Source organism: Manacus vitellinus, unplaced genomic scaffold (assembly GCF_001715985.3).
Source record: "Manacus vitellinus isolate BGI_N305 unplaced genomic scaffold, ASM171598v3 scaffold_2_pilon, whole genome shotgun sequence".
Lineage (NCBI taxonomy): Eukaryota > Metazoa > Chordata > Aves > Passeriformes > Pipridae > Manacus > Manacus vitellinus.
Genome location: NW_021940208.1, coordinates 29,146,491 through 29,218,382, shown reverse-complemented (window position 1 = coordinate 29,218,382; position 71,892 = coordinate 29,146,491). Strand labels below are relative to the sequence as shown.

Genomic DNA, 71,892 nt, shown 5'->3' with positions numbered 1-71,892 from the left:
GTATACCTTTTGTAGCTAGTGGTGCAACCTGTCAGAATTAAGCAGAGGATGAAAATGAGCAGCACCCAGCTTTTCTCTCCTGGCTCTAAAGGACATCTTGGTTGATTAAATCAAGTGGAAATGTCAGTATTTTGTCTGTCTGAAGACAAAGAGTCACAGAATGATATAGGCTAGTCTGGAGCTCCACAGCCCTACTCAGAGTATAGCTAACTTCAAAGTTACATCAGGTTGCTGAAGTCCTTGTCCAGCTGAGTTTTTAAATTTCCACAGCCGGAGGTATCATTGCCTTGCTGAGTAACACCCTCACCGGGAAGGAAAAAAAACAACTTCCACTCAATAAGAATTTACCTTGACATAACTGCTAACTGCTGCCCCTTGTTCCTTCACTGTGCAGCATAAGATCCTTTCACTCAGGGTTAGTCTGGCTCTGACTTTCTCTAAAATCCTCCATTAAGGAGGGCTATAAAAGGTGGGAGCAAGTTCCCTGCTCATGGGGCAACAATAAGCTGTATATTTTTTCACAACTTAGAAACCCCAAAAATTATTTGGATTAAGTAGTGCATGCTCAAATGCTGGGAAAAGCTTTTTTGTCCATCAGAATTTATATCCAGCACTAGCGTTGAAGCAGGAGGATTTATGCTAGGCCACTACTTTATGTTCTATTTTGGGTTCATCCTTCCTTTGGTAGCTGAGCTGGATTTACACCTCCTGGTATAATCTGATGTTGGTACAAACGTGTTTTGCTCTTGGAGGCACAGCACAAAGGCTGTTCAACATTCCAGGCTATAACTCTTTCCCTGTAAGTCTTTCAGTCTGTATAAAGCACAGCATAGCTGAGTACAAAGCGGATAGAAAGAGCACATAGGTCACAACTACATTACTGTATGACTGTGTAATGAATCCTATGAGTGTACTTTGATTTTAAGTTGCAGTTTGTTTTGATTAGTTGCATTTCTTTCTTCTTCTAGCAGTGACCTGCTTGTTGTTTCAAAGAAAATTAATAAACAAATAAAAACAATCCAAAACTCATCCTAATCTATTCCTGTTTCTGTTAGGGAACTTAGTATGATAGTACAGTAAGTCATCTCTACAAGTTAAATATAAAAAGCTGATATTCAATCAATTTTTGTTCTGTTATGGGTGGTGTTGACATAAATGTTAGCCATAATGAAGAGCTTATTCTGGAGCTGTTATGCCTTTGCTGAAAGCAGATGAATGATGGCATAGCCTCACGTTCAGGAAAGTCTAGAATTGCAAAAATGAAGCAGATAGAATTAATAAAAAAATCAGAAGATTAGTGATTTGTGTCCTTGTGAAAGCCTAGGCAGATAATTTTGTAGGGTTTTATTTTAAAAAGAAAATAGGAGCTGCATAAATATGTAAATGAGCCATCCAAGGATGAGCAAGCAGGAGAAATATTATTGCTATTTGGCTGGCTGGTCGGATATATATATATATATTAACAGAAACATGCTTGGAGTCATACATGGTTCTTGTGTGCATTTTTAAACACAGATGCATAGCTGAAATTGTGTGCCTATGCATTCAAATAAATGATAAAACTATGGATGGAAGCATATGCATTCAAATGAAATGACACCTTTATTCAAAGAGCAGAGAAATCTGTATGTGCCATGACTCCCTTTAAATTCCAAGAATCTTTCTTTCTGGACTTACCTGCATGTTCTCAAGCACAAAACAATCTCTTCTGGAGACCTTCAACTTCATGGCTATGTTTCACATTTTCTGCCCATAATTCTGTGCTCCCACTCAAAATATTTTCCGTGTGAGACTCTCATATACTGATCATACCACTGTATTCTTCCACAAAAGTACTAATACTTGTTTTCATTCAGGATTAATTTCTTTGTTAATTAGTATTGAGTAGAGTTTGGCCTCTTGAAGATGTCCCCATACAGACTGAGGAAACTATAAGTTTTCCAGGTCCAGCTTACAGAGAACTCTTCAAAATCCAGGTCTAGTTTCCAATGTAGTGGCTTGAGTAGACCATCATCATCACCATTGGAAACTAATATCATCTCAGTTTACAAAAGATACGATGAAAAAGATTAGAAGTTAATACTAAATAATGGAGAAAGAAGGCTGCAATACACATCATTAAACAAAGAAATAACAAGAGAAAGTCCATGGTAGATTTCTTTGTGATCATTTGCTGGAAAAAAATGAGCACTTGGAAAATGTTAAGGAAATGTAACACAGTGATGTGCTAGAGTTTCTGGTAAGAAAAGAATAGAACCTCTGGCACTGTTCAACTGAATAAAATATTGTAATTGTTACTGTCAGTTCCACAGGCCAAAATATGACAACAGGCATGTATAGAGACATCAAAGGACTAATTGGTCTAATTTATCTTAATAGATAGGACTACCAACGATGCTGTAAAATGAAAATAGAAGGAACATCAGAGTACTTTACTCACAAACAAATAAGTACATTGTATTAGACGCTAAATATTGATCCAGGCACTCAGGCAACTGGAAATGAAGGATGCTTCTTTCATTAAAATAACAGTATGAAGTAATTTTCCAATTAGTTCCAGTGCAGCAGTTCTACAGTATAACTGACACATCAGGATAAGTTTTCATCAGAATCTCATCTCTAATAGTCATCTCAGTCTGTGAATTCTCCTGGACAACCTCTGAGAGCAGAAAAGAGTGTTTAAAAGGGATCTTATTTTCAAGCATCCAAGTTCTCTCCTTAAGATGTGCTTTCTTCCACTTCTTGCATTAATATGAAGCTCTGCATGGAAAGAGAAAGGAAACAGCCCTTTGTATCCTGTAGTCTTCGTGCTTTTTTCAAACCCCTATGGGAAACAAGACACAGCACTGCCCTTCTCACGTGTGGTCCTAAGGACACCATCAGGCTTTTGGCTAATAATACTCCATCCTCCTCCTGTTTATTATGGGAGATGTTGCACTCCCTGTAAACAAAGCGAATTTTCCACTTCAAACTATCTGGGATTGTTCACTTCAGTATTTTAACACTCTCCCTTTGGTAATGATTTTATCCTTTCTATTCTTGTTTTCATAAGCTTTTACTCATTTTTTGCTGGTACTTATTCTCCCACCAGGAGGATTTTGAACACATGTCCATAAGACACACTTTCAGTTCCCAAGCTTCCATACATGGGGGAAGGTAATTCACACTCCTCCAGTCAAAGGACTAATTGAATTAATCACAGCGTGTCGGTAAATTTAAAACATGACAATGACATCCACAAAACTTTTGCTTGTGATCAATCCTCCAAGCTGAACATTTTAAATACTCTCCAACACAAAACACACCTATGAAATCTGCAATCTGCAAACAGGAGAAAAAATGCTACAGCAATTTTAAATTGTACCCTCTGCTCATTTCAAAATAAATAAGAGTTAAAATGCTGCTTCCCACTGGATAAGGTAGGAAGTAGAAAACAGTCCAAAATTTCCTGAGTTGGTCTGTAGAAACTGCATACTCAGAATCTGAGAACAAAATGGTCAAAATTTGTTTTGCTTTGTTCATTAAACCAAATGATTTGTGAAAACAGTAACTCAGAATGAGATTCCTACATTATTGCAACAACACTGACTTTTACTGAGACAAAGGGCCAAACATACAACTGGAACAAAAATGTATTCTGATATTCCTATCCCTTAAAAAATTGTGCACTTCACCCAGTGGGCCTTCTAACAGCATCAGTACCCAGCCTGAAAATGAGAAAGAGCATTACAGCATCCACGGGTAGACAGCTATGACTTTTGAGAGGCATGAGGATCACAAGCTTTTACAGCACAGCTCCAAAACCAACTCTGTCTCTCAAGACTCATGAAAACACATTGTTTTTTCATTGTAGATGCTGCAGACACCACCCAAACACATATTAGGCAAAGCCATGGGATTTCCATTCTTTGTGTGCCTCCTAGAAATCTTCCTCTCTCTTTCCTCAGATTGGAGAGCATCTGGTATGTGTCTCATGGATTTGAAATTTTGGGATGGTGCTTTTGGGGCCTGGAAGTGTGGCACAACCCTACAGGCCTCTTGATTTGTAGATCTTAAATATCTAGAAGGGGATCCCTTCAGACTCTTGTGCAATGTATCTGCAGTTGCCAATCTTGTGAGCTATGCTAATGGCATTGCTGGCTCTACTAGTGACATTGCCCAGAAAGAAGAAAAAACCCACCATAAATTCACAGATTACAAGTTTCTCCTTCATGCTTTTTTATGAGAAGTGTGTAATAAATCAGGATATTTAACTGACCACTCAAAATCTTGAAGAATTTACTACTACCAATATAGTTGAGGCTGTCCCCTAGAGCTAGGTATGATCAAGAATATCAGAAATGTCTATTGCTTCAAAAGTAGTAGTGCTCAAGATGCTTGGTGACTTCATACTGCACAAACTGGAACAAAAAATACAGTTGCTAGGTGCAAAAAATCTATTCCACGTGTTTTTATCAAAACCTGAGATAACAGGTTAATGCCTCTTCAGGTTCTGCCTTTTCCCAGCACCACAGCCTTGACCAGAGTCTTAGGTGGCTGCCATGTAATTAAGGAGTAGTTTTACCATATTTATCCCCCTTGTCCTCTCTGCCTTTCTAGGACTGACCAGGAGGTCAATCTGCCTTTTCCACTGTGAAGTTACTTCTGCCATAGTTATTAGTACAGCTGAGATTAGAAATGTTAATAATTATTCACACAGGAGAGTACTTGTCTCCTATACTCAAGATGTTCAGATGGAGCCTCATTAGCAGCAGGGAGCCTGGACTTCTAAGCAAGAAGTTTGGGATTTGTTCCACAACAAACAAGAAAAGATTCTTCAAAATTTTTAAACTCTCATCTCTTGAGCTAAACATACATTATGCCATTTATTCTTACAGCTAGCTTCAGAGAAATATTATGATAGAAAATCTTCCAAGTCTGTTGAATTGGGCTATTAGCCAAGCTGAGTGAAATTTCAAAAAGCAGCTTCTCTTCCATATTTTCAGTCCAGAAATACATCTTCAGTGGGTGAGGGCAGATTTTCCTGTCATTGCAATTATTCTGGACCCAGCGAGGTCCCCAAGTCCTGCATTCAGATAATATATACAGTCGTCATTATCTGCTGCCCACAATTAACTGTGGTCCTCTCCCTGCTTGCATAGATTGGAAGCTTATGAGTGCATGGTATGCCTGTAGCAGGGTTTAAATTAGGGATAAAGAGAGAAGAGAACTGACACATGTTCATAAGCATTCAATACTCCAACCCTTCCAGGTTCTGGGGAAAAATACCAACTCCACAGAGAAGCCTTGATAGCTTTAGCAACTGTGGTAAATACACACAGGAAGATGCTTGGCAGAACTGCTCTCTGCTCGGTCACTATGGTAGGGGGACGTTTCCACATGGATAAATTCTTCTTACACTAACTCTTTAATAGGCAGGTGTAGAAATTCTTCATCATGATTCTGTCTTTTTCTGCCACTTCTGTCCAACAGTGTCTCACCATGGATATCTGTTTCAGGCTAGCTGCATCCCAGAGGAGATTTTTGTTCCCTGCTTCTGTTTGTGTATAACAGCCTCCAAGACTGCTGCAGAGCCAAGGAATGACTGGCTGCTTTTTCAGTCTCAGATATTGGCTCAGTAGAAAGTGGTTGATCATTAGCCTGAACACTCTTTAACTCACTTGCTAAAAAGAATGCTGCTGTATCCGTCTTTTCTGATATCATTTATTACAGCAGGCAAACAATCTCGCTTTTTTCTTCTAGCCTTTGCCCTGTTTACTGGGAATAAATGAGTACAGACAAAGGCATCCAGTCCTGATTTGAATATAATTCAAGAGATGAATATTCAGTATCACACATTTGGATATATTTTCTCCCTGCAAAAGCTGTGAAATTACTTCCATATTTTAGTTACCTTATGTCAGCTTTCCAATATCAGATATTTTAAAAGTTTTTGCTTAAGTTATAAATGCTCTCCTACCATAAATCCCATATTAGCCTCAAATATGCAAACTGTTTTCTGTGGTGAGCCTCTTTCATGAAGATTGCTGCTGGTACAATGTGCTGGAATATGAATTATAGCTGGGAAGCCTAAAATAAATCCTGATTAAAGTGCCATAGGTTATGACTCTTTTGAAAAAGAGGGAATAGAGGGAGACCAAGGTAATTCAATTAAGGCTGCTTCAAGCTTTTTTTTTTAACAAAAATCACAACTTCACAAGCCTACCAGAAAAAATAAGCTCCTGAACAAAGTTCAAATGTCACCCTCTTTCTAAAAGAGTATATAAGTGAAAAGTGATTATCACTTAATTGACATTAGTAAGGCAGAATTTAGAGAATTAAGAGCTGAAGGATCATCTTAAGAAAGACTAATGGAGCTAAATATCGCATGTAAAACCTTAGCTAAATATTTATTGAAGGGAACATAACAATCTACAATGTATGAAGAAAATATTTACTGGAGAAATAAGAGGACTGGATTATGCAGATAAATATACATAAATAGTAAGGCAAGATCTGTGGAAGACAGGCTCTCTCTTTTCAGCATGAGATGAGATTTTAATAAGTGTTTTAATTTGAAATGGTACTTCTTCAGTTTTTAAAGTTTATTTCAGAATACTCTTAATATTTAAAACAGGAAATGAGGAGCTGTTTCAAAAGTCAGATTGAAATGTGTCATCCTGAAGACATTTAAACTACCCAATAGCTTTTTCTCTTTACCCTTTCTCCTACAAGAACATTTTAGCTTGAGCATTCTGATATTCCCATTTTGTGGTGCCTGCATTTTCTGACAGATTTTACATTAAATAGTTATGTAAACAAATGAACAGAAGTCAACTGAATTTTGTGCTTCGTACCCAAATGTACACACAGTCAGTCCCTTCTTAAGAAGCCATTATTAAAGGAAATTACAGAACTATGATTGTATACAGGACAAGACTCTAGAACCCAAACCATGTTGCTCTGATGAACACATCTACTAGATAAGGAGAGTGCAAAATTAACTTTCTCAGTCCCATAAAAAGCAAAAAATTGCTACTGACTTAGTCCCTAAAATCCTAAGTGAATGCAGAGCTGCTCAGGAGATTTTTCTCAAAATATCATTGTGGCATAATATTTTGGTCACAATGTTGTTTATGCCAGCACCATATAATCTGAAGAAAAGCTACAACATAAGCATCACTATCAACTCTACATTTGTGTTTCTGCCATTGCCAGCACAGTTACATGAGCTGGCATGTTTCAGTGCTGAGGCTACTCATGGATCCAAGTTGCAGGGTAATTGAGGGAACTGAGGAAGATGCAAGTATAAAATACAGCAACAAACATCCACAAGCCTAAAGGAGCCTTTCTAACGACCTTCTTGCTTGACTCATGTTTCATGTCCTGCAGCTTTTTTATGGGGATGATATAAAGAAGAAAGTAGAGAGTCAAAATAAAATCAACTGCATAACCCAGTTTTATTTTATATTAATTTTATGAAGCACTTAATTAAAACACCTATTAAAACCAACTGAAAGGGTTTGAGTCACCTGTCACAATTTTGTTTTTACAATTGAATTTTTTATGATTCATTCTTTGGCAGGAAAATCAAGCTCACATCTTTCAAAGAAACAGCAGAACAGAAAAGATTTCTTTTAGTAGGAACATATGCTTGAATATTGCTTTAGGATAGAGCTCAGTGCCTCAGAGAAATGCTGAAGTATTTATTGCAGACAGGCAGGACTTTCTACAGTTGTCATTGGTAAAATCACTTTGAAATGAAAGATCTGACCAGAACTATGATTTGCTACCTAAAAATATTGCACCACATGAGAAAAAAATGAAATTATACATCTTGAAATACAAACATTGCTTTCAAGCTCCCTTATAAAATGCTTGTTCAGTTTTATGGTAGGTACACCCCTTATTTTTATGGTGCAACCTATTTATTTCAGATGTTTAAGGCTTTGCTACATGTAGAAGAGGCAACATTAGAAAAACAAACACAGTAGTTAGAAGCTGTGAACTACATTTGCACAAAAAGAGAGGAAATGAACTCAAAGATAAAATTAATTGTGAAGCAAACCCTCATAGTTTAGTCAGATATTGATTTGCATCTTAGATCTCTTTTCAGTCGCAGGAATTAAATGGAAATCCATGCCATGGCCTTGCTTCCATGACTGTCAGAATTCAGGTTGCCCTGGAGACATGATGCTGCATTCATGGAAGGATAAGAGAGAGAATTCAGCCCTGCTGTTCTTTGGGGACCATGCTCCCAAAATTCTTATGTGGGCCTCCTCTGACACCTGAGAGCTTGAAGACAAAGCCAGCCAGCCAAGTATTTGTAATGTGAGATGCTACTGTAAATTAAACGCTTACTAATGAAAGATCAGAGGGATCACTTTAAAAAGCTAGCTCCCTATTTCTCTGCGTGCCTTTGGGAAATACCTAATCATGCTTTTTAGCAGTGTAGCCACAGGCACTGTATATTTAAAGCAAGCACAGCAGCAAAATCTCTGTGTCTTATACAAAGGTGTGACACTGTGTAATGACAAGTAACATCCTGGATATAAGAATATATGTGATTAGGACAGTTCTCAAATCCACATACATATCTATCCAAATCATTCATCTGTAAACACTGGATAGTATCTGCTAGAAATGGAAAGTAGAACAAGCCAGCCTTACAGGCAGAGCTTGCTGTGGAGGTATGTAAATCTCTCAGCAGGTCAATACATTATTTCCTCTGTCCATATAGGATTTACTGCTCCTGTCAGCATACTGTCCTGTTAATATTGTTGCACAAGAGGCTGGAGTTCAGGAAGGGCTTTGGTAGTCAGAGAACAAAAGCTTCGCATGTGACATCAAGGCAAGTGCACCCACGCAGCCCCTCTGAGCCTTGGGACAAATGAGTGCAGCTCAACTGCCTTTTTGCATCGCCCAGCAGCAAATTGAGCATGGAGTGGAATGAGGACAGCAGTGAGGGGACCTAGAAATACTGACTTCTTTGACGTGTAGGCCAGAAGTTGGAAGCACTTACCAAAACCTGTAAAATGGGAATGGAATGGAGGATACTGATAAAGATCCTGTGCTGCAAACAGGAAGCTTCACACTGCTGCTAAAAGAAGAAACAGGCATACAAAAGAAAGCAACGCTGGTGCTGCTCTGTACAGAATGGCACCTGTGTCCTCCAACACTTCATGACCAGATTCACAGTCCTTGCAGGGCAATTGTGAGTGGTGCTGGACAGAAAGACAGCGATGCACAGGACATAAGCAAACATGAGGAAAATAAGATTGGAGGCAAAGATGATCACAAACCATATTACTGCTGGGGAAAGAAGACACCTTCCTAGAATTGAATGCTTGTAATTTAGGAGGGATTATATAATTTCTGTGAGTCAAGAGGTGCCCAAATGCTTTGCTGAACGTCCAGGCCCATGGCTTCCGAGTTTGCAGCCAACTGTGTTTGTAGCAAACACAGGTGTCAAATGCAGAACTGCCTTTTCCCCATCCTGTCTCCTCAGGTTGTTAGTGGAAAGAGACTAGCAGTCATCAATGGAACTAACTTCTACAAATTTATTAAAAACATTTTTCATCTAACTTCCTTAATAGCTTTCACCTTTGCCATAACTGTGGCAATAAATGCCACGTTTGGATAAACATTTCACTAATTATCTCAGGCTTTGATCTACGCCTCTGAAGTTGCATACTGCTTCCCCAGGCACTGGAACTAGAAGTCTGTGTTGGAGCTGCCCTGTTCTACTGGAATAGTGAATAAAGCCTTTCTTGAACATGTTTTAGTAGACTCCATTTAAGTAGATAATGTGAATAAAGAGGCCCATATTCAGAATCTACAATAGTAACAAACATTAATTGCACAGTAATAGTTATTGAAGACAATATGCAATGTGATCATGTCTTGTGCTTGCTTTGGGGCATACCACTATCATAATTAATAATGTTATTTAATAACAACAGTAGGGCAAATGCAGCTTATAAATTCAATGGCAAGGTTAATAAATGGGATCTGATCATTAGTTAGGTACAGCTGAACAATTTATGAAGAATTTTAAGACTTTCCCTAGAGGTGGTGAATCAGGGCTGATGTGCTTGCCTCCTTTAGGGAGCAACAGGAATGAAAAGTAAATAAGTAGAGATGTGAAACAGCCTAGTCTCCTCTTTATCATGCCCTTCCTCTAAACTATTTTTTTTAATACCAGAATTAAAATGCCTTTGTAGCATGGACTTTTGAAAGAAACTATAATTCAGAGCCTAGCCTGATTTGGGACTCAACTTTATAATATCATCTTATTGGTCGTGGAGTTCTCTACCTCAGTAATTCATGTGCAAAAGGCTGTTTCCTGTCTTGATAGGTTTACAATTTAGGTAATACATGTAAAAGAAAAAAAAAAAAAGAACAATTGCAGTAACAATTTGTCTCCTAAAAGGTGGAGCCTTTGGTATTTCTGCTTATTCTGATATTCCTCCAGCATGCACAGTCCTACCATGACCTGTAAATGGTACATTTACAAGTCTGTGCAATAATTCTTGAGCAGGTACAAACAAGCCAGGGCTTACTATCAGTATCATGTTACTTGACTTAATATACTGTTGAGAGGATTTGAACTCTGGTAAGTAGCATGGCTGCAAAGTCTTTCTCCCTATTGCAAAGATAAATGCATTAGTTTAAAACCATCTTAGAGGTGAGATGAGATAACAGGAAGCACATGGGCACCTATCATACTTCAGCTGTCAAGCATGTTGCAAAACCAAGTAACTCAGCTGATTTTGATGGCATGCTCTTAATCCACAAGGGAAGAGGGTTAAGTGAAGGGTACTGACAGACAAGCTTTGGCTGAGCTTCACGTGCAGGAACTGAAGAATACACAGTGCTACTGCTCCCACAGACAAAGGAAAGATACCTTATTCACCCCAGTGCTATGTCACTCAATATCCATAAAGAGGTTCACTCTTCAATACCAGGGCAAAGGAATGGAACTAAAAGGTGGAGGTAGCTTGTTGGGTTGTTTTTTTACATAGTACAGCAAGATAAGCCTGTCAGTGTCCATATAATTACACTCTCCTATATTTAGAACAAGTCAATAATACACATGCACATAATACATATGCATACCATATACACCATTAGCTGGTGCGCAGTAATGTGCTTGACAGCATTAAGTTGAGCAGTGTGACTGTTGCCCTGGCTGGATCCTGAATCTCCAGTTTGAAGCTGCCTGTGAATATCACCATGGGGAAGTTACAAAAGAAAACAAGAATGGTGAAATCAATGGTGAGGTGAGGTTTCTAAAAGGTAACTGAAAATGTAAGGATTTTTATTGTCAAGGACTGCAGTCCTACAGCAGAAGAGGAATTATATTTCTAAAGAATAAGTAGGATAGTTGGCAGAAGAATATTTTTGGTAGATGGTTACAGTCAGAGGATAATATACCCAGAATCAGGCTCTTCTCTGAGAAATACCATTCACAGGTAAAAGAAAGTTCTTTTTAAAAGTCTGTTCTTCCAGTGGACAAGGAAAGTTCTAATTTGGTCAGCTTCGAATCACAACCGAACAAAATGAAAAATAGATTACTCTTCAAGCACGGATACTAGAATAACTTGGCAGAGTATTATAGAGACAGAAGTAGCAGCGTATGCCATGCAGTGCTTTGCAAACTGCATGGTTTGGACCCCAATCTATCCGTGCCTCCAGGGATAGAAGCGCAGCGCGAGTGAGCACTGACCTCTAGTGGACAGAACAGTCAGACCTGGGAAAGGTCGCTGAATTTAAAATAGAAAGTACGTCATGGGCACGGCTGGCCCAAGGCTTGCGCTTGGCACGTCTACAGTCAGCATAGTTCTACTGTTACCAATCTCTCACTGTCTGTGTGTCAGAAAACATCATGTCTATTGTAAAATCTAGAGGCAGTTTTTTTATGGCCAAAAGAAAACAGTGCACACTTACAATTTGCTTAGTAAGACACAGAAGTCCAACTACTGGTCAGTAAAATTAACTGAGGCTAAATTCACTCAACTTTTTAGATATTTATTTAATAACCTGCATTGTTGAGACTGTGTCAATGGATATTATCAAAGCACTGATGTTCAAAGAAAAGAATCCTAAGGAAATATGAACATACATGTCCTATATTAAGAGTCTTAGTCCTATTTTTATTATAATCAAAAAGTACAGAATGGTGAATGTTCATATATTTTCAATGTCTGCCCCAAAGGAGTTTGCTTGATTCTCACTTTCAAGTTATTTTGCATGGTAAAAGTCCTTTAAGTGTTTTGGAGCTCTTCTTTAAAGTAATTCAAAGTAGAAAATCAATCCCATGCACAAAATTCGGTAAAGCTTCAGCTGAAACTACTGAAGTTGGGCGCTCTCAAACAGTTAACATGCCATACAGGCTTCTCTTCCTCTATTACTCAGGTCATACTTAACTTCATTCAACAGTATCACCCAGAAGTTAGTGAACACTGGAGTTTTTTGTGCTTTCACCACCTTAAAATAGCGAAGTTTCTGGAAAATGGTCAAGGAGGATCCATAAACATGGAGCTTGCATCTGGTCTTGCAGAAGGGTTTTGCCAGTTGTGTGGCCTGTCCTTGTCTCCTTTGCACCCTGTCTCACACAGGTATTGTTGTCCCACACCCTAGATATTTATTTTTGCCAGGGAAGGGAAGAGAAGGGGAGGGGAATCTCAAGACCCATGAATTCCCTATTGCAAGGCTGTGAAAGGAAGAACTACAAGGAGAGCGGGATGCTAGACAATGCAGCAGACTTATTGTCTTAATACTATTCCAGAGTAAGAGATACTGTCTCAGTCTTTGATTGATATGAAGCCAATCTGTGTTCCAAAGTTAGTGCCATCACGAAAGTGAGAGTAAAATTTATCAGGGTGGCAGGCAGTACAGAAAGTGATATTTTGGTTCTGGTCTGTGACAGAATCATCTTGGATGTTCTCAGGAAGAACCCCACCTCTCTCAAGAAGAATCCTTAAAAAAAGAAAGAGAAACAGAAAATAATATTTTTTTGTACATCCTCACATTCTGTAAGGCACTATCTTTAAGGCAGGACCTCAAGTACCAGCTGAACAAACTGTGCCAATATTGTCATTGGGACTTTCATTTGCTTTTCTTTTTATTTTCTTCCAGAATTAGACTAAATTAATCGCTTTCCTGCAACCAGTAAAGCCACATTAAAATTGAACTTTTGTCTATAATCCATAAGCCATCAGTATAACAATAAAATAATAGTTGAAACAGCAAAATTCAGCAGATACCATTCCTTCAAAAGTATCAGTTGTTGATCTGCAAAGTACTAGAGAGTACTTTAAGATGGTGAGGACCCTCACCAGAATGTCAGAATATCAAAGTAATTATTGATAACTAATGTGAAATTAGTCTTTTATTCACTCAGGAGGCTTACCGTGTTGCTCTTCTAATATCAATATAAGGATTTGCAGAGTTGAATAGTCTCACACACTTTGGATCAATTCTGTGAAATTCTTTTGCTGATTCATGAGGAAGTTTATAGCAGCAAGGTCCTACAGATGGGCCCAGCACCACAAGGATATCTTTCACATTACAGCCATATTCAGATACCATAGCATTTACTGTGGCCATAGACACTCCTAACAACGTTCCTTTCCATCCTGTGAGAAATGAGAGGTTGAAAAAAAATTTGTATAAATTGTCTCTTTAATTTTCTAGTATATTCTAGAAATATATGCTATTATTAAAGGTATAAATTAGGAAATATGTTTACACCTAAAATTAAAAAATATATCTAATAATAAATTATCTTTTTTAAAAAAACCCAACACATTAACAGCTACCAGTTTGTTGACATAATTTGGTGGAGATGGAAACTAAAGAGAAGCATTTAGTCTAGAATTCCAGAATTCTTTTTTCCCAGTGTCCTGGTTTGGGCAATTAGAGCATGCCTTACAGCTCCTTTGTGCTTGAAACATTTAAATGGGAATATGACAACAGAAATACGTCAGAAATGTATTTTTATAGTATGGTGAAAGTGGTTTAATGTTACTTTAGGAAAAAAAAAAGAGGCTCAAGATAGCGACATTTTTTGGAATAGACAGAAGCCAAGTTTGCACTTGGGCATTGTTTGGAATAGGCAGAAGAAAGTCCAGCTTTGAGTTCTTGTATCTCAATGTGAGTCCTGGGAAATCTTTGCATTGCACAGGGAGTGCAATTCCTACCAGAATGAGCAGCACCACAGGCTTTTCTGACAGGATCAGCAAATAGCACGGGTATGCAATCAGCACCTGGAGCTGCTAGCGTAACACCTTTCCGATTTGTAACTATGCCATCATAGCTGTCAGGCTCTGTCTTTCCCATAATACACACTGCATTAGCGTGATCAACCTGTCAAAACAAAACCAGAACATGGACAGTGATATGGCAGCAAAACAACCCAGTTCTGTCTAGTACAAGGTTTTTTCTTTGGTAAGAAACACTCTTCTGCACCAACTGATTATGCATGGAAATCAGGCACTCCCTTGTTTAAATGCCATGCAGATGTACCAGTAAAAAACCACTACAGAAGTGATGGTGTATTTTTCTTTTAGGAGGAACTGCTCTGATCACTTATCTGATTATTCTACTCTGTGGTAAGTTAAATGTTTGAACAGACTTGGAAGAATCAGCGTTGCTTCTCCATATTGTGCCAAATGGCTGATAGTTTGAATGGCTATTCTCTCAGATAAGCTGCCAGCTGCTTCTCACAAGTTCTTGCTGACAAAGGTAAGAATAATGCCTACAGTTTTAGCCAGTGACACACGAAGGAAGATCTGACTCATTTACTTAAATCCATTGTTTTATAAGATACCTTGACTCTGTGAAAAGCCTCTGGGTTAAATCCTGCAGCATTAGCTAGCCGACGGAGATTTTCTTTAACAACAACCTTTGGGTCCCTCCGCTTGGAACTGCTGAAGAGATTGCAGGAGCTTAGAGTTGGTATATATGAGATCCCACCTGTCCTTGTGGTGAACCCATGCAAGAAGGTACTATCTGGTAAGGCAAAAAAAGACAACAAATAATTGCCTTCAACACAAGATCAGGTCAGCTATTACATAGTTTTATACTGAAGAGATCTGGAATCAGCCAATCAAGTTGAGTATTGCTTTATCTTGTATTTAGCTGTGGTATTTAAATTTAAGGATTCTAATTTTCTTCTTGCTCAGAATCATGCCATGGCAGGGACACTGAGACATCAGGCATGTCAGGGACCAGAAGAAACTCTTTCCCTGCATTTCCAGATGATGATGGTAACTCTCCAAATGTGTAATTCACACACAGAGGGGAGATTTTTTTGTCCACAGTAATGCCCTCACTAAACCCAGGACTGTCTTTCCTCTGATTGTGCCCCAGGCCTGGAATAGACTTGCCAGTCTTTTGCTGTATTTCTACTGACACTTCTCCCTCTTATAGTCGTGATACACTATTACAACATGATATAGAGTTATTTGTTGCCTGAAGACATTTCCAAATTTTACCCGTTTCGCAATTCCCTTGAAGAAGTATGCTTGGTAACAGTCTCTGTAAAACTACTAGCTGGAACTCTCTTTACCTGGAATCAGGGAGGATCTGAGGATGGTGAGCTCCCCTTTCAGGCTTGGCAGGCTTTCCAAGTGCATCTGAATTTCACTTTGGATGAGTGCCATGTCCTGTGAAGGAAGTTTTTGCCCTTCACCCTGACGTTCAGATATCTGTAGGTTTTCAGAGCCAGATACCACCCGTAAATCCTCATATTCAAACTGGTAGACGGCTGTAAAGAGATGGTCTATATATCCTTTCATTAAGTCTTTTCTTAAGGTAGGGAGAATAACTTTAATGATGCTTAGGTCTTTTTCATCCAGTCTCTGTTTGATGGTGTACAAAGCAGCAGCTGTAGTCAGAGCATGTACCACCTCCAGTCTTCTCTTCAGACTCTGAAAACCTCCCAGAGCTGGAAGCAAGAACTCTTGTTCACCTTTCCTGTCACTCCACTGCCTCTGGCAACATATGACATAAACAAATGGAGCATGGATGGAAGAGCATTTCTCAATAGTTTCCAGTGTGTTGCATAGTAATCCTTGGATGTTGTTCTGCAAGTTGGCTGGGATGCTGAACAGATCTATTAGTACTGCTTCCACCATATTCCAGGATATTTAATTTCTACAACTGTCAAGTAGTAACAAACCATGAAAAACAAACAAAAAGACATGAAAGAACTGTTAGTCCAAACACAGAATAATGGTATTAAGGCAATTAATTCAGTGATACTGGGTAGAGAAGGTACATAGCAGGTAATTACTAACTCAGGATTTCCTAGCTGCATCCAAAGAAATTGCAGCAAAAGAAAACTAGCAGAAATGGGAATTATTATGTATTTATTTCAGCATCTAGGTATTTCCTTACCACCCCACCTACCTCAGGTTTTTCCCAGGTCAGGGATGATGAAAGGTTGGTACATAAGATTAGATTTATTGAATCAATTAACCCACATTAGCCTAATGGACCCTAATTGACATCTGTTTGATGGGCCCTCCTCCAGCTTCCAGAGGGCAAGCAAGTACAGAGGTCCCTTAGCTTGCTGGGACTGGAGGAGTTTCTGTAACAATTTTTTTGGAGCTGTTTAACACATCACTGAAGTGGAGCTCCTGTCTGCTACCCCTCCCGGCAGCAGAGTGCTGGGCTGTGAGTGCAATGACATTTTTTCCCACAAGACCTTTTGTACTTCTCCCTTTCGCATTACCAAAAGTATTGACTTGCTAATTTCTAACTTTTGTGTCAAGGGGCACGTGATTGGTATAGTTCTTTTCAGCACGCACAGGAACTCTGCACAGGTTACTGAAATTTCACCTAGTAACACAAGAAGCACTTAGAACTAAATTAAAATAATTAAATACTGTGCACAACTTCCTGCCTCAGTTTTATAACACTGCTAGCTGCACTCTTTGCTCTGAAATCAAGATGTGTTAAGCTTATCCCATATCATCCTATGGTTCCTGTTTTCTCTTGTGGCCCATGGTGTAATTCCAGGTTTGGTGGTTTGTTTTTTCCCCTTTCTGAACTGTGTTGATCCAAGCCCAGCTAGGCCTATGTGTGGAAACTTGTCCATCCACCTCTTCTTCTCTCTGTTGCTATGAGAGCCTATTTTTCATATCCTCCCAGAGGTGTCTTATTTTCTTTTCTCTCTCTCTGATAATCTTTCAGTTTCAAGGGCAAGCCTCCCAAGGTCTGGAACAAAAGGCTAGAACCCTCTGCTCTGGGAACCTCAAAGACATCTATTTAGACTTCATGACTAAGCAGCATGCTTGATCTGGGAGAAATATACATAGCTTTGCCATCAGTTCTAAGACCCCATAATAATTTAGAGTATTCTTTAACACTGTAATTTTTTTTACAGCAACAAATTGTGCATGAATATTAATTTATTTGTAGGAAAATTCATATCTTTGCAGAAACAAAGAAATTGAGAAGTCTTATGAGTCTTTGAAATCAAGAAGTAGTGGGTACAGGAGTAACCATGAGGGGTACAAGGAATAATGGGCACAAACTGAAAGAGGGGAAATTTAAGCTAGATATTAGGAAGCAATTCTTTATTGTAAGGGTGGTGAGATACCAGAACAGGTTACCCAGGGAGGTTGTGGATGCCCCAACTCTGGCAGTGTTCAAGGGGAGGTTGGATGGGGCTTTGAGCAACCTGGTCTAGCAGGAGGTATCCCAGCCTAAGGCAAGGGGACTGGGACTAGGTGATCTTTAAGGTCCCTTCCAACCCTTAACATTCTATGATTCTATGATCAATGCTCTGCTACCAGAGCTAACTGCATCAGATAATGCCCAGCGCTATTTTTCTGCCCCAAGTCCTCGTTCTCCTGTAACTACATGCATGCTCTAGCTTTACAACACTTCATTATTCTGCAAAAATATTACTTCTGTGTGTACTTGAGGCCTACCATTATGGCAGACTTGGGGTACTCCTTGGCATTTTATGCTTTAGAATGGATTCCCAGACTTTCTACACTCAAATGAAAGGTCAAAGACCTTTCTGTTTTTAATGGACAGTTTATTCAAAGAAGGTTTTACAGAAAACATTCTGTATTTTCTTCATTGTTCTTTTCCCCAGACTGGAAGAAAAATAATCCTGACTGAAAATGATGTTTTCCTTTCTGCAAATTGAACACTTACAAAGATTAACTGGTGACTATCAAAACAGGTAGACTGAAAGAATCAAAATGTGACAGCAAATAAAAGAATCTGCCAGGGAATTTATGACTCTTGATTTTGCTCAGAGTATTATTTACACGCAGCTGATAATAGATTTTAGAGAAAACAGCTCGCTAAGAAAACAGTGCCAAAACAGGCTCCTGTTTAAGACCATGACTTGGGAAATCAGAGTATTTCCTTTCCTACCCTGACACACTCTGTGGGAGGCCTGTCAGAGTATGACATGATCACAATCTAGGTATAGCTAATACCTTTATATAGGAAAGACAGTACAACAGAGGGCTGTACATGAAAAACAGATTATTGCTCCACTTCAGATATATCAACAGTGGAAGGTAAGTAGAGTTCATTGCTGTTCTTGTACTTGCTCAGAAAAATACCAGCAGAGAAAGGGTGGAAGGAAAGTGTTTGCTGAGGGAGAGGTAATTGCCTACATTGTTAAGTTGTGTGTGTACTGCAAAAAGTCCAGAGGGGCAATTATTGAGATGTACACATAGGAAAAATGGGGCTCACTCATCCTTCCAGTTTTGCATCACAGAGTCCTAGTGAGGTCAGTGGTGTCAGAAATAAACTTGCTTACAATTATAGCAAAACTGACTCCTTTCTAAGCCCCCCCCCCAAAAAAAAAAAACCCTTCTCAAAATACAGGTTTGCCAAGTACAGCAATGTTTTAGCTCATGGGAAATGCATTCACAGTTATCCAGGTTTGAAGTAACATGCTCTACAGTCCCATTGTTCCATGGAAAGCCTCTCTGCACTTTACCACATCAAAAAACCTATTTATTAAAGAGTCGATCATATTGGTACCCAATTCAAGACAAATAATTCCACAAACTTGAAGCTAAGGCCACTCATTAGCTATTTTGATCACTCCTTGAAACTGTCAGTGCAAGCGTTTTGAGGGTAAAGAGATTCTCTTGCACAGATATCAAGAAAAAGAAAATCAAAGAAAATTATCAATAACGAGAAGAGAGGTAAAGAGGGTAACAAGAGTGAAAAGCAGAAGGGCAAAGTGAATGTAGAAAAGCAACAACGAAGGAAGTAAAACCAAGCTGCAGAGAAAAGACAGTCCAGGGTAGAAAAAAGATGCAAAAACCAATTTTAAAAAAAAAACAAATCAGCAGTCCAATTATAGAAGTTCCCTGTTGGTCAAGACAAGATTGCTGACAATTTCCTGCACTTTGAATCCTGCTGGTCACCTTGTATTTGTACAGAAACTCAGAGGAATGACATCATTTTTAGAAAATTAAAAAGGCAAGAGATATTTAACATATGAAAGAGGGAGATGCCCTGAGAAAGAAAACAGGTCATTAAAGCTGTCCAAATGAACAGGGATAAGAGCACATTTGTAAAAAATTTCAACAACAAAAAAACCAAAACCAAAAACAAAACCCCAAATAAACAACAAAACCCACAAACAAACAAACAAAAAACCAAAACCAGGGGAAAAAATAGATTTAAACCTCCTAAATTGGATTACAATAAAACAAATTGCCTCTCCTAATTAGGTGTATTTAGGCAAGGTTGAAGAAACAGAGATAACCACATACAATGAAAATATTAAAGTACATGCAATTTTTGTAAACAAAGTTTAACAGGAATTTACTTACACAGGTAGACAATCCTTTTAAACTCTTGAAAGATATCAACTGATATAATACACACACATTTCCAGCTTTATATATCTCACTTCTTTCAGTCTTGGAACTGATTTGTACAAGATGGAAATTCCTATTCTATGTAAGATAGCTCTGGGAACCTGTATTTCTTCTTTTTGATGGGACCCTGCTTTGTTGCTGAGTCCACCGGAAAGAACGAACTGTACCACAAGGCACCAACATGATTAACAAGCGTGTAGGTAGCGCTGAACCCGGAAGCAGCGTTAACCCTGGCGTGCAACTCCCTGCTGCAATCACACCTTCTAATACACCAGCTTTGCACAACCTTAAACTCGCTCAGAAACGTATGGCGGAGCAAAAGAGAACAAGAACACGAAGTAGTTCAAGGAGAACTTGTGCAGACTGAAGGAGTTTCCTTTTCTGAGCTGTAGCTGCACGTTCCAGTGAAGAATCTGTCAGTCAGTCAAGGAAAAGTATATTCCGGATGCAGAGAGAGAGGTTATGAGAGGTTAGCCTTAGGGGCCACAGGCCCCAAATGACAATGGCAATTTCTTGTTGAAGCAGTCAGAAATTTTGCACAATGTAGTGAGAAAGTCTTAATCCTTTGACAGGACAATGAGAAGGTTAAAAGGCAAGTGGGGAAATGAAGGATTTATATCAGGCTTTGTACAAAAATCAAATGGTAATAAATATGTTTTGTCAGCTGTGTTAAAATCATAGTCATAACAGTTAAGTATATGACAACTGAAGAAAAGGACAAGAAAAAAAGGAAAGTAATTTATTCAGGAACAGAGGAATTAATAAAATGTGATTTTCTATTAATTGCTGTCTCCTGTTCCTCCCTTCCCTGCACCTGCAGTAAACGTACATTACTGCCAGGTCCAAAACACACCTGGGGAGTGCCCTGTCATTTCCCCTCTTGCTTTTCTTTCCAACTTGTGCTGGGCAGAGGGATGAGAGCTGAATTCTCCTGTTTCTCCCTCCTGAAGAGAACTGATGGGGTTATCTTGTCCTTCCCCATCCAGACATCTCCCTTCATGAAGTTTGCAGAAGTCGGTCATCTCTGAAGCGTTCCACCCCACTGTGGCTGAACTAGGTCATTAAAAATTAACAGGAGAGCTTGGTGGAGAGAGACCAACACGATCATTTTCTTTCCTTCAGTGAGACTAAGCAAGAAAAACTAATTACCAGGGTAATTTTTGGTGCAGAATGCTGAGAAGGAAAAGCTCAGAAAATACTCAGGGGTACAAAACAATATTAAAAAGTGACAAATTGACAACTCTGGCTCAAGTATTATATTCATCTTATGCTGTTGCAAAAAAAAAAAAGGGATTAAATAAACAGATCATAGGAAGACATAAGCAGTTAAATTATAAAATAGTTGTTATAAAAATATATTTTACATTTATATATTTAAGTTGTTTAATATATGTATATTGTGTAAGTTGGTTAATATATTTATATATTTCAGTTGTTATATGTTATAAATATAAAATTATAAAATAAATTCTAAAATTAAACTATAAAAATAGTGCAATTTAGGGTTAAAATCCCTCAACCTGGAGTTCAAAAGCATACGAGTGGGCACAAGGCAAGTCCGTGCCTACAGCACAGGACACGAAACTGGGCCACATCTCTTCTCCCTCGTAACCCAGTGGTGCTCAGCAAAACCTGTTTTCTCTGCATAACAAACCATGGCAGCAAATGCAGTTTAGCACAGTGAATTAGGTAACCCGGGGAACTCAGAAGCGGAAGGAAGCTGAGTAGAGCCCTCGGCCGCGGGGTGGTGAAACCGCTATCGGGTGGGGAAGCAGCCACCCATTCATTTCTGAACGCGACCGGTTGTTTCCGCCGCTTTTCCTCGGGCTCCTGCCGGGATCAGCACCTCTCACGGCCCCTGGGCCCCGACCGCCGTTCTCACCCGGACGCCCCCTGAGCCGTCCCGCCGCACCCCGCCGGGGGCCTTGGCCCTTGGCCATTCGCCCGCCCGCGGGGAGGCGCGGCGTGCCTGCGCTGAGGAGCGCGGCGGCCCTGTGCGTGCGGCAGGTGCAGTGAGGCCTCCGACTGCGTTCGCAAACCGAGGGTCTGTGCTGCAGATGAACACTGCAGCGGTTTATTTTATAAAATTCTGCAAGCAAGCGTTCTAATTCTCAGTGATTAGCTTTGAACGTCTACCCATTAGTAACCTGTTCTTCCTAAGTAAAAATGAGCCAAATGAAATAACGTATTGATCGGCGATCCCACGAGAAATCCCTTTGTATTGTTTCATCAACAGGAATTAAATTAAAATGAAGATAAGACAATTCACTTTTTTTTTCTCTTCCCTCTAGTTCTTCACTTTTGCCTAAAATGGCCAAGCAAAATTCTCCCTCACTGGTTGAAGTTGTAAAAGAAGTTGCAGAGCGGCAGCATTTGCAGGCATCGGAGATAGAAAAAAGCAAAACAGTTCTTTGCCAATTGCAGGTAATAAGCCTTGTTTAGAGTAGTTTAATAATTTTTTTCTTTAGATGAAAGAAGTTAGGTGAAGAAGTGTTCCTATGAAAAAGAGAAGCTGATAGTAAAATTTTTTTCTGGGCAAGTGCAACTGTGAGGCAGATACTCAGATACCTTTAGGCTTAGTCAAAACTGTGGATGCGTGCTGTTCTTTTTAAGGCCACAACAGAGCCAAGACTTCATTAGAGCAGGTGAAACTTTTGGTTTTTACTTGGAAAAAAAACCCAAAAAATCCCCAACAAATACTGAGCTGAACACACAAAGCAAATCCACAACAACTAAATGCAAAGTTAGGTCTTTTAAAATTATTTTTTATAGTGATTTCCTAAGATATGTGGTGGGGGAGAGGAGGAGGGCAGGCAAGGAAGGATTTTAAAACCATTTGGTTTTTTTTTCTTTTTGGCAGAATTTCACCAGACTATATAATCTTTTTGACACAAAATGCCTTTTTTATAAATGTGTGTTTGAAGTGGATATCCTAAATAGCCATTAAATACTGCCTTTATTCAGTACTGTTAAGTAGAACACTGCAAGAAGTTTTCTTCCCATAATATAGTAAACACTGCAACAAAAATTATTGTCACCACACAATTTTAACAAAGGCATCTGTTTTCAAAAAAGCCCACAGAACTTTAGAGCCCTGGGTAATTAAGTTAGTTCATTTGTTGTTTCCTCTTTTATACCTATTTCTTTTTCTTTCAAAAAAGACCAAACCCTAGGAAATTTCATACAAACATTAATGTTAGAACAGCAAAATTAAATAATTAGGAACTTTTAATCAAAACGCAGAACTGCTTTTTCATCTTTACATCAATTCCCATGTGTACATGTCACAGAAGACGTGGAAAACAATAATTTCCTTTCCAAAATTTAACAGCTTTGCCACTAAGATCTCTTGCTTTCCTATCCTCAGTAAAAGGTGGCTGGCAGTGATAAAATCCCGTAAAACTGTAGCCCAGGATTTCTAAATTAAAAGTCACGCAGGAACTTTTGTTCTTAACAGTTAATAATGTCTTAATCTGTTCAAGACATTGAGTAAGAGATTTCATACCATTCGTAATGCTTCCATTAGGGAAAAGATAATAGGCGACATAAATCACAATGCTAATTATCTCACTTAGTGCACTACTGTTGGCAAGAACTTTGGGTGGCATTCATCATAGCTAACTTGCATGGCCTACAAATCAGATGCTAAGCCTGTATTAGTCATCTAGGCTCCCTTGCTAGTTATCTAAGAGAGAGAAACATTTCTGAGGCAGCACTTCAGCCCTTCCATCTTAGATTCACGTGTAGATGTGTGGTCAGGGAGGCGGTTTAGTGGTGGAGTTGTGCTGGGTTAAGGGTTGGACTCGATGATCTTAGAAGTCTTTTCAACCTTAATGATTCTGTGATTTCTTACGATGGGTGGAAGTACTTCTGCTTGTGTTAGCTTATCAGTGAGATGAAGAGGCCTTTTTAGGGCTAGATACATATTTCTTGTGGGGTTGAAAATAGTGGGGATTAATCCAACTTTCAAATACTACTGTGATGAAGGCAGGATTAAAAACCTCAGTAGAACAGGCTAGTTAAGCTCCATCATCTAGAACACCACTTTATTTGTGTAGTTTTGTAAGTGATTTTTGGCGTCTTTAGTTATTTTTAGTCCAATTAGGACTTCACCAGATTTCAGCTCTAAAAAAACACTAGGATTGGGTTTGATCTACCACATTCTATGTATCTAGCAAATATGAGGAATTTAAAGTAAGTTCAAGGATACCTTATTTCATATTTCAGACTCAATCTAAGGGGATAAAACTAAGTACTCTTGCATTGTGCCTCTAAGGTGATGATTTTAAGAAATGGAACTTTAATTATCTTCCATTCAAACCACTTTATGCAAGTTAAAAAGAAGATTATGTTGAATAAATATAAATTAATTACAGTGTTTAACTAGACACTTCATATCCTCCCAAAGAAATGTTCTTAAAATACCACTGAAATGTTTTACAGGCAAAGTTTCAGGAACTAGAAAAGGAAATGAATTCTATTCTGTTAGAACAAAAGACAACAGAAAAGGAAATACATCTGCAAGATGATGCCATAGAAGTGACAAAATATCACTGTGAAAATCTGGAGGCCCAAGTCAGAGCCCAGTATTCTGAAAATTTAAAGCTGAGGTGTGATGCAGAAACAGTGCAAGAAGAATTTGAGATGATACTTGCAAGAAATAATGAATATCGGGAAAAAATAAAGAATCATAAACATCTCTTTTGGGAGATGGATAATAAAATGCCAGTTATGATTGAGCTTGCTAAAAAGAAGGCTATTGTTGAAGAATTAAAGACAAAGAAAGAGGAGTTAATGCATGATCTCCAGAATCCAGAAGGATCTGTAATAAAACAAGTACAGGTATTATATTTCCTTTTTTAATTTTTTTTCCTTTTATGTGAAATAATTTTGACATAGTTTTTATAATATGGTTATTTTGTCTAAGATGTTTATGGTTCATGGGAGATTGACTACATGAGAATATAGATAATTTATAATACTACATTAATTAAAGAAATGTTTACTTTGGTATGCAATGAAAAAAATCAGCCATTGTTATCTCTATATTTTTGTAAAAGACAGGTTCATTACGTGTGATCGAATGAACTCAGATATGAAAAAAAATTACAGAGCTTTTTATCATTGGATAAACTTCTGTGGATACTTTTCAGAATTCTGTGAAAGCTTGCCATATTGTTACATTTTTCATGTAAGAACACACTATTCTTTAAACTTTCCTGTCAACAAACTACAGTTGAGCTGTTTGCCAAAAGGAGCAGATTTCATGAGATGGTGATAGAAAGAAGAAGAGGGCAAAAAAATATTTGTTTTATTATTTTAGTCTAACGCTGTTGTTTTTTACTTGACTCTAATTGCAATACTGATTAAGCGCTACCACATATGAATTTTTCACCACAAAATTTTGCCAGTATGTGAAGTTGGAGTATGAAGTTGGAATGGGATCACAGATGTTGTATGAAGTTGGAATGGGATGAAGTATGAAGTTGGAATGGGATCACAGATTTCAAATCTGATGTAACCTGCATTATAGAAAATCTGGTGTTACTCTGTTTATGTAAATGGATGAAAATTTGTTTGTACAATAGACCTTTAAATACTGATAAATAAAGACTTATTAACACTGTATTTCCCTATGAGAAGGAAAAATATATCTCAGATATTGCATTAAATATTCGTTGCTTTTACAATAAATTACACTTTAAACAAAATAAAGACTGTCAAAATGAGTTCAGAGTCCTATATTGTAGTTTTCGTATTTCAGATCAAGAATATATATTCTTACATGTCTAAACCCGTGTTATAAAATATTTAATTATTAATTTTAATTAGTCTTCTTAAATTATTATTAATTTAATTATTATTAATAGGCTTATTGTGAAATTGTTTATTATAGTTCTTTTTCTAATCTCTGTTAGTGGAGTGAGACTGTTAAAATGTGACATTTTTAATAAGCTTAACAGATGTACTGTGCCACATTTCAAGGAGTGGATTTCTGTATCTTAACTTACATCTGCAGGAAGAAATTACACTTCTAAAAAGTGAAATCACAACATTGAAAGATTTCATCAATCAAAAAACAGATTTGCTGGAAGAAGAGAAAAAAAAGCATGCTAAGCTTAGAAAAGAAATTGAGGTGAGCCATTTAAATAAATTTTAATTACAGTTCTCCTGACAGAACGTAGATAGTGCAAATGAAGTTTGAAGTACTGGCCATACATTGTTCAAGTATATACAGTAATTATGCTATCTTAAACTCTGGGTACTGACACCCTTTCTAAAATTCAGAGCTTTATTGCTGTCTTGAGAAAAATCGAAGTTAAGAACATTTTTTCTGAAGTCTTTTAAGAAGGAATTCAGCTGTGAAATTTTAGAATGATGTCCTGAAAAGAGAAGTCGCTGAATGGTAATAAAGCAAAATGCGTCTTTTAAAATTTCTGTAATACTTCTGAAATACTTTAAATTTCACTGCCGGTTTGATTATTCATGACTTGTCTCGTGGTTCCTGATGACTCATCAATGAGACAATCAATTGGATGAAGAAAATGGACTTCCCGTGAATCTCTCTAATTTGAGCTGATGTTAAATTAGGAATAACACAGAAGCTCCTAATTAACTGCCAAGATAAAATTCTGATAAATGGTTAAAACCTTCTCTTTTAAATAATTGAGCTATATTTTATATTTTGTTTCTTACTAAAATACTCTGTATGTCTAGATAGTTTTTAGTTTGGAGTTTCACATAATTATTCTTGTTAGTTCAAATAAATGCCACAAAATTTAATTAGCAAAGCTTGGCACTATAAAGATGAACTGATCCAAGCTTTGGTCTATTGCCCATTGTAAAATATAGGAGGAAGAAAGAATCATTTTTCATATGATAGGGAATGGCAGAGAATTTTTGACCTGAAAAGCAAAACACAGCTGCTTTAGAATAGATCTGTGCTGCTCAGCTTCTGAGAAGATATTTTATTACCAAGTTAACATCCTCCTAAGAAAGTTCTCTAAACTCAAAGTGAAATCAGGCAGCCTAAAAATAATGTTCTGTTCTGTTACTGAAATCAATTTAAATAAGCAGTGAAGGTTAACCTGTTCTTTGGTTGTTTGGATTATACAATCTTTTTGTCTCAGAAGGAAGCAGGTTCAAAAACTAAATCTTTCAGGGTATTATTTTCTACTAAGAACTCTCTTTAAAACAATCCAATTTTTAATATAAAAACTGACAATGGATAAGCAGAGACATTTATACCCAGCAGTCCTCAGCACAACTTGGGAAAGAACATTCAAGTCAAGCACGGGAATAAAGTGAGATACTAGTCACACGGATGAGGTTCCATTGAGCTGCAGTGGTGGAATTCAGCTATAGACTGCTGACAGCTAAATGTGGTTGTTTGAATGCAAGTGACGACACATGAGTTAGGAAAGTTCCCATTATAGTCACTGGAGCTGTGGTTAGTACAGTTGATGTATTCTAGAGATCAATTCAGTCCATAAGCCTACGTGTTTACAGTAGGATGAATTGCATGGTATGGTCTTTCTAGACTTTATACTATACACTGGGTAGAGCAAACTGATCTAGTGAAAGATGTCCCTGGCCATAGCCAGGGGTTCAGTGAGATGATCTGTGAAGGTCCCTTCCACCCCAAACTATTCTGTGATTCCATGATTAATAAATTTACAAAGAATATATGAGCTTCCAGGTTTCTGACCCTTCAGATAGAAGCAGGTCATTGCATCTGATCAATGAGTTTGCTCTTGCTTTAGGATTTCTGCAGCAATCATTTTAAGCACTCATCCAAATCTGCCCCTATACAGCCTTATACTTAAATACCTATAGAATTCCTGTTGAAACCTCATTAATGGCTAAGCTGGCGCTCAAACAGGATGGATTGACTCTCATAGCCCTGGTGCTCCCACTTTGCTTCAGTATTATTTCTGGTTTCCCACAAAGATTTCCCCAACTAAGCACATGGTGCAGGAATGTAATTCAGAATGCCTTTCTAAAGCAGCTGAATTTTGGAAATTTAAAAATTTTTGATAAAATATCTTTCTGCAAGAAAATTGGTGCCTAAGTGTCCTTTTTTTTTTTTCCCCCAAGTAAAGTCAGTGATCTGACATTGCCAATTAATGAAGTCTACAACTAATTCATACCTGAGATGCTTCTCATCAGTCAGGGTACTGATAGACTCTTAAGGCAGCTTGTGTACCTTTTCTCACTCCCTTTCCTGAGCACCATCCCCACCACCCATCTCTTGAAGAGCAGAGCCTGTTCCCAGTCTTGGACAGGGATGTCAGCAATAAATCAGGGTGGTCACCTGTGTAGGGACAAGACTTCAGTCATAAGGACTAATTCAAGATGTCCACAAATAATAGAAAATTTGTTGCTATGTAAAAATAATAAGAAAAAGAAAGCTCAAAAGACCGTCTCTGCCCGTACTGCCCTCTTTCCCCTATGTCAGTGTGCAACTACATTATTCTTGCACATACTTGCCTATCCTGTCCTTAAATGATCCCAGTGGTGGAATATCATGAGTGCCCAGACAATTTTTTCAAAGGGTTGACAAATACGTTCACAAGGACAGTAAAAAGAGCAGTTTTTTCCCTCCCCTCTGTCCCGTAATCATGTTAGTGCTCCCTCCCTCAGCAGATGTGCCAGACAGTTCCCAATAATGATGCTGGGGACACATTTCTAAAAAAAGCAGATAATATTGATCATAGATGTTTCAGTGTCATACAACGTAGTCCTAGTGACGTTCAGATCCCCCAAGCACTCATTCAGATGAGTGAATCTGACAGCATCCCTCGAAAAGTTGTGAACGATTATAGTGAAGAGTAAGGCAAAGTGAAGGAAAACAGCCCATCAGCAGTAAAAGGTGGCAGTGTAATTTATAAAACATCAGTGAGGGAGTTCCTTAGCTATATGGAAAATTTAGGCAGGAAGACTTGCAGGAAGTCACTGGCAGTGCTGTAATTCTGATGTAGCTGTACACCATCATGTGTATGTTAGGTACAGTGTAATAACATTTCAATAAGCAGACACAAGAGTAATTATACATGACCACTCATATGCCATTCAAACTATGGTAAGCAAGCCCAAATTTTCATTAAGGGAATACCCATTATTTCCATTTTTATTATTGTCAATGCTTTTACAGAATGCAAATCTTCAGAGGGTTGTCGGCAGCAGCCATTGTTCTCCATGTAAGGCAGCAATGAGGGCAAAATTGATACACTACTGCATTGCCACAGTATTGCCTGCCTATGAGAAACATACTGTTTTAAATGCAATGCAACTACAAAGCTCCTACCACAGCCATCTACATTACCTCATTTGTATTCTCATTTATAACCAAACACACTTGTCAAAGAATGATTTTTTTTTTCCCTTTCTCACCTCTCATTCTGGAGCCTGAAATCTTCCATGTATGAAGTGTTGCTACTATGTGAGATGCTGACTCTTTGGGTGGGATTTGCAATGTTAAATTTTAGACATCTAGAGAACAGATACCCATACTGAACTCTTCATTTAAGGTCTTAGTGAGAGAGTTTTTCTTTCCTTATTGGGAAAGTGAGGCATGATTCATGTTGTCCTAAAGCAGACTTAAATGAATGGCTTCCTAGATGTCTGTGTCTCTTCAGCAACAGAAAGTAAATGTGTAATGACATGGTCAAATATCAGAATGTACCCTTGGACAGAGTTAAGGGAGCTGAACCCACCTCTGTAAATAGTTTTATTTGAATGAAATTGTGAAGTGAATTTTATTCTTCTTTTTTTTTAGGTACAGAATAAAAGATATGATGCTATTTTAAAACGTTTGCATTGCCAACTGAACAAAGTCCATTCAAATAAAAGACAATGGCACTGGAACATTCAGCAGTTGGAGAAGAAGGCAACAGAACTAAGAAAGTGTCTTGGAGTAGTGGAGTTACAAAATATCATGTAACAAACATAACAAAGCTAGAATGTAGGTAATCTTTTCCAGGCAGGGGAGGCTTTTTTTCTGGAAATACTACAACTCTTAAATAGCATGGTAACTGGGCCAGACCTCATTGATTTCTTTCTTTTTAAAGTTTTTTGCACTTTCATTTTCTAGACTAAACTAAAATGGTTTTTTGTTTGGTTGGGCTTTTTCGGTTTTGGGAGTTTTGTGTTGTTGGTTTTGTTTTGGGTTTTTTTTGTTTGGTTGGTTTGGGTTTTTTTTGGTGGTTTTTGTTTGTTTGTTTGTTTTTCTGGGGTTTTTTGTTTGGTTTTTTTGGTTGGTTGGTTGGTTGGTTTTCGGTTTTTGGTTTTGGTTTTGTTTTATTGTCGCCAAAGGCCATCCAGGAAAAAAGTTATTGACACTTCTGGGTGTTTTCAAAATATGCGTCAATTTTATCTAAAAAGTTGTTTTTTCTAAAAGTCAACCAAACAAGACTTGAGAAGTTCCTTTTTATTTAATTCGGTCTTTGAAGATTGGGATCTACATTGTTTTCCCTACAGAGAAATGAATATCTTTGTATATTTGCGTTCCTGAGAGACCGAAGTTCTAGATCTTTTATCCACACTCCTTTTCATTGCAACTTACTAAGGAGCTCTGGAAGCTCTGATGGCCTGTATTTGTTGTGTGGGAAATTCATATAGCTGATGTAACAGGCTGTTTGCCCTGTGTCTGCCAGGATGTCCTAACATGGGGACAAGGAGGACATAGGCTGTTCAGCTATAAAAGGCTTAGGAACAAGTACGCTCAGAACTGGGCTTCAAATAATCTGACTTTAACTGGTCTAATATATGTTAGCAAAGAGGAAGGAGCAGGTTAATAGGGTACTACATCTGGATAGCTTTTAAAATGGAACAACTCACCCTCAACAGATAGGAATGTGTTATAGATGATTGATTATAGAGGAACTTATTATCTAGAGGATCTTAAATAACTAGTATCAGCCATCTAACATCTAAGTGTTTAATATTTGGCAAGATGACTCAACATAAATGACAACCTATTAAAAATTCTTGTTAAAATAGTAGTGAACAGTAGCCATTTTCCTTTGCCTTCTTTTTATTATGTGCTTGGCATTTGCAGAATTTACATACTTTCTCTGCTCTTACACTTAAGGTAGTAGTTCTATTTGGACATAACTTGTAAAATTTATCTCTTTTATGAAAGTAGCTTTTAATTTAAGGTGTTATCTCGAATAATTTAGATTTATCTTTACTCATTTATATAAAATGAAAACTTAAGCAATTTGACTATTTACTCTGAAAAAATGTTAAACTGCCTATATATTGTTAGCTTAGGAAAGCAAAGCTTAAAATGCAGTACTATTATTACATTCATATATTCATGTATATTTACATTTCCCTTAATATGTTATTTCCCTTTAATATAAAGTTATTTTAAGCAATATCCTGGCTCATGAAGGTGCTCTATCAACATTGTTAGACTCTGAAGGTTTTTTGCCATGATCTTTTTCCTTTGCAATAGTATCAACCAGTCTGCTTTCATTAAAACAGTAAAGTAGAAATGAAAACCTCAGTAACCTATGCTATAGTAACAGTATGTCCTGCATATTGAGTCTCATCAAGTATGTAGCATTACTGTAACATTACAACTGTTCATCCCTACACAGACTAAAATAGCATGCATTTGATGCATGTGTATCTTCTAGAAAGGGATCCAAATTTGAAAAAATCAGAGATTTTACTGTTATTGTTATTTTCAGTGATTAACTGCTCTTCTCTTGTTTTTCATGATTTCTAATTTCAACTTTTTCAGCCATCCAGTGAAATGAATGTACTTTATATGAAGTAGTTTCTCTCCATAAAAATACTTATGTACTGTCTTTTTGATGAGTTAAATAGTTCAAGTGTTCCAAAGTTATTGACTGTCAGATCTGACCAAGAGCTTTAGCTTAATGTATACCCCCAAAAGTGGTAAAATGCCTGACATTTTCAGGGGATTAAGACTATATGCCCTTAATGTACCTTTTACCACTAATATTATCTAGTTTTCATATTTAGTTTCTAATTATTTAAGATCCCCAACAATTAATGCACCAAAATATGTTTTGTATCAGTCACACAAATTACTTAAACCAAATTCACTTTAACATTTATTACCACAGTTATAAAATCACAGTTTAACCTTGTACTTTATTACCAGTTGAAAACAACTCTAGCAAACAATCCAAACCTTCTCATGTAACAAAAATATCACACCTTGGTTTTTCTTTTTCACCAATGAAGATGTTCATTGTTACTTCCCTGGGTATTAGGGTGGTTTCTATGTATCAACACATACAGCCTGACTCACTCATATCAAATACCTTGGACTTACATTTTCCTTGTTCCTTTTCAAAAATCTCATCGTTTCAGTATCTCAATTTTATAGTTCTTTGTACATGTTTTGAAGTTGTTTAATATAATTTAACAGAAATGCATACAAGAGCTGTATTTAATACTCCTGTTAGTGCTCCCTTCTCCTATGGAGAGGCCTACCTATCATTCAAGGCCCAAGTTTTCTCATACTCCTTTTTGCTCATTGCAAGAGAGCTCACCTACTGGGGCCCTTGACCCCTTCATGGGATCTCAGCTAACAAAGGTGTATTTCTCCTTTTTTCTTTGGTGCAAAGCTTTCTTTTTTAATATACATATTTAAATGGACTCAGCTTATCTCAGTTGTGTCTCAAATACTCTGGTAACTACCAGGGATTCCCGGGTAATAGCTAACTCCATATCAAAAAGATCCCTGGCCATTTGTGATTCAAACTCATCTGTGCGTTTGTGCTAGAAAGGAGCTGCTGCATGGTTTAGCTGTATCCCCAGGTGAATGGTGGAAGCTTTGGAAATTAAAGCATGCTTCAGCTCCTCAGCTTTCTTGCCACAAAATGTAGCTATAGTTCAAGTACTTAATATGTGTCTTGAATATGTATAACTGTTCTGCTCTCATTTAATTAAGAAATTATGCTAGAAAGAATTTTATCTTTAATCCCATATCAAAGAAAAATACTATTGTTGGTCATCATAAGTCTGTTTCTTTTTCTGAAATTATTTGTTATAAGATACGAATGCTGACTGTTATTGTCATCTTGCATCACTGTCCTAGGTAATTGCCACAATTATAATCTCTCAGTCCACATAAACACACCATTTGTGTGTTTAACTCAACTGCCTTAAACACCTGAGTTGATTCATTTCTAATCTTGGAAGCTTTGTCCTGAGTTCCCACCAAACTTCTACTTTAGTCATTGACTACACCTGAAATCGGTGTTCAGTGCTAAACACCACATTTTAGAGGATCAAATACATTTTGCACACTTCCAGTAAACAGAACTTCGTATCACACAGTAGTTACATATTTTCCCAGGTGCAGCATTTCACATTTAACATTCAGTGTTTAACAGATAGTAAATATAAGAAACATTTTACTAAGGAATGGCAGTTAATTGGGAGAAAACCTGATCTCGAAAAAAAAAGTCAGCTGAAATGAGGAAATATAAAAAACTCCCTTCTCTAAACTGTCAGCATTCTGTGCAACATATGAAAAAAAAAATAAATGTATGTAGCTTTTTATAAAAGTGCCTAATTCCAACAAATCCTAGCAACCTGCTGAGGCTAATTTTTCTTCATATAGTGTTAACCAGTGGCAAGTTGATCTCAGGGCATTTTTTTCCCTTAGCAAGCAAGCAAGCACAGACAGTAGGAGAATGATTTATTAATTTTGGGAAATAACTTAGTGAATGTACTTTGTATTGTTATTACATGAAGCTTTCCCAGCTCCTGTTGGAGAACCATGCTGCCAAACCCCTATAAGTCATTTCTGAGGACAGGTGTGGAGTGAAGGGAAGAATTTTTGTCTTCAGTACTCTGCAGGCAACAGCAAGAGGAGTGATTGCCCACTCTGAAAATCAAAACAGACACCAAGCAGGGACAGGCATGTAAATAACTGAGAGTGTAGGAAAACTTATCAACCAACGACTCCTATCCACCACTTAGCAAAAGTCTAAAGCACAGGAAACTGGATTTATTCCAACAATATAATGTAATGAAAAGGAAAATACTGGGGGAACTCCACACTTGACAGGGAAACAATACAGCTGTTGAATCATTCTTGTCATGCAGCAAATGCACTGGTGTATGATGAAGGGAAGGATTTCCCCATGTTTTAAGCTGACGCTCCACAGGAAACCCTTTCAGTGACTCAACAACCTCAGGTGCTGAAGCAGAGGAAATGTGTCAGATAATGCAGACATACCTGCTAAGATCGCTGCTGTCACTAAGACTACACGAGATAAACAACAGAAGGGGGAAGGTGGGTTAGAGATAGACGCCAGTGCTGTGCTGCTTTGCCTCTCTTGCAGTTTGCTTTGGCCCTCAGGAGGGTCACTTGCAGAGAGCTGTGTGCATGAGTGTAGCAGTAAGTAGTGCATGCTCTTCTACTATAGTTCTTACACAATGCTTCAGAGGAAGAAGAAATCATGACCACACTATGCATTGATGGGACATCATGCTGCTGAAGGTGGGGAAAATCCCAGCTTTCAGAACTCTTACCTGATTTTCTGAAATGGATGAATATATCTTTACCAAAGTAATTATTAGATCCTTTGTTAAAATGAGGCTGTAGTATGTAGGTCTGAGTCATGTGGAGGCAGTCACTTCTTGAGGAATTCCAAGCAGTACTGAAATATTTTTCTTTTAATTGTCTGCTTTGCAGGAGGCAAACGCTTTTTCAGGAACACGGTTAAGGCAATGCAATGAACCACCTCAGAAACATGGATCGAGCAAAACCAATTCACAGTATCTTTAAAGTACCACACTCAACTATTTCATTTGGCTTTTTCTAGCATTTAGAGGAAGCAACACATAATGACCTAACAAAATGAAGAAAAACATTAACCACAAACTGCAAAGGGTAAACCAAGATAAACAAAAATATCTCTACTCTCCCTACCCCTGAAAAGAAATTGAACTGGACATGCCCCATCTGGATGAAAAGGAACCATCCAGAGGGACCTGGACAAGCTTGAGCAGTGGGCCCATGGGAACCTCATGATGCTCAGCAAGGTCAGGTGCAAGGTGCTACACCTGTGTTGGGGTAACTATGGATATTAATGCAGGCTGGGAGATTAATAGATCAAGAGCAGCCCTGCTGAGAAGGACTTGAGGGTGCTGGTGGATGAGAGGCTGAATATGATCCAGCAATGTGCCCTTGCAGCCCAAAAAGCCAACTGTATCCTGGGCTGCATCAAAAGCACTGTGGCCAGCAGGTCAAGGGAGGAGATTCCCTCTGCTCTGCTCTCATGAGACCCTGACTGGAGTACTGCATTCAGATCTGGCATTCCCAACATAAGAAGGACACGGATCTGTTGGAGCGAGTCCAGGAAGGGCCACCAACATCATCAGAGCACAGGACCACCTCTCCTATGAAGACAGGCTGAGAGAGCTGGGGTTGTTCAGCCTAGATAAGAGAAAGCTCAGGGGACACCTTATAGCAGCCTTCCAGTACCTAAAGGGGGCTATAAGAAAGCTGGAGAGGGGCTTTAGTGATAGGACAAAGGGGCAGTGGCTTTAAAGTGAAAGGGCATTGATTCAGACTAGATATAAGGAAGTTTTTGCAATGAGGGTGGTGAGGCACTTGCACAGGTTGCCCATAGAGTTGGTGGATACTCCATCCTCAGAAACTTTCAGCATCAGGTTGGATGGGGCTTAGAGCAACCTGATCTAGTTGAAGATGTTCCTGCTCATTGCAGGGGGGGATTGGACTAGACGGCCTTTAAAGATCCCTTCCAACCCAAACCATTCTATGATTCTACGAAAGCAAACAGAGGATACATCTTTATCAGGTCATTAAATATAATTCTGGTTCAAAATGGTTGCTTACAATAAATCTTTCCAAGCGCAGCAAGCTTCTTAATCTCTCCTTTTATTATTAATATTGTATAACATATATTCAGTACTTAGTGAATGTCACATAAAAGCTTCAATGTTTTTCTGTCATCTTCACGTTACATTAATCAACGTATTCTATCACTTGCAGTGATTTCAGCAAAGTTATGAAGACTTTTCTGGAGTGGGACTAGCACCAGCAGTTTGAAATGCAGTTGTTTCTTTCCCCCACTGACAATAAAGTCTAATAGTTCCCTCTAGTGGTTAAATGTCTTCTTATATGGTAAAAGCATCTTTCATGTTTCGATTTTAAAGGTCAATACTTATTAAAAGAATAGTTAATATTTTTACAGAACATGATGTATAAGTATAAATGGTATTTTATTTATGGTATAAATTCAGGATGAGAAGAAGATGCTGCATATTCCAACTCTTATGACAACTGGAGGATTCAATATATTTATTCTTAATTTTTGATCTGTTTTTAAAAAGGAATAATTTGGCAAATTTTCTCAGACTTTCTGTTCTAATCTCAGTTATAATGCAAGTACACTCTAAAGAGAAGGACTTAACGTTTTTCTTAAAAAAAAAAATAAAAGTTTGGTTTTGTGAGCTAAAAGCAGTCTGCTACAAATTTTTCTTTAGGTCACTATCTTCTTAGTAAGAATTGTTCTGTTTAAGATCATTGGCTTCCTGCTCTTTGCTGAGAATATATTTCAGAATGATTAGGTCAGACTTCCAGCTGACTAAAACTGACGATAGCTGGTAATTACGGATTTACCACAAATTATGTAAATCTGTGTTTTCAGGCTTCTCAAATAAGAGTGCCTGAACTGGATCTTTTGGCCTGAAGCTGCAGTTCTGTCTTAAGGTCAGTATTCTGGAAAGCTGAAACAAAAGGTATGAATGTCAGTGCTTGAGGGTCCCAATACACTTGACAAGAGAAAGGCATCCCACAGCTCATGCAGTCCTTGCATGCTTTATGGCAGAGTTTGGATCTTCGCAGTCACATCAAAGGAATCTTAGAGCAACTACCCTTAAATTAAAAGACTCAATAAATGCCTATTTCATCTGGTTTTTTACCCATATCCAAAGGTTTATTTTATGGCTACATGCTCTGGAGCAAAAGATTGAGCTTTGGCAGGGAATTTTAATGGGAGAGGAAGGACAGTTTCATGTAACTGTCATGTAATTACTCACTTTTATAACCTTTCTCTTTTTCAGTATTGGCACAGAATTCTAATCTATTGAATCCTGACTTTCTAACATTCGTATAAGATTTACATGAGTAGACCAGTGGGCTTCTCAAACAACTTGAGTAAAAGCTATCTGAGGCTTGTGATTAAAATTTTATCCTCAGGCTTCATCATATCTGTTGCAGTTACTAAAGAATTGGAATGCTCTGCCTCAGGTGCAGTATGAATATGGTATCTACCTTTTGCACATCTCTACTAAAATTATCATCTCTCAAATTTTGAGTTCACATTGTTGCTAAGATTTCTTTAATTGCTAATGCATTTGTTTTAGGTTAACTGATTCTGTTGGGAAAGCAAGCAAGTATTTTTGCAGAGGAGAGCTTGGGTGTGTCAAATTTTTTCCCATTTACATCTGTGGTTTCTTCCTTTATAGCCATGGAAGGAAAGAAACACTTGTAGGGGATGTTTAATCATAACTGCTTTATATAGTTGCATTAGAATGACAGCAATTGTGCCCTCAAAAGTCCCATTTCTCTTAATTGACTGTAAAGGGAGTGAATGGTCACTAACTCTGGTGTAAATAACTATATTCTGATGTCTAAAGTAAGGTAAGATGCATCCTAAACCTAAATTCTTAAGCTACCACAGCCACAATAGCATTATTAGTAAAGGCTCTTTATTGTCTTATTGCTGGCAGCATATTTTCCTTTGCATTTCTCTAGCTTTGCCTATTGATTTCCTGGACTGCAAGCTTCTTATTTATATACTACACTCAATAATGTAACAATTCAATATTGTCATGTTTTCCATATGTTACACTAGGGAGCAGTGGGAGACTGGTTTTAGCAGCTATTTCCATTTATCAGTGAACCAGAGGAGGCTTTTAGCCAAAAGTCTTCTCTTTCATGATAGAGTACTCTTTACATTTTAAGCATCTTTTTAGTTTCTTTCATAGAACCCCCATTTTTCATTTGCTTTTTTTCTATCTGCTTCTTCCCAGAAAACTTTACTGACAATTTTCATCAACTATAGGAAATTAGCCATTTTGCATGCTAATGTTTGGGGAAATCACCTTGCCTGTCTTGGACACCTATTTAGGATTCAGTAATTCACGTTGTGGTGGTGTCGCCTTGCTCTTTGCAGTGACTACAGAGGGGATCTGGATGGGAAGAAATCTACCTCTTGCATAACTATCATGAGGTAAGATGAAACTTTCTAGGGCTCTAAGATAGGTGGCATCTACTTGCCTTCTAGCAAGTTGCCTTTGTTGCCTGAAGAAGGAGTCCTGGGCAAATAGTTCTAAACTCATAGTAGATAATTAAAATTACATGACATATATCCCATCTATTATCTCCAGTTATCCCTCACTGACTCCAGGCTAGGAATTAATATAGCTCTATCCATCGTAGTGAGGCCATAATTGAGTTACTCTGCACTGAGAGCAATAATACTTTCTGTATTAAAGGATCACAAGGAATAATTTTAGAAACTCTAATAAGTTGTGTGACCTCCATACTACTTTTCTGAAATTGAATTCTCCCATGGCAAGACAATTGCTCCCCTGCAGTCTGCCTCTCACTGCAGAGAAGTCATAAGAAATAATTCTGCTATGGTTTCATGCTCTATAAAGACTCTCCCTCCTTCCCACTCTGCTGTATTCTCTCCTTATCTTTTGTGCTTTAGCACATTCACAATTAGTTTCTGGATTATCAGGATATACAGACCGACTAGTCTCTGTAGTACTACCACTACATCATTCACTACTTTCACCTCTTCCACTAAACAAATTTTATCTAAAAATCTTTAGCATTCCAGTCATGTGAACTATTTCATCAGTTGCTAATAATACTTGCATCAGTGAGAATTTCCAGTCTCCTCTTTGACACCTAGACTTTTAAAATTAGTACCTAATGACCAGAAAAGCCCTGAGCAGTTCCTTGAAAATGAGGATGAAGTTGGAAACAAAACTCATAAACTTAAGGATAGCAGGAGAATATGAATGGGAGACAGACACAGGCTGCAATGAGTGGAAGTAAAATAAATTGGGAAGGGGAAAACAGTAGTACAGAAGCCTGTGTTAATTTTATACTACAGAACCTGTAGTGTAATGTGAGGTTCCTAAATCAGAAAAATCCATCATAGTCAACAGATAACCCCGTCATGCTCCAGCCATTTAGGAACAGTAACAGACCACATTACTGTCAGTTTCTGTTAACTCGGGACAGAGACCTGTTGCAAAAGATCTGAAGTACTGTTGTTGACTCTACGAGTATTGGTAGAATCTCACAGGTTAGCTTTTTCTTAACTGATTCTTTGAACTAAACTATGAGATCTGTTTGATGCTCAGTTTTCCATGGAGCTTCTTTCTCTTCATGATGACACCTCCACTGTTTCCTCACAAGGTGCAGTAGCTGCTTAATTTTTTTTTCAGGCAGTAAGTATAGCAGCTGGAGAGGTAGCACGTAGATCCCATTGCAGCTCAGCACTGCAGCTACTCCTTCATTTTGTGATATAATGCCTCAGGTGTATTCAGCATCACAGGACCCAACACATTGCTGTCTTCTGCACTAGAAAGTCCAAAGTGGAAGAGAGTTTTGTCATTAATGTTCTTGTTATTCTGCAAGTTCTGTACAGTATCCTGTTATTCTGCAGTGGTGTATGGTAGTTCCTACACCTCTGATAGACTGGAGATCTAGTTTTACATGCAGAATTTGAGTTTTGGTGAGTTACCCATAATAAGAGCAGAATTATATGGCTGAACTTTGAATCATACGAGGATTAAGTGTACTCAGAGAAGCATATGGAGAGGTAAGTCACACCAGTTTAGTTGTCATTCCTGGTCTGCTTGAGAGAAGCTGTGTGCACAAAAGATTTGATCTTCTAGATAGGAAAAAAACCCGTTTTTCAACAGATTGTTTGCGTAACTGTATACCATCCCTTTACTGAATTGCTGGAAAATGTTATTTCTATAGCCATACCAGTTTTAATTAACTTCGTCCTTTTAAAATTTAATTATTCAATTATTCATCCTGTTGCTCGAGAAAACCAGCATAACAATGATTTAACACAGCACTGCGGCAATTAGCACTCACAAACCAACAAAGAAACCTCACTACTCAAAGAGGGATCAAAGTATGAAATCACAAGTAACTCATTACAAAAGTAAATCATTACAATAACACCACTTCAGTTCTTAAAGTAGCAATCACGGTGTTTTGGTGGGTTTGTCTCCTTTAACACCTAAAAAGAAGCTACAGACCGTGCTTATTCTATTTTCAGAAATACAATAATTAAGAATTTCAAAGCCTATTTGGTTTTCTGTTGAAAAGTAAGAGCTAATAGATCAGTTGCTGATTCACTGCAGCTTTTGTCTAGTCTAACCCCTCTGACTTCAGTGTAAGTCTGGAGGTGAAAAAGCAACCACCCCTTGGCAGTTACACCTGTAGGGTGTTTAGCTGTCACTTTGAAAACTTAACTCACTTTGCTTTCATATATATTGCCCAGGCAGCTGCAGATGGCTTTCTTTCCATTTGAATGGCTTTGCAATGTTTGGGGTTTTTTCTCAGTACTTGCTTACCTTTTCTTTTTTTTTTCTCGGTGTTACATTACTAGATAGTGGCACAGGGGATTTTGACTACTTTTTAGGTTATTGGCACCAGAGACATTCTCAATCATGCTTATTTAGAACTTTAGGAGTGCTAATTTTACCATACAAAGGGAATGTTGAACTTTCATTAGTGTATTTCCCAAATGCTTTGATTTTCTGATACCATTTAGTATAATTATGTTGGCTTTTAATACTTACGAGTGGAAAATAATGTACATTGGGAAACAAACAACACAAAAGCTGTCATAAAAGCATAAAAGAGCAGCTGATCAGAGAAACAGCAATGTAACATTGTTTTTAGAAGCAATGGAACACATGAAGAACTGACATATTGTGATGCTAACAATTTTAATTAATGATTTATAGAAGGTCAAGTGTAAATGAGAAAGAGAACATGTATTAATAGAAAACGTGCTAGTATATTACAAATAGAAGTCTAGAAACGTGCAATACAAAACCAGAAAATTCTGATTAAATGTTTGATTGGCAATACAGTTGTTGAGGTTTTTTCCTCTCTTGAATGGAAAATGAGGCATACTTGTTAGAGATAACAAAAGGAATGTTTTGGCTATTGAGACCAAATTACCAGTGTGAAATACTTGTCGGCTTTATTTCTTCCTCATTCTTATATGGCAATTGCCTTTGGGATGTCGTTCAGGATATTTTTGTTTAACTTAACAGTTAGTTTAAATCAATAGCGAAGTGGGAGTACTCTTCCAGTGGGGATTTAGCAGTCATGAAAGCGAATGGTCTGTTTCACAGCCATTAAATCTCTTACTTTTGCAGATGTGCCTAATGAACTCCAACTGAGAATGATGCTCCTTAGTCTACACTAGAACTACACACTAGTGCAGTTCTTCAGTGCTGGAATTCCAAGTAATGTATCTGCAGAACATCTCCCTCCACAGCCTGGGTTGGATGTTGTGTTAGCTGAACAGCCCCTGTCCAGCATGGCAAAGAGACTTTCAATAGTGGAATTGAAGGCAGGAGACCACTTGCAGTGAAGTTTGCTGAATCTGTGTGGGATTCTTCTTGCCTAACCTTGGCCGTACCAAGCCTGTAAATGAATATCTAGATTTCCTATGTGAAAAAGAGGTGCCTTAACAAGGTGATTCACCCTCTCCTCAGAGTCCTCAGAGAAGTGTTTTGGTGAAATTAATTGCTCTAAGAAAGCAGAATTGCCCTGCAGCGATGCCCTTCCCTAGAGTTGTTTGCCTGTATTGGAAATACCACAGCAACAGTCTTTCTTCCTCTGTTTGTCTGGGATAGAGGTGATGACATTCAGAAAAGTCAAGGCAAATAGTTGCTTTTAAATTTCAAATTATCTTTTGTATTGAGGTACTCCACTGATTGTTCTGCCAGCATTTCCCTTGACAATCTTTTATATTTAGAAATATACAGCTCCATCAAAAATAAAAGAATAGAACTTGCCCCTCTAAAGGGTGACATTTTACATGAGATAATTAAACAGATCCACACAGACAGTAAATACCTTTTTAGGCACCTGTGGGTTTCTATTACTTAAATTCAATAAATATTTTACTTCTTTTACTGCATTTTAAATGGCTGAACTGCAATTAGTAATTTTCTTTCATTTTAATGAAAACCAGAAAAAATTCTTGAAAAACACAGAGAATTTAGCAACTCTGCTCAAAAGTGAAATGCAAACAGAATCTCTGATATAGTATCTCCCCTAAAACAGTGTAATCACAGTCATTTAGTGTCCTAGAGCCTGTAAAATATGGCAGAGACATTACAGAATTGTTACAATTGTTTCTGCAAAATTACTAAGATTTGTAGTCAGTAATCTCTAGAGAAGAAAATGTGAAAGTTGAATTCTTCCATAGTATAATGATTGTAATCTGCTGCCATTTTTTTAAACTGGAGCAGTTTGATTTAACAGCTCCAAAACTTTACCACTGGTTCCAGCATGCTCCTGAATTCTCTTCCAGTTTCAACTGCAGTCTTTTATTCCTGCTCCTGGTTGTGAATACTGCTTTTGCAGTAAAACTTCTGTCACACTCACAACCTTTACTGAGCTCTAATCCCTTGTTTATGAGCCACTGTAGTTTTCACCCAGTGTATTATTTTGCACATATGGTAGACCGTTATGCTTTCCTTCATTTATAACCATCACCAGGCTTTTTAAGAAAGCTGCAAAATGCATTACGAATGACAACACTCACGTAAAATCATTGTCACCTGACACTGTAGGAAGCACAAATCACATCTTTTGGTCTGCAAAGCATCTGCCAAGTCCAAGCTGCCTCACTACATTCTGCAGCAAATTTGGTTAGCACAGTGGAGGAAAAGGGATTGTCAGCACTGAAGTGATTGCTGTTTCCACTTTCTTTGTTATCATTCCCATATCTGTAGCTCTTTGACACGGCAAATCACTGCTGAGAGAGAAGTGCGAAGTGACTGTCAGTGGATGGCCCAGCATCAAAACAGACCAATTAGCAACATCCCCATCTGCTGCCTGAGCTCCTGCTTGTTCCCTATCTGTTTGTGGAGCCAGAAATTGAACTGGAAGCCGTGGGCTTCATGCACAGCAGCAAGTAGCCAATTTCTCCAGTGCTACACATTGTTCAAAGAACTTAGAGGAACTGGAGAATGGAAGTATTGTCAGCACCCTTCTTACAGGAGCTAGGCCTTTTCTCTTAAAACTTAGTTGTGTGACAGATCACCACAGACTAGTTGGAGTCCATTTGAGACAGAAGGTTAGAATTGGTGCCAAAAAGAGAACTTTTACCTTTGTGTATCGGTACTGGGACAGAAACTCCCCTGCGTGGTGGGAGGAATCAATGTGCTGAATATCCTCTTCATTTGGTTAAATTCTTACACTAATCTTAGACTTATGAAAAATGTAAAGGGAGATTAATGAAAGCCTGCTATAAACCTTGTTGTGTATCTAGCAGGATATCAAATCCTTAGAACTCCAGGTTTGCGATATCAGGCTATCCACTACTGGATGAACTAAACTAAGAAAATGGTGGCACACATTGACACAAAAGCAGTCTGTTAAGAGTGGCTTTGCATGCTAATCACAAAATGTCATAGGCTTTATTGTCATAGGCTTCTTTGTGGCCCTCGGTTACACCCTTTCAAAAGTCCTGATTACACATATGGGAATAGGATTCTCAACCTGTGTTCTGTGAAGCCTCTCATTTTAAGGGCTGCCTGAGAGGCTTTCCACAGCAATTCCAGTGTTTGCTGTCCTTTCCAGCACAACTTCAAATGGAGTTGTATTGCCTGAAATTCCTGTATGTGGCTGTTGCCAAAACTCATACTCCTTAGAGATATATAAAAATCTTAACTTAGGGTCCAGAAGTGGAGATAAGACTGCTGTGAGAACTGCTTGACTCTCTTTGCACTTCTGATTCTCAGTTGGTTAGAGCATGGTGCTAATTATACTAAGGTTGCAGGTTTGATCCCCGTATGGGCCATTTGCTTAAGAGTTGTGACTTGATGATCTTCGTGGGTCCCTTCCAAGTCAAAATATTCTGTGAAATCTACATCTGTGTCAAGATATGGTTTCCACAATTTCTTATATTTCTAAAGTCTAAAAGCAGTCCATGAGGCACAGGTAAACATGATCTTCATTGATAGGAGATAAAACTGAAGCCCAAGAAGCAATAACTTACTCGGATGTAGGTCCCATTTGTAGCAATAACAGTAGCACCGATAACCTGCATTTCCATCCTTTTCTGCTTATCTGTTTCTTACCAGGTGAAGAGTATTATGACAAAACATATTTTACGGGAAGTCAAACTGAAGGAGAGAACCTTCATGTGGATTTGTGTCTGTTGGGGTTGTGTGATATCTAAGAACTTTCACTCATGCTTTTTCTTCCAAAGGAGCACTAACAGTCACTCTGCTTTTTGTGAAGCAATTGACATAATTGTGTATTTTTGAGACTGTTTCCCTGTTGCCAGATGATGTGATTGCATTAGTCTCTTTTTCTTAGAAAATCAGACTAAAATATCTCTACAGCCAATTTTGCTTTTTCAAACAAATTCTCCAGATACATTCAAAGCAACAATAGAAAATAATATCTGTGGTAATTCCTTTACTCAGTGAGTCCAGTTTGACCCCAGAGGAAATGCCAAGGTTTCATAGTGCGCCTAAGAGTAGAACCATGTAGTTTTACTGAGGCATACATCAGAGTCAAATCTCGCTCCTGCAGTCAACCAGGAAAAATATTTAACTCTGAGAAAGAAACTGACCCATAACATTTTTGTGTATCTGTATATTTCTTCTGTCAGGGCTGTTTACATTTTCTGCTTTATTTAATAGTAGAAACTGGAGTGGGTGGAAGGGAAAAAACTCACCATGATTGGCTATTCTTTTTCTAACAGAAAATTAATTGTGAGGGATTGGAGAAGCTCTCCTCTCTGAGGAGCCTTATTACTGATTTGTCCTCTGGGATGGCTGCATCTGGTTCAGCTTAGCTGTATCCGTCTTCAGTATCGACTCTTAATCCAGTTTCACATGTCTGCTGCAACGCTCCCTTTTCTCTCTCACAATTTTTCTTTCTCCTACTGCTCTTATTTCATTTTAGGCTTGTTTGCTTTGTGGAAATCCCTGTAAATCATTCCAAGATCCAGGAAGAATGCTAGCTACAGTCATATTGGCTTGATTCTTTGGTTTTTTAATGCTACTTGGAGTAGCTATACTGCACAATCAAATCCTGACACTGATCAAAAGCAAAAGAGAACCAGTAGATGGCACCATTTATTATATTATAGAAGATTCATGACCAAAGCCTGGAGAATTTCCCCCCTAAAAGCTGGCTGTCAGTAAAACATAATTCAACCCTCCATTTTTAGAGATGTCACTTACAAGCTTAGTTGAGACCTCACTTTATATCCTTTCCCAGAGCTTCCTGGGAAGGATTCAGTGGCAATGCCTTAAATGGAAAAACATTTTAGAAACAATAATGGAACTAAAGGTCAATAGGATACAGCCCAGGGGAACTTTCTTCTGTTTTGCTCTTAAAACATACCCCATTGCTGCTTTACTTCCTTCATTCTATTAACTAACAGATTTACTTTGAGGCATATTTCCAAGCCCCAATAACTTCAGAAAAGATTCAGGCAATGGTCAATTACAAATACGGTTTAGCTCTTCTGTAATAATGAATAGTACTAATTTATTGCAACATATAGCAGCTGTTATCTAGGGCTCTCAGGGTACTTCACTTATGAAGCGTGCCTCGCAACACCTCTGTCAGACAAGGCATAATAATTCTCCAGGGGTCCCTTTGACCTCTGTGGGTGCTTGCATGGTTCTGTGTGTCTGAGAAAGACATGCTCATGTGAGTAAAGAATACAGAACAAGGAGAAAAAAGTGTAGTATATTTTATGCCATTTAAAGAATTTATTTTTCCCAAAAGAGAAAAAAAAAGAGAAAAGGAAGTAGTTTTGCCTTTCAGAATTAGCCTTTGCAGTATTTTTGGTGGGGGATCAGATTGCTTGCTTCAAGGTTAGCTACAAGTTTCCAGTTGATAGTGCAATGCACTTTGTGGGATTCAAAGACAGATTTAGCGTCATTTACTATTAAAGGTTAAAAGCAGTTGCTCTTTCTAATCTCCTGCTGCACAGCCAATGTAATTTTAATACTGTGTGCTGTAGAAAAGGAAAGAAATGCAATGCTGTAACATTTAACAGGATATAATTTTCCATCTTTATTTTAAGTTATAAAGCTGGCTGCAAAAAGCTAGTAAGTGTTTCCAGTCAATGATAGTTTCCTGGCATCAAGAGATTCAGAAAATGAAATGAAATATCCAGCAGGAAAAAAAAAAAACAAATCAAACTACCAAGAGGAGAGGACAAAGAAAAAGAGAACAACTTGGATTTTCTATATTTATCTCTATGTTATGTGTATCCGCTTCACTGGGTTGTCAATTTTAATTGGACTGCAAGCTACTGTAGTTGGGTTCACACTGGTTCAATTAAAAAATCCTGCTGTTACTTTTTTTCCATATTGCTCATAAATAGGAGTATTGTAGGAGTATTAGTGTTAACACCAGTGTCCTGGCAGAATGCCAGCTTAGTTAATTATATTCTGCCTATGGAAATTTCAGTTGCCACTTCAGCTGAATACGTTAGTCTTTATTTTCCATTCCCATTCATCATATTATATAGCACTGTTCTGTATTGCTAAAGAGCCACCCCACGTGTGGCTGCATTATAGTGATTGCTGAAGTAAGGAAAAAAATCAGGATCTCTCCTCCTAGTAAAATTCTAGACTATTTATAACATCAAAGTTCAATGTTGGGGTTGAGAGTAGCTTGAATTAAGCATTATTTGATGGAAGTATGCATGGAAAATATGGATGGACTGTATTGATGGTTAATGGCTTGTGGAAACTTGGCATAGTGATGTGGTTATGACAAAGAACAGTGGAAGGATTTTATAGTCTCATTCAGGAAGATCTTCACAAGCAAGGTAAGTCAAGCTGAGTCTTGAAGAATGGTCTGGTTTGGGAAAAATAATCCTTTAACAGCCTATCTGATAGGTTTGCACAAGGACTACTTATCACCTAAGGCAAAAAGAAGAAGGACAGTTGCTGAAAAATGATGATAGTGTCCTCAGAGAAGAGTATCTGGACATAGTAATTTTATTCATCACTTTCTGCAAAGATGTCATTATGAGCAGTTTAAAAAAAACCCTGAAACAACAACAACAACCAAAGAAACAACCAAAAAACCCAAGAAACCAACACCCCTCCCCCCCACACACATACACACAGAAAGAAAAACAAAAAAAAGAAAAAAGAGTTAGGACTAGCCTACTGCAATTGGTTCTTCTAGAATGTCTACTTTTGTCTATTTTGAAATTTCCCATGGTGTTGTTGAATAAACACACATTTGTCTACTAAATAATCAGTAGCAGCTTTAACTCAGTATTAATTGACATAAACATAAAAAAAATTAAGTCTGTGCTTTCAGTGCACCCACTTCCCTGGCCTCCAAGATAGGGTAATAATATCTAAATAGTCCATGAAAGAGTTAAGAACTAGGATTTGCTTGCTTTGGGTGACTTCTAAATAAAAATTGCAAAACAAACAGAACAGCGATAGAGTATAATGGGCATTCAGGAAATAAGCAGCAAAGAGACAGCATAAGGGTCAAATTACCAATCTTCTCTTTTGAAAGATCTCTGAAGCCAGGGAGGTGTTTGCTGACTCAAATGGCAGAGAGGTATCTAATTCTCACAGACTTTTGATGATGATTTGGCACCTACCTGTCCCTCATGCCTTGTGGACCTCTTCAGCTTACAAATATTCTTAGCTTTTGCTTCATTAAAGTAGAAATTGAAACTGTGTTTTTGGATTTGTCAGTCTGCTATTAAGCTTTTATTATCCACACTGTCTCTCTACCTGTGTTTACTGAGCATACGTAGTGTTGCCTTGTAAATTGTCTTCATATTTTCTCCTGTGGGATGAAAAAGACCTTGTTCTCAGCAGACTTTTCCTTATCTAAGTAAGACTGACTATTTTTACAAGCCTGTTTGAGTTAACTGGAGTTTCAGTGGAACCAGCCACATGGTGGAAAATCACCTACGTGACCAAGGATGTGAGGCTTGGCTCAAATATCCTGCTTCACATATATGGTGGTTTTAAATTCTCTCAAATTTAATTTTTCACATTTATGAGAGGAACACAGTTGTTTTCATTCTTTGATAGTGATTGGAAGATGAAAAACAAGCTTCAGGGCTGGTGACAGTGCACAGGACTGACAGCAGTAGCTCACGTATCGGATCATACAGTAGCGATGCAATCCGTTAGCATACCATCCACGGGAGCTGTCAGATCTGTAGCAATCCAATTAAGTTACATGGTTTCTAAAGCCAGACGATTTGAGGAAGCTTAAAACAGAGTTAACACTGTGCTGGCTCAACGGCTGTGTCAATTATCTAGTTGGACGTGCTTGTAGCTCTGCCTGCTGAAGCATGTAGAGTTTCTTTCTTCCCTTCTCTAAAGTAAGACCAGGGAGAACACATTTAAGAGTTAATTATTTCCTAGCTTTATTATTATTTATTAAAGGAGAATCCTTATATATATTTGAAAGAGATAGCCATATCACTTGGGAGAAAAAGCCAACAGAATAAATGGATTGCATAATGCATTTTTCAGGCTTTTTGCTGAAACTGAAATACTAAAGTTCCTTTATAATAGCTGAAGTGGCATTAATTTGCATGGGAGTCACTGTTTGACCTTTGCTGTGGGAAGCTTATGTGGTTCTTGTCAAAATCTTTTCCTTCTAAGCATTAGTTTCAGATATCTGCCTGCATTTCTCTGTGCTATTCCCATTATCTTTTTATCTGAAATGAGTGAGACAGAAAAGGAAAGCGGCTTTGTGGCATAGGTCTCTATTTTTTACAGCTTCTCTCTTTGTGGCAAGTTAATCAAAAGCCCTGTGTGAATTCCCCTCTGAGCTCAATCCTCCATCCTTCCCAGGTGTTCAAGGACTTGCAGCCAGGTAACCCTATCACACGCTCACTGCAGGTTCCTCACAGGTGCGTGTGCTCACTTTTTGTTTAGTAATTTGTACAAGGAGCTGCCTGACCTGCTTTGTGGGAAACACAGGCGAGATTACCTTACTTCTCAGAGCTCTGCTTCTTTTTAGTCAGAGGCTTTGTCCATCCACACAAAATTATCTAGCTACCCCTTGGCAAAAAGCATGAGGAAAGAAAAGGGTTACTCATTTGAATGCTAACAGTGCCTGGCCTTCTTCATCTTATTTGGAAATTAGAGTCAATGTCTAGTCCTCCAAAAATACTGTGCTGCCAGCTCTGAGAAGCAAAATCACAGTTGTGACCAAATTGATGATAAAATTAATACTGATTTCACTGGGATTAATGCTGATTTTGCAATTTCAGCCCAGATACATTGATCTAAGAAATTACCAACTTGATCTCATCTGCCACCCTGGAGCAGGAAGCAGAAGAGCTGGCTGCATCTGTACAGGAATGAAGACAATGTACCTTGTCACGTGCTATGTTTCAGGAAAGCTGAATTTGAAGAATGAAGGAAGATTTACAAAATAAAGCCAAAGAGGGAGGACCAGTGTGGCTGCACATCTGCTTTCACAGAATATGCTGAGTCGAAAGGGACCCACAACGATCACTGAGTCCAACTCTTAAAGCAACTAGCCCATACAGGGAGAGATCAAACCTGTGAACTTGGTGTTTTTAGCACCATGCTCCAAACAACTGAGCTAATCTCAGGGTCTTTGAGGACTTCTAAGCACTCCAAAGTTTCCTCAGAATTTAACACTAAGTTCAGAGGTTAGCTAAATCTGGTCTTCTGTGAAGAATATGCCAATATTGATGCTGATATTGGTGGTTGGTTTTTGCAATGGCTTTTGAAGAGTTGAACTATGGACTGCTTCTTGCTTAATTGCTCCATTCACCTTTTTGGTATCAAGATATTTATCAATACATGTTGACATATTGCTTCCAAGCATTCTGTTTGCCAGCCAACAAAGCTGGCTCAGGAAGATAGACACATGCATGTCTTCCAGTACAGAAATGACATTATCAGTACAAATTCAAGTCTTCTGCTGTGAACTTGACCCCAACATCATATGTAGAAGGCAAGGGTTGAAAACAACCAACCAAACAAAAGTGGCCCATCTGCAGTCACTGGGAAAACTCCCAAGAGAAAGCTAGGAAGAGGAGAAGGAATCAGGAAAATTTTTAAATGCACAGTTTCTCCTTTTATCACATTTCTAATCCTATTTGCTTGGATTCTCTTTGTCTTGCTTTGTTGTTGTTTGTCTCTAGCCTGTACATTCTTGAGGCTTTCTAATGCTTCATCTTAAGGGGGAACCTGAAGAATGTATTTTCCCTGCTAACGAATAACCTGAATCTTTTTCATCACTGAAGCCAATCAGAGGCAGGAGATTACAGTCGGCGGCGGACTGAGATTTGCATATTAACAGTGCAGTTATTGAAGAATAGCTGTCTTGCATTTAGACCAAACTGTGCCTTCCGATTCGCCAGTGCCGGCTGCCAGCCAATGCAGATGAGGGATTCAAAGGTCAGATGGGTTTATTGTTGTTGTTGTTTGTTGTTTTGGTTTTTTGTTTTTTTTTTTCTTTTTTTTAAGGAGAGAACTGTGCAGTACTAATATAAATCAGACAGTGAAACCTGTGTGCAGGAAGCCAAGAAAGCGGATTGAACCTGCTTGGCACTGGCTCCATAGCGGCATGGCCACTGTGCCCTCTTCTTGGCTACCACAGAGTCTCCCTGCGTAATGTATCACATTCTGTATATTAATGTTTCAGCTTTACAGTTCTATTTCCATTAGGGGAAGATTGCCCGTGAGCCTCTTAGTGGATAAATAGGAATTTACAGCTTTCAAAAATTCTCTTAAAGCTTGCAGCGTCCACAGAAGAAGGAATTACACATGACTATTTTTGAAGCTTTAAAAGGTCCAGAGGGCCTAATTGTGCTCTCAGATATGTCTGTGCAGCTTCGATTGAAGTCTTGGGATATAATGCATGCTTATGTGACAGCTAAAATGAGTCCTTTTTTAAATTAAAAAAAATAATCCTTCAGTTATTAAAAAATTAGACTGTAAAGTCTCCAGGGTCAAGCCAGCAACTTCCCAAGAGCTATTCAGAACATAACAAAGGGAGGTCTTGGCTGGAACTCGTCTGGTACTGACCTACAATTAGCCGATAAATGCAGAACGTGTTAGTGAAAATCACATGAAGACAGTAACACCTTCTGCAGATTTTTGCATTTGTGTTTGTGTGCTTGCACTTGTCCAGGTAGTTCTGCGGGAGGGAAGGAGGGGACAATCCCGAATTGCCATAATGAGACAACCTTGTCAAGTGTTTCCCTGCTTCAGTCAGTTACATTAAACAAGACGAACACTGGCAGAAATATTTTCTTTTACCTGTGTTTTATACCAAAGCTTATGCAACAGTAAAGAAAAGTGTATTTAAAGTGTGTTGTGTTGTTATCTGTGCGTGTTTCTAAGTACAATTGCATTCAGTGTTAGGAGAAAGAGATGAAAAAGCAAATTTAACACATACAGGCAAAATACTTAAGAAATATATTCAGGCAGTGGAGTTTGTGTGGTCTTTTCTAACTAGTCCTTGATTTTGCAAGCTAGTTTACAGGTGAAATACAAGTTGTGCATGAACTTCCCACAGGTTTTTTGTGTGCTTTTCAAAAGGTGCTTGCTTAAGGATGAACAGGTTTAGGGCTGGTGCTTCAAAGGACTGAAAAGATGTGGTTTACTGTAAATAATATAGAAGAGGATGTCCAAGTTATAATTACATCTTACTTTCATCAGGGCTACATTTAACAGAAATACTCTGAGCAACTTCTTCTTTATTCAGCTAACCATATTGCCACTAAAAAGCAAAGAAAGAACCAGTCTGGAAATAAATAATCCACGTCTGCACAGCTGGACCAAGAGTGACTCCTGCTTCTTATCTAAGTCAGTGCATTAATTTCCGTGTTTCGTCCTCCATGCATGTCCTTGTGTTGCTTGGTATAGTATGTGCCAGTATTATTTGTTGCCACTTCTCAAACTGAAGCTGTGACACTCACCCTGCCAGCCAAGGGAAAAAAACTACTCACAGAGGCAACACAAGCCAGTATTGTTTAAATCAGATGAACCCAGTGGTGTGGAAATTGCTTCTGTTTCGTAAGTGTGCTTGCTGGTAGACCCAAGCTGATGGGCTGGTAAGCATACGTAATTAGCCCAATACCTGTGGATATAATTTCATATTGCTTTGGTGAAAGAAGTACTGTGGAAAATAAGAGGCAGGAGATTTTTCTATCAGATTTTCTTCCTACCACTAGAAATCATAGCTGCCGTGTGCAATATTTAATACCTGATGTTAGTTTCCACCTTTCAGCCACAGCCACTTTTCACTTACCAACTAATCGTCACCTAGAAGTATGCTGAAACGCATTACAAATGGGCATACAAAGGCTTCCTCTGGCACTAAATCACAACCATCTCTACAGAGGAAAGAGACTGCTTACAGCAGCCCTGCATGGTAATTCAGGCCAAGAAAGGAGCAGGTTTTTCCCGTTCAAATAACAGGAAGAGTTCAGATTAGCTAGCACCTTCTGTGGGAGCAGAGATGCAGCTGCAAAAGCCTTGCTAAATTCCCTGCTCAGATAAGGAGTTCAGCGGTCTCTCTGGGAGACCTGCTTGGCTCTGGGGAAGCACTTGTATCTGCTAGCACCCCTGGGCCCAGCGGCTTGTCCTGGGAAGACTTGTCCTCAGCTACCTGCCCCATGGCTTCGTGGATGAAAGGTAAGGTCAGGTGCTCTTGTCACACTTGAGGGTTGTCTCCTGCCCGGGAAATGAATAAGCAAAAAACCAGACCCTATAGCTAAGGGTGTCCCCTGAAGGGTCCTCCCGCACGAGAGGATTCCCAAATAAAGCACCGATCCCGTCGGATGGGGTGCAGCTCCACAAGCTGCACAGGGTAGCGGCCAGGGACGTTTGAGGGGGGAGGCCTCGGGGAAAACTTGCGGCAGGATGCTCTGCTCGGGGTGCCTGAAGCACCCCCTCCCTCCGCTGGGCCTGCTCCCTGTTGCCCACCCACGGCCGGTTCCCCCGCCCCGCCGGCGGAGCGGGGCGCGCTTCCCGCGGCTGCCGGGCGGGGCTTTCTCCCTGCGTCGTGCGGCCCCAGCGCCCGCCCAGGGGCCGCGCCCGGCACCTCCTCAGGCGGGCGCCGCCTGTCCCGGACGCCGTGACGGCTGTGCGCTCCCCGCCCTTCTCACGCCCCTCTCCCCTTTCCTCCTCCTCCTCCGGGAGCCTTGCCTCCCCTGCAACACCTGCCTTGCCATTTGTTCGGCGGCTTTGCTAGGAGGTGAGAATTTTTACCCTCGGTCCCTTGCAGACATCCCTCCCCAGCCACACATACAGCACACCACGCTCACACACACGGCCGGAGCAGAGGCAGCGCCGCTGCATGTGCCTCGGCAGCCGCTGGTTCTCCGCAACCCGGCCCCGCTCTCACCCGCCGCCGCGCGGGCCGCGCGTCCTTCCGCCTGCTGCAGCGCCGGCCGGGCCCGGCAGCCGCGACAGGGGGGCGGCGCGGCGGCCTCCGCTAGACTCCTCGCGGCCCCGCACCGGCAGCGTGTAGGTACGGCGAGTCCCGCTCGGCAGGCAGCCCGCCCCGGGCGGCCTCCTGGCGCTGCGTAAGGGACGGGGTGGAGGGAGGGAGGAAGGAGGGCGGGGGAGAGGGGCCGAGACGCGAGCTGCCCCAGAACCACCGGCGGCGGCTTGCCTCGCCCAGGCTTCCGGCTCCAAGCTGCCCTCTCCCGGCGCCGGGGCTGCGCGCCCGCCCCCGCCGCTGCCCCGGCGCCCCCCGGGCACTGGCTCTCCCCCGGTGAGTTCAGAAAGTTTGCATCTTCCTGGGCCGCTAGTCGTTTGTTGTTGTTTGGGGTCCGCCTGTTAGGACTGGGCTTTTATTTTCCCATTCCCGCATGTAGGGCCTATTTAATTTATTTATGTTATTTTTGTCCTTTTTCTTTTTTCTCTTCTTTAGTTTTTTTTTTTTTTTTCCTTAATTGCAGTCGCTGCTGCGTTGCAGGGAGATCGGGGCTCCTGCGCCCGGCGCTGCTCCCGCCACGCCGGGCAGCCTGCTCCGCCACACACGCGTGGGCAGGCGGGCAGCGCACCCAGGGCAGCCGCGGGGCCGGGACCCGGGTCTCCTCCCGCTCTGCCGAGCCCGAGAGCCGGGTGGCTGCGGCTGCTACGGTCCCCGGCAGCCCCCCCGGCAGAACAGTTTTTGGTAGCAGCTCGGGAAGAGACTGTCCCATCCCTCTCCTCTTTCTTCCCGTTCCTTGAGTGCGTGCTTTAAAACAGGTTTCAGTGAAGCTGTAGGTGACAGGATGCCGGTGTCGCCGAGAGCTGGGCACCGTTTTGTAACTAGCAGTGTTACTGTAGCGGGTTACTAGCTGGGGAACAGCCGTATCCGACCCTGGCGAGGAGGGGGATTGGTTATGGGTCGTGTCCATCTCTCGCTGCTTTGATCTGATCGCTACAAGTAGCTTGCTGTTGTTTTGGGAAGAATAAGCTGTCTTGCATTTTACTCTTTTGTTCTTTAATTCTAAATTAAAGAATGTGGTTAGGTGGGGGCTCCTAGTTCTTGGTAGGAAGGTTAGAGTCTGAATAAATCCATCTCTGGGCAGGAGAGACAAGATGCTGTAAGGTCCTTCTCACGAGTTGTGTATTTTCTATGTTGGGTGTTATTATTACTTCTTTTTTTTTCTTATCACTGGGAGTTGTTGTAACATGTCAAAAGCTTTGATGGTTTTTTTGCAATGTACTTCATTAATTTTTTTCTCAAATTTAAAGAGTGATAAAATGCATCGACATTAATAAATAAGTTGAAAGGACTTTGAAATAGTGCATGTTGTGCATGGTGTGAAATTATAGATATACATAAAAGAGTAATAGCTACTGCAGTTTTTATTTAAAACCTTTTTCTCTACGACTTTGTGATGAACTCTCTTCATCTGTCTCTCAGCTTTTAAGGATGATTGGGTTTTGCAGTTGAGGTCTCCTGTCATGTTGGTGGCAATGCCTAACAGGCACCCACGTTTCTCTGATTTTCATCATCTTTCAATCTCTCACTTTGCAAAGACTTGCCACTGACAAAAGTACGTGAAATTTGCTATTGTGGCTTTCAATTTTGGATCTCCTCTCCCGGTACTTGTATTTATTTATCTATCTGTACGATTATTTATTTATTTATGTTACAACTGAAGAGGGGAGCATGAGGGGGGGAGTTGGGAATTTTCTCTGACTCTTCTATCTGTCCAAATGTACAAAAAAAAAAAAAAAGCATAAAGAAATTAAGTCACTGAAACAACCCAGAGCTGAATTCCAAGAACAAAAATCATTGTGGCGTGCGTGCTCGCCTGCATCAGGCATTCTGCAGCATGTGGTATTTACAGAACTTGCAGTGTACAGTAGCTCTCGAGTAGTAAGAGAACGTTTTGTATCCTCAGAAGTGAGAGCACCTTTGACAAGTCAGCAAAACTATAGATACAGTTGAGGAATGCTGATATTCATGTGAGTGTGTGCATACATAAATAGTACCCTACTGTTTGAGTTCATTTTTCCTCAGGATAGTTTGTCTTCCTCAACCTGGAATTTGAGGTATTGCCCCTGAATTTTGAGGCATTTTTTACTGTTTGTCTCTGCGTGCATGTGTTTTAATGTTAGTTTTAATAGTGCTGTAAAATATAAAATAATCTGATAATAGATTTCGAAGACTTTATTGCCAGGCAAACCAGGCAATAGATCATGAAATCAGACAATAGTATTTTGTTTCCTAGCAACCCCCTACTGCAAACAGAAAACAAAACGATGGTGGATGCTTCCACATCATGATAGCTAGTGTCAAAATCCCCAACTAGTAGGTACCAAAGTACTAATTGTGCAGGGAGATTCAATCCTATTTGTTTCAGCTGCTTTGTTAATATTTTCCTTTTGTGAGAAAGAAATTTACTGGGGTAAATTTGGTTAAATGGTTAAAATTTCGCTCATCTCTCTTAATAACAGTATCTCTTAGAATGAAGAGGACACAAAATTAAATAGTAACTGTAAAATTTTTGCCAATGTGAGTGATTTGGAATAGCCTGTTCTTATTGCAGAATTGTTTCTAAATCTGTGCTATTACAGACCCTTGAAAATCAGATATATCCTCTCCTGTATCCAACATGCAGTATCTTTATGGATTTTGTTTTGTTAGTCATCCTTTAGCTTTGTGTTTTAGAACTATGTTTATTAGAATATATTGAAAGAAAAATGCTTTGTGGCTCCCAGGAATGGAAAGTAAAATCCTAAGTGCTGCTTTGCCATGTTTACATTCTTGGCACCCAGTTCAGCCCTTCTAAAGAGCCAGTGCTATCATCGTGCAGCAGGATTGGGTCCTAAGTCATGATCTTTCTAAAAGTGCTTTTGATAATGCAGTGCTTCCCTTATTTAGTGTTTGAGCATTGAAATCGCATCTCGACCCTGGACCAATCTGGGATGCACTTTGTGCACTGCCATCTATCTGAAAAAATCCATTAGTGCAAGCGAGATCTGACCCGGGATGGGTGCAGGTGTTAGTGCTCAGGAAACTGCTGGAGATGCTGAACTGCCGTAGGGAAAGGAGGTGAGCAGGCACAGATGTGTAGCTGTATGTACAGTGCAGTAGAGAAGTTTCTATGCTTTTGTCTCGTTTTTATAAAAGAAAACGGCAAAAAGTTGTTCACAGAGTTTTACCTACAAGTCTTTGCTATCCAGTGGTATTTACAGATGTCACACTGTAAATTGAAACAGAGGTAGTTTTCCTATTGGTTGCACCAGTGAGTCTGTGAAAATGAAGGTATTATTGCAGTCTGGGAAACTGTAAAATCACAAGAAAAATTTGCTGTGGGGAAGACAGAGAACTTAATCATGTATGCATTATTAAACAACAGCATTTTTGCTAGGCATGGGAGTTGTGTTCTCCGAGTGACTTAGAGGTTCATAGCATTATTTAAGAGGTACTGTATACAGTCACAGACTATTTATTTATATTGCCTATAGGTATTTTTCTGGTTCATCTCAAATACCGAGGTACAAAAGGGTTACAACAGATGCCACTTCAATAAAAAAAGTGGAAGTGGAATGGTCAGAGAATATTATGATTCTGATAAATATCTATGAGCAGCTACTTTCTTGTCTGTATTTGAAATCATGATTTTAGTGCCATAGCATATGTGGATGGTTTAGTTTAGAAAATGTTAATTGAATTTTGGAAGGCTTTATGGATTGAGAGGAAGTAGGCATTTTCCAATTTCTCTTCTCCGTTTCTTTCTCAGATGGCACCCCTCCCAAACCTTGAGTCTTAAAATTAGGTAGTCCACAGATGAAGCTTGATATGGCAGCCTAATTGCAGTCCCCACTTAGCCTCTGCCTGTGTTTACCAGGCAGTAGAATGAGGGAAGGCGAAGAAAACAAAAAGTACAAAGAAAAAAACAAGGGGGGGGAGAGAAAGGTCGTGAAGTATTCTCTGTGTAAACAATGGAAGACATTTGGAAATGATTTTAAATAGTCTCCACGAAACTCCTGTTATGCCAACTGCATTTGCTGCTGGTGATGAATGTAAAATTTACATCTGCTGTAATATGGGTTGGCCACTGATGGAAATAGTCAACCCATGACCAAAACCAAAGACTAGTACCTTCTTCTCCCTTCTTCCCACTAAAGATCATCTTTTGTGGAACAGTGAGTTATGTCCATTCCACTTAAAGGCATATGGTAGATAGCAATTAAGAAATGGACACTTTTGTTGTCTCTGTTTATGCAATGATGGTTGTGGCTAATGAGCTACTGGGGAACATGCTGCAAATCTTGCTGAGATACACATGCTTTTTCAAATTTTTCACAAGGATTTTTTTTTTTTTGAGGGTACTGCAGAAATAAGAATATAGAGTTACTTACTGCATGTTTTAATCCTATAACCTTAATGATTACTGCACTGAGGCATATTTACTTAGGTATTTATTTCCTTTTTTTATTTTAAGAAAGAAACAAAGCATGATGACAGTTGTGGACTCTCTTGAAGCTTCATTTTTAAAATCCTGTAACCTTAAAGCATTGAGCTGTCAATTCGTGCCAAACAGGGAAAATAAACCATCCAAGTGATTATAGAAACTGAGGATTTGGCTCAGCAGAGAACTGACTTGCACACCTAACTTTTTTTTAAAAATGTATGCTTAAGTTCATCTCTGCTTGCTGAGATCAACCGGATTTAAGCAAGTGGTGAAAGTTAGGCATGTAATTAAATGCTTTGTTGAATAGGGGCCTTGAGCAAAACATATAACCTTTGAAACTAATGTCTTTGCTTTGGACTAAACAGAACTTCAGAAGAATTTGTACAGAATAGAGTGAAGGAAACAAATAAGAGCAAAAGGCAAGATCACGGGGCAGGGGGTATCAAATCGGGAACTTACTGGTGGTAATAGCAATGCTGGAAGGGGCCAAGAATTAATTCATGATTCTGGAGTGTGAACTGATTACAGAACAGCATGGTTTGTGCTTGAGCTGTCAAGAAAAAGGTACCATATATGTGAACAAAGAGGTGGGATTCCCTTTTTATAAGAATCTGCCTTGAACACATGAAAACTCTGAATATCGTATTAACAGGAAGGTATTGACAATTTGAGTGAAGCTCAAAGAAGAGCAACAAAATACTTGGGGGTCTGGAGGAACTAGCTTGAGGGGAAATAGACAAAAATTGACATATTTCTAGTCTGGCACTGAACATGGAGAGATAGGTTAACTACATCTCTATATTTGAAATATATTTTAGTCAAACCAATCAGATTTTTTTCATGCATTTTGTGCAAGAATACCTAGGATTAAATGGAGAAATCGAGGAAATAAAAATTTAAGATGAATTCTGGGCCAAAACACAGTAATAGAAACATGTATTGTAGCCTGTATTAGTCCAGGTGTAGAGCGAGCCCCTCATGCCTCTTCAGATTTTTAAAATAAGAGTAGGCAGATTGCTAATATATATTCCAGAGAAGGCAATTCTGTGTTTTCAAGGAGATGGGGTACAAGATCTAACAGCCTTTTTTCACGTTTCTGTTTTGTTCTAGTTTCAGCTGAAGGTTACAAGTGAAGCTAGGTTAGATACTGGGCCAACCACCCTTGATTTGGCTTCCAGTCCTGAGACAGTTTGGTTTTACGCTTTTATAATGCATGACTTGGAACAGGGTCATCATATGGGCTCAGGATGAGCCAGTGCTGGGATGGTGGATGTGCAAGAATTAGTTACAGTAGATTTTTCTAGTAAACAGCTATAGTTTATTAATTTGTTTTTCCTTTTAAAAACAATGAGCAGCCCAGGTGGTGTGCAGGGCACAGGGGTGACAGTTTCTTGTTTCTGCAGCATTTTGTTTTGTCATCTAAAGACGCTTACTACCATCAGGTAGCAATGATGGATAGCAGGTACTTCCTTCCTGTCCCCCCACCATGATGCCCTGATCTCATAACAGCTGCCTCCTGTGATCTGGCTAGTCAGTGTGCAGTGTAAGTCCTGATGATTACTGCCATCAGTAGTGTGTTTTCTGGAAGAGACTGAGAAAGGGGGAGAGACTTACAGATGGTCTTTCCGAGGGTACATTTCTTTAAAAGTCTCCATCATCCATGTAGACCGGGAGAAAACTTAGCCAGAGAAGATGCAGGTTGAGGTGTAATGGCAGTTTTCTTGAGGAGCCTTTTCCTGGAATGATGTTATTACATTGATTTATTGCAATTCATTTTACTTGAAGCAAGTATTCAGAAAAAAAAAATAAATTGAAGTGCAGACTGATATCATCAGGGAATGTTTTCCAACAGCCATGCCAATTGCAGAGGAGGAGGTGGATTTCCCTCTGCTGTGCTTTGTGGATACCTGACAGCCAACTGTTTAAACAACGCGTAGTTTGGCAACTGCAAGGTAAAAACAAGTGATTCAGAATAACCCTTCTTTGCATGTCAATGATTAAAATTGTAATCCTGCAGGAGTACCCACCATACAGGGGAAAGCTGGTCTGGGGTAGATCTTGGTTAGTGAGACTGACCTTTGGTTTAAATACTCGACGGTGCAAGAAAGGGGTGTTCTGAAGTAGTGGAAGCCAGATGTACGTCTTCTGTGTGTAGTATAACATGGAAAAAGTTGGTCTGTCTATTAAAAACCAATATACTCCCAATACACCCCAGGTGACTGCTTAAAAACAAATCCTCTGAGAGGTAAGCCAGGTTCAGTGCTTGTTAGTGCTTGTCTAGGGGCTGGTGGATAATGTTGGTGATGGAGGTCTGAAAAAAGGTTGAATGAAGCTGCAGGAAGTTTGGGGTTTTTTTTAGGCAAAATATAAGGGTTAAGACTGATGTTGACTACCAGTGCATACTTATGCTAGAAGAACATTTTTTTGGTGGGTGAATAGTTTGCTGGTGGTTGGATAAGTTAGATAAAAAGAACGCATACAATTGAGTGGATGAAGCTTGGTACATGCCGGTAATCAAATTGTGTAGATTGGTTTACTTAGGATTAGTTATGTATGTTAATAACACTCTTCTGTATAAGTGTGTCTAAGATCAGGCTTGTTGGATGGGATACTTTAGACAGAAAGGTACTGTGTAAATATAAGATTATTATCTTCACTTTGCAGAGAGAAGCTAGGTCAACAGTAATCTTAATTGCAACTTGTTTCTGTTAATAGATCTTTATTTTTAGAGTTAAGTTAAATGAGCCTTGAAAGTGGTTTTATACCGGTACTTTTAACATAGTGTTACTATTTGGGATGTGGGGTTTGGTATACTAGATCTCAACAATATTTGATGAGGAGCAGTTCCTCCATGTCCCGAATGGATAATATACAACTATTCTGGTATGACAGGTTGTCTCTATGTAGATTTTAGAGGGGTCTGTGCCCTACACACGGTGTAAAAATCCTTCAGGACATAATAGCTCTGCCTGGGGTAGAATACAGTGAGGGTTTAATAGTATTTTTAACAATTCTGTTTAGATTTACCCGTTCCTGTTAGGAAGCATTTTGTCAGGGAAGCAAAGAAGAAATGAGATAGAAGGAGCTGATAAAGGAGTGGGGTGAACTTAGGGAGGCAGAATGCAATAACCAGAATGAGAGGATGCTCTTAGAACGAGCACTGGTTCTTCTGCCCTTATAAGTAGTATTTCAGCAATGACAAATAAGTTTGTTCCATCTGAAAGCAGTAGATTGCTTTCTAATGTTTTGTTGGTCTGACATCCTGTGAAATTATGTTATATCCTAATTCAGTGGCTGCTCTGTATATAGAATAAGAGCTTGCTATTTTCTACCAAGTGAAGCAGTTCCCTCTCATTCTGCAGTTGTAGAGGTGTTTTGGTGGCAGAGATCCATGGATTAATCTCTTCTGATGACTTTTAACAGATGTTGGAGAAAGTTGCATTTACCAAATAAGTGATCCACTTAGAGTTTTTCTTGAAGGTAGGACCCTTGCTTAACAGTGCAATCTGCTGAGATCACAACCAGGGTAGTATGGTTACAGGCGCATCACAAAGTTGTATGTTTACAATCCTCTGCTGGCAGATAAGGCACCTGGATGTGAATAAGCACTCTGCTTTGATTTACTAGCCATAAATGGGTGGTCTATTCATGCATCCTCATGCCACCTATGCACACCCCCATCTGGCTTCTACTGTCTTCAGGCAGAGCATAAATGGAGGTATTGATGTCAGGCTGTTTCATGAGAAAGCTGAAGATTTAAAGGTCCTGGAAAGTACACTTGATTTAGAATCTTCTATATGTTGCCTTCCATTAGCTTGCCTAAAATAAGCACCTCTTTGGTTAATTTTGTTTTAGCAAATGAAGGCACCCTTGGCCATTTTTTTTGTTCAAGTTTATTCATATCTTCAGTTACAGGAAATACCATTTATGCTGATAAATCTTTTTTGCAGTGTAATCTCCCATTTTCTATGAACCAGATAGCCAATACCATTTTATTTCATCGACAGCCTGTGAGAGAACATGGGATTTCAGTTCCTAGAGGAAGCTGGGCTAAACTTGAGCTGAAAGCCTCAGTGTACTGTTGCCAATCTACTTAGCTATCCAGTTTCTTGCCAATTCTATAAGCTTAATACTGTTACAGAAAAACATGTGAAACCAGGTGTGGTGCATATGTCATTGGTTGAGTTTTGCATTTTTATTTTTCATGATGAATTTGTTTAACTTTCTTATCATTTTACAGAACATATGTAATGCATAGTTTATATTGTTTTCTTTGCAAAAGAGAAGGCAACTGTAAATTCAGCCTAGGAAGGAAACTATTAACATTTTTTTAAGTGAAAGAGAAGGGCTGGAAATTGGAATTCCTTTTTCAGTTTCTTGGAAAATATTAAGGGAGGTTATGTAACTGCATAAAGTCTCTGGGGAAAAGGAAAGAGAAGGCTAGCTGATAATGAAAGAATGAAATAGCTGCTTAGTGTAATCCACTCTCCATGAATAGTGGTGAGAAGGGAGACCTGCGCGGTCAGACCAGGCTTCATTTGTTCAAATCTAGAAGCAGGCAGAACATCTGACAGGGCAGTTCTGTATAAGGCCAGCTCGTTGGTCTCACACGTAGGTTTAGCTTTTCCACATTAACAAAGTTGATTCTGTTCGTTAGTAAATAATACAAATAAAATAGAAATTGTAAAATTAATAATTTTCAGGCTCATCTTGCCCAAGAATAGAAGGAGTAGTGTGAAATGAGTTAGTCAACTCACTGTAATCAAATAGTTCTCTATACCTAAAGTATAAATGCTGCATGAGTAGCTAGGCAGAAAGGGCTAATGGCCATCTTGAAATCATAAAGAGAATCAGTTTCTTTTAGTTCTTCAATGTCAGATGGGCTGCCAGATGAAACTGTATATCGAATTGAAAGCAGAAGGTTGAATTTGATAATCCTGAAGGTGAAATCCTTTTCCAAAGCCATTCATCACTGAGGTATGGCTGTGATGATCACTGAAGTCACTGTTCTGGTTTCAGTGGTCTTCAATGTTGTTTTGTTATCAGGGAGGACAAAGACCAATAGCCACTCCGGTCTTAGAAGTAGAAAATGAAGACTTCAGACTTGGTGAGAAACTTCCTCTCATGCTGGCATTGTTGTCAGCATAACACAAAATGAGCAATATAGGGTGAGATGTAAGCCTGCATACACTGCTCTTTTAAAGACGTTTAAATTCACTAGTTCACTGTTAAATGAATGAAGGAAAAGGGAAATGGAAAACTAAAAACCCAAACCTAAAATAAACAGCACTTCTTTTAATGCAAGATGGTTCAGTCAATGTGAGAGGTGTTCAGAGAGTGGCTATAAACATCCATGCAAGGAAAAATGCAGACATTTGTAACACTCTCAGCCGTGTCTCTAAGGGATGACGTTGAATGACTGTACAAGGAGGTATTCTTTAAGTGCCTGAGGAGCAAGCATAGCAGTGGCAAAAAACAAATTGAAATGTGAACTTCTGAGGTAGGTTTTTCCTGATGCTGAGTTAATCTTGTTGAGAAAGAACTATCTGTGTAAATAGGAATTCGCTGGGCAAAAAAAGGAAGTATGTATGCTTCCTTCAGTTACCCATGGACATCCTCTGAGGAAGATCTTATCTTTATTTTAGCCTCTACTTGGTGGTCCTCAATAATGCAAATTTATCTAACTGAAATTGAATGAGACTTTTGTAAAGAATTTTTATACTGCATTGTATGATTCTTTTATATTTTTATATAAATACAAAAACTCCCTAGAGAAGCAGAAATCTTAGGAAGGCAACTAATGATGGTTTCAGAAGGATTTCCACCAGGTACAGCCCGATGACACTCCAGTTCAAATGGAAACTTTATTCATCTAACTTGCAAATAACTAACACCAAATATTTGAGAAAAATATTGAAGGCTGTCTCAGCAGCTGTTAAAACTGAGTTGCAAGATTAATGTTTTAAGTGAAGATAGAGAACAGGAAGAAGTCTGACATACAAGGAAAAAAGTCTGCAGTGACCACAGTGAGTAGAGTAAAAGTAATAGGCTGAATATTGCAAGAAATAAAAAGTTTAGAAAAATGTTTTTAGTAGTAAGGATGCAGAGGGATTCTAGAATTGATCATGTAAACACTGTGGGGCTTTACCAGTTGAGGTCTTCAAGAATTTGATAGATATAACTGTGTTGTCTTTAAAGGATGCAATTGATCCTGTTGCATAGTTGATTCCAGCTCTATTTGTCTGTGATTCTCGGCAAGTCTTACAGTGAGTGGGATAAAAGGAAGTGTGACAGTCAGAAGGAGCATGGTTTCCTAACTTAAACTGAAATCCAGACGATCAGTCTGTTATCCCCATTTGTGTCAAAACACTGAAATATGTAGCACTTGTTGTATGAGACATTGGCAGTTGAACATGGTTGAAAATATTTTATTCCCTGCCCAGCTAAGTGTGGGGCATTTTTCCGTGTTTCACTATTAGGGTTGAGGCATTTTGATAAATTCACTTTGTCACACACTGTCCTGTGCTAATGCAAGTTGAGGTTCATACCTGGCTGATGCAAGAACATCATAAAGCATAGGTAGAGAGAAAACTAATCTGTCTTCAAAAATCTTATGTAGATTTCTCCCAAGTTGTTAAGGCACAATTGAAAATAGACTAAAAGAATGGTAGCCGAGACTGTTTAGAGATTTATGACTCAGCTACTGTGTTTTTGTGTATTTGATTTAGAGTTATGTGCTTTCAGTTTTGGACCATGTTGGAGGAATAATCATGTTACAAAATTAATTCAGTAGTCTGCGCTTGCTATTTTAGCTAGTAAAAGCTTTATGGACTTCTTACAGTATTTCCAGTGGCTGTCTTCAGTCAGGAGGAGGAAAGTTGCCTGAGTTCTGGGAGTGTGTGGGGAAAAGACTGAGGGTCCATTAGATTCCAGTTTCTTCTTTTCTCCAGACGTTCACTCCATAACTAGTAGTAAAACTAGCATGTAGACCAATACAAATAACGTAGTATGTTTGGAGTACCAGAATTTGAGTTCTTTTGGCAGAGAATTTTGAACTCTCCTAGGAAACAAATGAGTTGCTGTGCATTATATGTTCATGGAAATTGAGTCCTTTTTACATGAGTAATGAGTCAAATGTTCTTTTAAGATGTATGGGGCCAGATTCAGATCTCCAGTGATTTAAATTTTGAGTAATTCAAAAGATACTCATGAGTTATACTTCAATAACAGATTGCAATCTGGTTCTTATTCCGTAAGATTTTAATATGGTTATAAAAGGGATATTCATCTTCATTTTCTAAATGTGTAGTAAGTTACCTAATTAATCCAATATTGTCTTCATTCTGGAGGAAGCTGTTTAACTCGAATTTCTTTGTCAGATACCATACAGACAAGCTCATGTGGTGGTAACATTAACTAATGATAGAGTTATCCAGATATACAGTTCTGTCATTAACTTGAATTACGGTGTAACTCCACTTTTTTTCAGGAGAGAAAGACCACAGTGTTGTAGGGAAGAAAGCATGCTATTTTTGTAGGCACTATGCAATTAACTCATATAACCTCTGTGCTCGTCATGCTTTGTATAAGATCCAGGGTCACCAACTGTGGGTCATTTATATGAGAACAAAGACCCTGGGGCTGAGAGACAGTTTATTAAGATAATACTGTGTTGTGAAGATCAGCTGTCACAGCAGTTGCCAATGAAAGCGTGTCTGTATTTACTGTATGCTTGCAGTCAATAAACCTAGCTTGAGTTGGGATGCTTTGAATACTAAAGGATGGGGAAAATAACCAGGTAAATGGTGATGGTGATGTGAGCATGGCGCCAACCTTACCTTGTTTTCTGCAGGTTCTCGTTTAGTGGTGATTGCTCCATGGATTTTCTGATGCAAGGTTAAGTACCTAGCATTTGTTTATTATTTGTTCACTTAATAATGTTTATTATTTTTGTTCTTTAATCATCCACTTATTTTCATTAAAATGAGAGAACTCAGCCCTCTGTCAGTTTTGGTTGTTCTTGACCAATGTTACCCAAAGTTAGCAAAGAGAAGGGAGGAGAAACAGATAATGATGCAGACAGAGCATTGCTTAAGCTTCGTTCTCAGGAAGTAGGGCTAAAAAATACTTTTCTTAGACGTTTCTCTTTCCAGATAGAAAAAAAACCAAAAATTGAATTGAATTCTTTCATCCATGTCAAAGAGTACAAAGTATGTTGTCACTTGCTGGTGCCTCAGTGTATTTGTCATTGGGAAGCCCACAGCAATGTGCTTTCTAAATAGTTTATGAAAAATGGACATAATCTGTTTAAAGCAAAATAAACTTGTTGCTTTTATCTGTTAAAGCAGAACAAAGCTGCTGTTGTTTGAGGAATACTTGTTGTCCTTACAGTATGTGTTATGGCAAGTCTGGTGCCTTCCTACTAACCATAGTAAGAGAAGCAAGTTCTTCCTCACAGTGCCTCTTCAAACATTTTCTGTGTACGTTTTTCTACTAAAAATCTTTGATAATCTGTAGTTAAATATGAAAGCTTCTTATTTCAGCTTTACAAGAACATCATATTCTTCTCTCTGAAGCACAAAGAAAACTCCATGCTTAAGATTCAGTTTTGCAAACCCTCCCCCCTTCTTCATACATTCATATGGAAATACACCATTAACTGTAAAATTCCCTAGCAACCTTGACAGCCTAGAAGAAGGGATCCAAACCTCAGGAATACTCAATTTTCAGGAGAATTTGTACTGTCTTCTGTTAATATTCATTATATTCTCATAAGCAATTTGATAAATTCTTTTCAGGATCTCTCCTACTTCTTTCTCTCCACTCCAGTGGTTGTTTTGTTGGAACAGTGCAATATTCCCACTGGTGGGAAGTGGAACCCAAAGTTTCTTACCATCTTTCCTAGAAAGCCTTCAGAAAATCCACTTTTGCTTCATGGTGATTCCTTTGGTAATTTCTTTACCAGACCATTTTTTTAAAGATAAATTAGTCATTGACAGCTGAAAGAAGAATTATTAGTAGTTTATAACATAATAATTTGCTTGTTAACTCAGGGAGAGAAGTCATTACTTCCTGTACATGGTGGCAGTAGTATGTGCTGCTACATATAGTACTCTAATGGGTTTTCTCCCTCCTCATTTTCTTACCTAGTAAGGGCTAGTCATCCTTACACATCCAGTGCTGATGCTATAGTGTGCAGTATCTCAGGTGTTTCAGTGCAGAAAATCATTCAGGCACTGCTTCAGCTCAGTCTTAATCCCATGCGAGCTGAGAAGTTCTGCTAAGAAGTCCTGTCAGAGACAGGACTGAGCCCTGAGCTGTCAGAATCAAATGAAGCTTCATTAGCCAATGAAATTAATTTCACTTACTTTTGTTCCAGCTCTGGTTTCTAGAGGAATTTTAGGGGGTGAATGTAGAGTTGTGGTTGCTCCTAGGGCTTCTTTTGGTTTTGTGGGTTTGTTTTGTTTTGTTTTGTTTTTTAAAGTTTTAAGGAGTCCCTTCTGTATGCCTATCTCCCTATCGCTTTTTGTCTTACATTCTCTCTTTTAATTTTTATAGCTCTCCTTTCTCTCCTCTTTATTTCTCTCTGTTCCCTGTCTTTCTACTGCAGCCTTCATTTCTTTTATATTTCAGGTGTGGTGTTTTCTGTTTAGTGCACCGTCCTCTCTGTAGTTTTCCTGTTCTTTGCTCCCTTCATCCTTTTTACTTACTTTTCTTGCTATTTTGTATTACGTTGCTCTGTCCTAAAAATTCTAATTAATTTATTTCTACAGGGATAGGACTGCAGACTACTCTAGCTTTCCTTTTTTGTATCCTGTGCAAGTGATAGAAATGTGCCCATGTCATAAGAAGCAAAGATGGGTAATGGATGTAGCCCAATAGTGCTGTATGGCCACACTTAATTTCTTTTTGTTCAAAGGCTTAGAAAATCAGGCTACCTCTCTTGAGTTCAGGACTCAGGCAGGCTTTCCTGTCACCTGAATTCCTTGCTCTCAAAAGTAGTTTTCAAATAATAATCTCTGTTTTGCTCCTTACATTATATCAGTTCAGTAGTATAAGAGGCTACCATGCCTTTTAAGTAGAACAGTTTTGTACAGTTGTCAGAATTTTCTTTTTTTGCACAAAAAAAATTTCTTGCTTTTATGTAGGAATCCTTACTTTGAAGCAGTTGTTCCAAAGAAAGGGATATTTTTACCATACAGTATATGTAATTATTTTTTATGTGGGTAAGTCAATTTGAGAAATGTGGTTATGTATCATTAAGGTCCGTAATCTTAATGTTCAAAAAACCTACTCATATGTCTCTAGTTTCACACTCAAAATTTGAGTGTGAAATAGGTAGTACTACTGGAAAGCTAAATGAGTGGTGAGTCAAAGTAATTAAGGGAAAGTAAATAATCTCAGGTTCTCATTCCCCATGAAACTAATTTTGTATCTTATCCTTCATGTATTTAAAAATAGTTCCCCGCTAATTCAAGATGCTTGTGTACTATGTCTGTGAAGAGCACTTCAGTCCTATTGAAAGGATGGCAGATTAGGGAGTTATTTGCAAGTGACTATTTTTTTTTTATTTTTAGAGAGACATTCATTTGGGCAATGTAAGTGAAAAATCCTGCTGGAAAAACAGCTTGATGTACAGTAAGACAGCAGGTGATCAACCAATAATTTTGTGAGAGCTTATGACTAGAAAACTTCTGGTTTTGTCTTTAAAAGGGTACAGATGGTACTTTCTCAACAGAGGTGGGCTTTTTTTCTCAGTCTAGTAAGGCCTTAAATGTTCTGCCATACGTGCTTTCCTATTTTACCTTTAAAAGATCTGTGTAGTATTAGTGACTCTACTATTTGCAATATAGATTATTTTATTTTTATTCCTAAGCTAATAAAGTGTACCTTGGAAGATGAATGGAATGTATTAGAAGGGCTAGACTGCTCTGGAGCTGCAGGTCTGCTGTGCGTGAGTCCAACAGTGGTCTGATGGGAGAGTAACAAGATTGTACTGTCAACTTAAGATAACAAGTAGTTATCTTAAGGGGACTGATATATGTCCATGACATGTCTCCAGGTTTCTGTGCCAAAGAAAATAAATATAGTTTCTTTATTTCTGTATACATTCTGCTCTTGAACTCCTGAGGTTTTCTGTTGCCCAAAGAGGCATAACGCACAGGTAGATTTATTTTTCTTACTCATGGAAGTGCAGGTAATGAAATGAGGCGGCAAGGCTGAGTTAGCAAAGGGATTCTCTTCATACATACAGTGTGCACGAAGCGTGGTGCTGCGCTGAAATTTTTGGAGAGTAGTGCTTGCTCTGAGCACGTAACATAAGTGCAAGAATTAGGAGCTTACGCAGTGAGTGTTGTACAACCCCTTGGGTTCTGAATTGCTGGCTTCAGGTGTTGTGAGCATTTTCTGAGTGCGTAGGAACCCTACAGTGACAAGGTTAAGTCATAGCAGAGTTATATGTCTGAAGTAGACAGTGTAGACATATTCTCTCACATCAGAGGAGGATGTTAAATAAGGACGCTAACGTTTTTGATAGTGAATTCAGAGGGGCTGAAGATGGTGCTTTTCTCCAGACCTGCAGCCTTTCAAGACAAGTTGGTAAAGTTTTGGTTTTGTTTTTTAATGTAAGTTAACAGAGACTTCCTGGTTAATTGACTGCAGATCCTCACGCAAATTAAGGAGGACTAGAATTTTGTGCATGTGTCCTGCTGTTATCCTTATGCTCTCTGAAACCAATGAGGAGTTTGGTGCAGAAAAATTTGATGCTTGGCCAGAGAGCCCTGCAGATTTGGTGAAAAAAAATGAAGCTATCAGTTAGTATTCTTGAGAGCAGGGTAAACATATTCAATGTAAAGGGAATTCTGTGACTTGTTATCTGCAGCAGGAAACCTACTTTTTATTAATCGATCAAACAAAATGTTGAAAATAATAGGAAAATTATTTGAGGGAGGGAAAAGCAGAGCTAAAGAATATTAGTAAGAAGCTGATACTGTTTGTGAATGTGGGCTATTCTTAAAGCTTTCATATGCTCTATGTAGTATATAGGAAAAACTTTCCTTTTTTCCTCCTGAGAGAAGCCATGATTTTATCTCAGTAATTGAAAATAATGTCTGAAGTTGCTCTTAACTAAACTTACATGAATCCCTTTTATAATCATATATTATCTTTCAGTGAATTTCTCAATAAATGCTGCTGCCTGCACTTGGATGGCATGATCCTATATAGAAAACAAGGCCAAGCACATCCTATTCATGACTCAAAGAACAGCATTTCTAGCCTAATTATGGTGGCATTTGGAAGTGATGCTGTAGTTAAGTGATGCTGCTTGTTGGTGTTTCTGTTATAAATTGTGAGTACTTGAATGGCTTCATTCACGCCAGGCAGAAGTATGACTAGTTATTTACTCATTCATTTTTTCCCCTTCATTAATAATCCATAAGTGAAGAGAACATTTGTGAGTTCTGAATTTCTTTGATCATATCTGTTTGTCTATCACTTTATTTATTACAAAACTGCAATGCTTTTCCTTAATTTCAAAATTGCTGTTAGGCAACATGTGTGGTAACTGGTTGGTTACTTGCATCGCTCAGCATTTTAGGTTGCCTAAAGAAAACCATGCCTGTTAAAAGGGGAAAAAGAAACACCGGAATATACAGAATTGTCTAAATTGAACAATCTGTGCACAATGCTGCCTGTGAACTGAGATGATTTCAGTTGCCTGAGTTCTGCAACTGGGCAATATTAATTTAAGGACTTCTTGCTTACTAGGGACTGTTGCCAAGTTCCTTTCAGTTTCACAAACACTGAGCAAGCAATCCCTCTAGACATCACTCAACAGTCATATCTGTCACACTTGCATTAATACATATTAACTATTCTGTTGTTTCCTGCTGCATAATGACCAGCACTAGATCCAGTTGTATTTATTCTACATTTTTGGAAGAGATGGAAAAAAACCCTAACTAGACTCAACTAGCAAGTGCTACTAAGCAGTTCCCTCAAAAAAAAAAAAAAAGTGAGCTTTACAGAAATACTGACCAATGTGGAATTTTTTAAAAGCATCTCCTATTTAGAGTGATAAGTGTAATAGGAAGATTTATGCAAGCCTTGTCTTGCTTTGATTTGCCCAATAGGAGAAATTACATGTTTTGGTATAGAAACATGCTTTCTACCTTAACATCAGTTCACATGTATCACCTATGTGTTTCTGGAAATTTATAAATGCATCTTTTTTGGGGGAGATGGCAGGGGCAGGTTTTTTTCTGCTTACCAGAAGGTATTAGAACATGACTTGTAAAATCTCCATAAGATGAATATAAAGCCCTTAAATCTAATAATTTAACTGTATAGAACCAACTTTCAAAATGTTATTGCATTTAAAACATTTGCTCCTGATAATCATGGAATCGCATAATGTTTTGGGCTGGAAGGGACCTTAAAGATCATCTAGTTGCAACCCCCTGCAATGGACAGGCACACCTTCCACTAGACCAGGTTGCTCAAAGCCTCATCCAGCCTAGCCTTGAACACTTCCAGAAATAGAACATCCACCTGTTCCAGTGTCTCACCACTGTCATCGTGAAGAATATGACAGCTCAAATTTTAAAGAACACATGTGAATTTTTGTTTGGTCTGTGGAGACAGGATCCTGAAGTGTACAGTGTCTGTAGCTGTCACACAAGGACACCCCAAAGAGAGTTGCCCAAATCAAGGTGAGCTATGCATTCACCATCTCTGCAAGTACTTGGTGAGAATTGCCTGCTAATGAAAGCCTTGCTGTTAAAGAATGTGACAAGAAAGGCTTTTCAGTGTGTTCTTTGTGGAAAAAAAATAAAAGAAGAAAAAGGCCTGAC

General features: G+C 38.8%; 2 protein-coding genes across 4 annotated transcripts; one reads left to right on the top strand and one right to left on the bottom strand.

The window, feature by feature from the left end:
• Window positions 1-12,037: 12,037 nt before the first annotated feature.
• On the bottom strand, window positions 12,038-21,118 carry LACC1 (laccase domain containing 1). Of its 3 annotated transcripts, XM_018071553.1 has the most exons (7): window positions 21,003-21,118; window positions 20,707-20,906; window positions 15,554-16,146; window positions 14,813-14,994; window positions 14,184-14,349; window positions 13,394-13,619; window positions 12,038-12,960 (listed from the first exon to the last, which is right to left on the bottom strand). In XM_018071553.1, the coding sequence occupies exons 3-7, from the start codon at window positions 16,119-16,121 to the stop codon at window positions 12,786-12,788; spliced, it is 1,317 nt and encodes a 438-aa protein (XP_017927042.1). In that variant the 5' UTR covers window positions 16,122-16,146; window positions 20,707-20,906; window positions 21,003-21,118; the 3' UTR covers window positions 12,038-12,785. The 3 variants fall into 3 exon arrangements, with proteins under 3 accessions (XP_017927042.1, XP_017927041.1, XP_008932849.2); XM_018071552.1 differs by having other exon boundaries at window positions 20,707-21,118; XM_008934601.2 differs by lacking the exons at window positions 20,707-20,906; window positions 21,003-21,118 and adding an exon at window positions 19,806-19,973.
• Window positions 21,119-22,127: 1,009 nt separating this feature from the next.
• On the top strand, window positions 22,128-30,002 carry CCDC122 (coiled-coil domain containing 122). Its single transcript, XM_018071554.3, has 4 exons — window positions 22,128-22,277; window positions 24,297-24,695; window positions 25,873-25,989; window positions 29,632-30,002. Exons 1-4 carry the CDS (start codon window positions 22,164-22,166, stop codon window positions 29,794-29,796), a joined length of 795 nt encoding a protein of 264 aa, XP_017927043.2. The 5' UTR covers window positions 22,128-22,163; the 3' UTR covers window positions 29,797-30,002.
• Window positions 30,003-71,892: the final 41,890 nt, after the last annotated feature.

What these genes read in the sequence shown, in the direction of transcription:
- LACC1 (XM_018071552.1), bottom strand. Translation starts at nt 16,121, where the DNA reads ATGGTGGAAGCAGTACTAATAGATCTGTTCAGCATCCCAGCCAACTTG. An exon ending in AGGCTTTTCACAGAGTCAAG is followed by an intron (nt 14,350 to 14,812) that starts GTATCTTATAAA and finishes TTGTTTTGACAG; the next exon opens with GTTGATCACGCTAATGCAGT. An exon ending in CTGTGGTGCTGCTCATTCTG is followed by an intron (nt 13,620 to 14,183) that starts GTAGGAATTGCA and finishes CATTTCTCACAG; the next exon opens with GATGGAAAGGAACGTTGTTA.
- CCDC122 (XM_018071554.3), top strand. Translation starts at nt 22,164, where the DNA reads ATGGCCAAGCAAAATTCTCCCTCACTGGTTGAAGTTGTAAAAGAAGTT. An exon ending in CTGTAATAAAACAAGTACAG is followed by an intron (nt 24,696 to 25,872) that starts GTATTATATTTC and finishes TTACATCTGCAG; the next exon opens with GAAGAAATTACACTTCTAAA. An exon ending in AGCTTAGAAAAGAAATTGAG is followed by an intron (nt 25,990 to 29,631) that starts GTGAGCCATTTA and finishes CTTTTTTTTTAG; the next exon opens with GTACAGAATAAAAGATATGA.